At 48.1% G+C, this 65,386-nt stretch overlaps 1 protein-coding gene across 1 annotated transcript; it reads right to left on the reverse strand.

Moving 5' to 3' along the window:
- Window positions 1-4,051: 4,051 nt before the first annotated feature.
- On the reverse strand, window positions 4,052-47,995 carry LOC144146022 (calpain-A-like). The gene is made up of 19 exons (XM_077677938.1): window positions 47,779-47,995; window positions 41,747-41,926; window positions 38,040-38,109; window positions 29,969-30,230; window positions 29,460-29,628; window positions 28,833-28,898; window positions 27,686-27,777; window positions 26,619-26,696; window positions 25,069-25,235; window positions 23,706-23,860; window positions 22,730-22,947; window positions 21,414-21,456; window positions 12,610-12,772; window positions 10,881-10,939; window positions 10,001-10,069; window positions 8,936-9,014; window positions 5,376-5,489; window positions 4,361-4,419; window positions 4,052-4,299 (listed from the first exon to the last, which is right to left on the reverse strand). The coding sequence occupies exons 1-19, from the start codon at window positions 47,815-47,817 to the stop codon at window positions 4,273-4,275; spliced, it is 2,109 nt and encodes a 702-aa protein (XP_077534064.1). The 5' UTR covers window positions 47,818-47,995; the 3' UTR covers window positions 4,052-4,272.
- Window positions 47,996-65,386: the final 17,391 nt, after the last annotated feature.

The following is a 65,386-nucleotide window of genomic DNA, read 5'->3' on the forward strand; positions in this document are numbered from 1 at the left end:
AACAGCCTCTTTTGGGTGACTCCGGCCCAGAGGAGGCGATGCCCACTCCTGGAGGGTCTTGATGTTCGGCGGAAGATGTGCTTTTCTCTCCGCCGCGAGCCCGGGCACTCCCACAGCATGTGCTGCATTGTGAGCCTCGTTGGCGCGTGACACGAGGAGCAGGTCACGATGGTCGTCTGCCTGGAGCGCTCGGGGGTTCTCCCAACTGTCTTGAGCGTCGGGGAACGTATGCCCGCCACTTTGCAAGCACGTCCTCCATAAGAGCAGCACCGGCTCTTATTTTGTGTATCAGGACTTGGGCGCCCCTGGGAAGTCCTCCCGGCAGTGGTCGGGGGTCATGGGGTATAGCGGCACGAAGCTTTGCTGTCTTGCTTGGCAGCGGCTCTGTGGTCCGCAGGGTCTGGGCCGTGCCGTGCTGGGGGAACAGGGTATGATGGGTCGGAGCGGATACTTGCTTCGTCGCTCGCCCACGCGTGGGCGGCCTCGTTCACGACGCCACCCGTGTGTCCCGGCACCAAGTCCACCCGCACGGTAATGTATTTCGTTGTGCGAAGTCTGTTCGCAATCGTCTTGATGAGGTGGCTTGTGGATCCGATGCTACCGAGTCTTTCCATCGCCTCTCTGTCGGTATGTACGGTAAATGTCCGGCTCCGGTGCTCTTCCGCCTGGTATCGCTCTTGGATGTGGTTTCGATTCTCCCGCAAAATAGTGTGTTTTGGTGACATCAGCAATGAAGTCACAACGGCGCGTATACAAACGAACTTCCACTGCGCCATTCGGCTCTGCAGCCTTGCTTGCCGTCCAACCTCCCAGATGACGCTCTCAGCACTCCGCCGTTGCTTTGTTTTTGACCGCATTTACACCTGGCTTGTTTTTGTTACGGTAGAATGTAATCGTTTCGTGAAACATAGAGTATGCTTGACAAACAGGGTCACGTAAGGCAACGTCGCTTACGCCACTCCAAAGCATCGGACTGCTGTGCAGCTAAAACGAGCATAGTGCGCCCAGTACAAACAGCAGTGCGCATCGGTACTTCTATGTTTACGTGCATTTTCGTAACTTTTGTTGTTTACCGCACAATTCTTACTGCTGTTAAATGGATATGCATTACATTAAGGCGTAAATAGTGCGTTCGGAAAGCTTATAAGCTCTGCCTAATTTGCGTTTGCCTTTTGCCGGCCTCCGTCAATCGCAGAGCAGGCTGGTATGACATCATAGGTTCTGTGGCAGGAAATGGGCTAGTGGGTCGCATGGCCATTCCCTTTTTTCCTACTTATATAGCTTATTTGAGCGAAGTTTACGTTACAAGTAGCGTCAGTATGATTCTAACGAGGTAATCTTTTGAATGAACCAAACTTGTGTTTTGTCTTCATGGCTCCTTTAAAGAAAATGATATCACGCAAGAGCAAATCGGCGTGCGCCATATTGTTGTAGCGTCTTCTGAGAAGGCGTCTTCTGGGAAGAAATGATTTCGCTGCATTTAAAAAAAAAGAAAAAAAAGAAAAATAAATAGTGAGGTATCTACTCTTGTGTGGCTTATCATGTGGCCGCAAGAGTTGCAGTTGCGGAGTGCTGCTGAATTTGAGTGAGAATGCGACAGCCTCAGTGCTGCGAATAGTATGTTTCGTAAAGGTCGTAACTAGGCCTCACTTGCCCGCGTGGCGCGCAAGTGCACCGTTTGGCATACATAGTGTGCGGTGGTGACCGGTACACGCTACATTCGAAAAGCAATTGGCAAATCCGTGTTATTAAATGTTACGTACAGGGTATAATGGCCCATTTCAATGGGCCATTATACTAATAATGTCCCATTTCAGGTCATTTCTGTTCACAATCTAGGCTTTTTATTGGTTCTTGAGGGCCTCGCGCTAATTTTGGACGGTTTTTACAGCATTTGGGTGCAAATGGGACATCAATTGCTTCAGAGGCGTTTCGGTGATGGCGTCAGTCGCGAGCATGGCTGGCGACCGTGTTTGCCGAGCACCGTACGGTGGGAGAACAAGCTTTATTGCGCAGGCGCGACGCTTGCTGAAATATCGTATGCCCGCTTATATTCCTCTGCTGTATTATCATTGTCGCTGATCCTACCAGCGTTCCTCTTCCTTTTCCCACTCCAGGCTTCTCGCTGCAGCCGATTTCAGCTTCGGGTGGGTGCACGCTTCTGGCTGCCACCGTCTTAGTTTCCGGTTGACAATGACGATGTCTTTCAGTTAGCAGACGCTTAATAAGCACGGCTGATAATAACGGCAGCTGTGGACGACTGGCACCCACGGAAAGTCACTCAGTGAGCAACGCTGTCACGTTAGAAGTACGATGGCCGAAGCGAAGTACTGAGAACAGCCTGTGTGGTGAACCGGTAGTGACCCAAACAGCGGAGAACGTTATGGGGCACGCCGTAGTTGTAATACAGGTGCAAATTTCAAACAGCAAGTATAAAGGCGCGAATGCTCTGCCCTGTTCTCTTCCGCTCCCAGTACCGTTGTACATCAAGGCGTGCTTGCACAGGAGCACCGTCCGTACATTCATATTTGCGCTGTAGGCCCGTACACGTGAAGCAAAAGACGGACGAGGTGAGCAGTGGGCGTTGTGATCTTGAGGAGAATAAAAGCAGCTGAGGCTAATTGTCCCTCAGCCATATCTTTCAATTCTGGAGGGGAAGGCCACTAATGTGCTTGGTAGACGTTGCTGCCAACCTCTACAAAAACAGCGCTAAATAGAAGCTCTGTGCGTCACGAGCCTCTTCAAAGCTTTGCATTTTCACTGAAGGCAAACTTTTAAGGGGTGACTGTATGGACATATATAGTGCTGAAGAACGCGCGCGGCGGTAGCGTTTTAAAGCGAAAGCTTTCTGAGTGAGACTGATGGCGTCCTTCCACAAAACTAATGCATTTCCCCGTAGACCGGTTGGTCGACCGAAAAGTCTGATAACATCTCCGGACACTCGGCGCATGCGTGTATCCGGCCGGGTTTCCATTGTGCTCATGCGGTAACTTGAAGATCGCGAGAAGAGAATGGTTCTGTAGATTAGGCAATGCGCGCATCGGTCATGAAGGAGTACAACAGTATAGCTTGACCTCATAAACCACGTATCGGTATACATTTAGGTTGTTCGTGGATGTTTTTACTTAGCACACGAAAAATGGTCGGGTGGGTGCGTTCGTTCTTCGTTCGTGGTTCGGGCCTTTGAAGGTTGAACGGACTTTTAGCGAAGGTTTTGACGTACTTTTGACGCAGTTTTGATGCCAGAAAGCTTTCGCGCTTCGCTCAACTTTAAGAAGGGACGGTAAAGTTTTTTTGCACTTCATTTTTTTTTTCACTACTTCGAGATCCGCGGCGCATGCGCATTCCGTGTTAATTTTTATTCAACCGGCCAAATTGCTACCGCGCTCATTGCGTAGCAAGATTGGCGGTTAACTACCGTCTTTGCTTTGGATTCTCATTATATTAACAATGACTAGATATATATATATATATATATAGTCAGTTGGCGGTGCGGATAGGCCTGTGGGTAAAAATAAAAACAGATTGCTCTCTCGCAAGATGAGCGGCGCGTGTGCAGAAGAGAGTAGAGAGGCGAAATAAAGTGCAAAGAAAAGAACCATAGGTGTAAGGTTACCAGCTTCAATTTAAAAGCTTCCTCGCCCTTCTAATGGGGCTCTTCATTCCTGCTTCATTTCGGGCGATTTTCTTTTGCGCCATATTCAATCGTCGTTTTGTAAAGTATACTGGAAAATTTTACTCATTGGCGCCTTTTGAGGGCTCCGTAATCCATTTTGCTCTTAATCTCATGGGGGTATCTTAACCGTGCTTGGCGATTCACTGAACAAGTTGTGAAAAGTCACTGGCGCAGTGCACGTTTTTTTTTCTTTTTATAATTGGCTTACTGAGTGTGCAGCGCAGATTAATTTAAAACGGCTCATTCGTTTATTCCTAGTGCCCCCGTTGACTAACACTCAAGAAAACGTATGAAGAAAGCAGCTCATCATATACGCGATGAAACTGAGGATCAAAACACGACATGACACTTTCTTGGAGTTGGTTGTTACATTTTCATTGTTTATTTTAACACCAAACTTGTGAGGCAGCATTACCGAGCCCATAAATATATTAGAGCGTCTCCTTCTGTGCAGATCTGAAATGAATTAGGAGAAGAAACACGTAATTCTTAATTCTTGAGATTTAAACCGAAACAAGTTCAGGGCGGGCGCCTACACGCCAAATGCCTCGTGTTGTCAGCAGGTCGCAGCACGGGGAGGCACGGCCCGAAACGTGCTAGCAGTACATGGTGCAGGTAAGCCACTGCAAAGAAAATAGGCTGCATTTGTCGGCGTCCTATAAATTTGTGTGAATTGCAGCTTACCTCATTTAGGCTAAGAGCCGCTCGCTGCTCTTCGTCGGGATAGAGGTGGTCATAGACGCCTGGAAAAGAACAAGTGGACACGATATGCTCACCGTCGAAAAGCAACATCTCCAATGAACCGAATTTCCGGGATATACGGTGCAGAGTTATTATGTAACAGCTGTTACGAATTCGTCTGTATCACAATGCGAGCTCCATGCAACCGCCTTTTTTGCCGTTAATTCGTCCGTGACCTGCATTTTTTTTTGTTGGTTTTCAGCAGTAAAGATGAACGTTTCTTCACGTCCGCTTTGGCAGACTGCACAGCCAACTCGAAGTGATAAACCTATATCATAGAGTTTGGTTATTTCATGTTAGACAAACTGAGCCACAAGCGTGCGCTAACGAATGCCGAGATTAACACTTTCAATGAAGTGGGATTTTTGGTCGAGCAGTTTCTGGCACTGAACACAGCCCTGTCACGATGTTTTTTTTTTTTTTTATGCCTGGAAAGCTGCCTGGCTGTTTGATGATTGATTAGGGTTTAACGCGCCGACGCGACGCAGACGACGAGGCGCGCCGTAGTGAAGGGCTCCGGATTAATTTTGACCACCTGGGGATCTTTAACATGCGCCAAAATATCGTACACACGGGCGTTTTTGCTGCCTGGCAGTTTGCCTGGCAAGTTGGGCTAAATGTCGCACCGCCCATTATGCCGCAACACCTAGCGAAAACCGATATGAGACTGAGGTAAGCAGTTTTTTCGCCAAAATAGCGGAGGGAATTTGATCTGTTCCATTCCTCTGAATCATAAGCAGGCTATTTTATTGACACATTTGTGTGAACTCAATACGAAAACGAGGGTGTGCTAACTGAACAACATTGCGAGCGATCTGCCGCATGCCCCGATTAGCCCCCACTTCGCCCAAAATGGGCCGTAATCGTTGGAATCGGCGGGGCGCGACATGGGAATCGGGGTGAATTCGCGGTAGCCATGTGTGCAGCTATAAGGGAAAGGGGGAACTGCGATACGTACCGGTCATGTACTTCAGCTTGACAGCGAATCCGATAAAATCGGGGAGAAAAATGCGTTTCTTGCGGCCACATCGCAGTGCGAGAATTTTCAGTGTGTGTTGGTTTACGCTGTAGCCTGCGGAACGCAACAGAAGCGGATCAGGTGTACCTTTGAATGGATGTCCCCTACAAAGGTTCAAGCAGAGGCGCGGGAGTGCCAAGTGAAAAATCTGAACTTGATGACGAAGAGCAACAACAAGAAGAGGGGAAATATTTAAGTTGGGACAGAGAACATAGGCTGAGGGTTCGTTTGAAGCTTCATGTTGCTGGGATTCGTAAGGGCAATGAGCAAAGAAAACACATACCCAGCTTTCTCGCTCAAAATTCCGACCTCTCAGGAACCTAGGGAACCAACTTCAGGAAAGTGATATTTGGCACAAAGCAAGACGTCAACGTGGAGAGGAAAACACTAGAAGAACATTCCAGGATTCTGAATATTTTATGTGCAATTCGCTGTCAAATATTACTCCCCATGCATTTCTATGGGATAGTTTCCATGGCTCATGAACCTAGCCGCAAAACGTGCAAGACTTGGACCTGTGCGCAAAGCAAGTTTTCACCCCCAATATTAGCAAATAACTTTCATTTACGCTAAATAACTGCAAAGTAATCGCTGTTGAAAGGACTGCCATGAGCGGGAAAGCTGCACATGTAAGGTGGACTAAACAGACATAACAAGCTACACGTAATAAAACCACACCTGGGACCATACACCACTGACACACGCAACAGATACACAGAAGTTGCCCTTGCTATAGGCTACGGATAGGGCACACACGTGTCGCACACCCGTATATGCTTACGGGGTCTTCAATACGTCTGTGTAGCAGGTTCGGAGAGGCCCTATCCGTAGTTCAAATACTCATTCAATGCAAGTCACTTTACACAACACGACGCAAACAGTTCCCACAACTTTATAGACAACACATCCCACTGCACCCAACGTTTTAGGTGCGGAGTACCTTAGGACCGCACAATGTCCGTCCGCGTCCGCGAGCATAGCATTTACCATTGCAAAAAATCACACAGGCACCGGCAGGATTCGAGCCTGTGTCTGGTAGACCAGACAGAGTTAGTGTCAGCCGTCTTGCCCATTGGGCTACGACCGTGAGTTAGTACCCGAGAGTCAAACGGCTTACTCCCTCGCCTGTAACGGTGCGGAGTACGTTAGGACCTCCCAATGCCCGTCCGCGTCCATCCGTGCGCACACCACCATCAAGCGAAAATCAAGCGAAATTTGATTTGAGCCGTGAGTTGCAGTTTTATTTAGGGAATACTAAAGGTGCAACTCACGGCTTAAATCGAATGACGGTCGGGGGGGCAAATCAGATGTCACTTCGAATCCCCGTACTACGCACCCTCGCCATCATCCACAGAGTGGAGATGCTGCCATTTTTTTTCCTGTCTGACGATCCCATGTTTTCTGTCAAGCGCGTTTTTAAATACTTAGCAGAAGTTAAATTTCTAGACCTAATTTTAAATCACGCATAATCACGACCCCTGCCGTTCTACACCAGCCATCCTCATTGTCTTTTACTGATCTTACTTTCGTTCCTGTTGAGTGAGTCTTGTGTTGAAATCTTCACCCGTCACACATAACCGCTGTTTTGGCGCTCCTTGCCCAGTTGGCCTTGCGCCATTAACCTCCAACGATCAATAAAACAGTATTTAGGGTGATTGGGTCCTGATACAAACCACCAATCTTTGTAGAAAATGAGACACTGCTTGTGAAAAACAATACCTGTTTTATCGTCTTCATGTATCCGCAGTTAAAGTAATATTGTACGGGATTTGGCCAACACGGAAGTGGTATACGTGGTCGGGGTCGAGGCGCGCCCTGTAAATTCACCTAAACGGCCTAAATTTGCAATCGGTGCATAAACAGCAACACTACTGTAGAGCAGACTTGTAGTACTCTAAATACATTCGCCACTAACTACTAATATCCTTGCAACGGAATTAAAGGCTGCTCATGCTTTCTTTCGTTACTCCGGAAATAGTGAAAGCTGAAAATAGATTGGCAACGGATGTTCCATAAACGTATTCGAACCATAACATATATTCATGAGCATGTAAAATAAACGTAGCTGGCAGCCTGTGTTTAGAAGGTTTTTTAAAGACGAACTGCGTATTGTGGCCCCCACCAAACCCGCTTCGTCGCTGCCATAGGCGGTCACCAATATTTGTGTGATATTAATGCTGACTCCGTCATTTCACGCAACATATAGCCCTCAAGGGGGGGATGGGGAGGGGGGGCGCATGGCTCTCCCCGGAAAAGACCGCCTGGAGCCCCGGAAATCGCAACAGGTTTCGCTTGAAGCGGCCGCTGTTATTCCCACTCCAGCGAGAAAAACTGCGTACAGGCGAGTCGGTTTTGCATGCACCCTTTGACGCCGCGCTCTCTGCCTCTGCAGGTGATTTGGGTAGTTACTGGTGTTTGGTCTTTCCCGTTCTTCGCCGGAGTTGACCACCCCCAGCGCTTTGGCGGCTTGCGCCGTTGAAGGACAGCTGTTGATTCCCTGTGCCCGCCGGTTTGGCCCAGTGGCTCGCATGTGGCGACCGGCAGCTACACCGCTTCTTGCCCCAAGGCTAGGTGTGTGTTTACCGGAGCTGTGTGGCGCCCGACGCATTAAACGCCGTTCTGCAGTCCTATCTCATCCCCTCGGAGTGTTTGCACACGCTTGGCGAAAGCCGACCCTACCGGCTTGGCTACGGATTGGATCACTCGAACCCGGGGTGGGCATCTTTGCAGCCGCTGTACTGGATAGGAGAGTCCCACATGTTTTGCTTTGGGCCATGAGGTTTACCATGGTGCGCAAAATCCTGTGAAACGGTGTTTAACGCTGAAAGGTCGAGTCATTATTCCTATTACATGCTTCGGAAAGACGCCAGCAAAATATGAAATAAGCAGCGCAGGATACGGCGACCAATCCGTTCCTGGATTCCATGAGTAGACTCACCACAACTGTAAACGCGGTGACACATATCAAACTTTTCGCCAAGCAGTAGCACGTCGCGGCTCCCTTTTTGGTTCCAATCCTCAAATGCGACGAAATGCGCATTGTTTAACATCCCGTGAAAATGTAAAGAGAGAGAGAAAGAGGGAGATGTGGACAAATGCCAGAGTTTATTTCTGACCAGAAAAATGATGCACCATTCGATGTTGTAAAAAAGCAGGAAAAACTGAAGAGTGGTATACTACACTTAAAACAACAACAACAAAAAAAGATACTGAAAGTTACGTCCCATTAAATCCCATGAAACGAAAACCCCGTATACACAAGTTCCATTCATTCATACGTAGTTCTAGCGCAGGTATATTTTGCGCAGCACACCGACACACACACGCGCGCAACGTTAGGGCTCTCTCTCTCTCTCTCTCTCTCTCTCTCTCTCTCTCAGGCATACAGACAGACGTTTGCACTCAAGAAAGAACGCAAGCAGACAGAATCAGTGTGCGTGTGACAAAGCAAACCGCAAATACTATAGAATACTATAGAATACTATAGAAGAGCAGCTCACCAGCGGTCCGCAGCAAGCTTCGCAGGTTATCCGCGCTCACGTGACCACCTTTGTAATTCTCGTCAGACGTAAAGGTGTCCTGCAGGGATCATTTTGCGTTCAGGTTATTCCCAAGAATGACATTTATCAGCTATCACAAAGCTAAAATGAAACGGTGTAGTTATTTTTTTTTTTTTTGTATACACTCATGGAAGCTAGCAGGCTTTACTTCCACTGGTGTGTGCAGAGTACTTGTGTGTCTCGTACCCGACAAGCCAGCTGAAGCGACACCCACGGGGATGTACTGGCCAAGGCCGTGCCTCAGTTCCCCGAATTTCACTAAAGAACGTTCATTCCGCTGCATCTTCGTCTGCCTCACTATTTCCACATCACCAACTGTGTTACACGAACAGGTCGCGGAGGTGGCAGAACCGTTCCATCTCAGTAATGGTCTCTCCTACTATCATTTATGTTGTTCTTTGGCGCTGTAATCCTTTCCTATGTTATCACAGACATGTGTGTTTGTGTTTTAAGTTTCTTTGGTAGAGATAGCCGTTCTGCGTGTCAAGGGTTGGTCACTTCCTGTTTCGGGGTAAGGTTTTCTTGTGTGTTACATTATTTCATGTTGTTTGTGATTTATATTCACCGTGTGCTCTGATCGGTGTTGATTCGTTGTTCAGGCCAGCACTCTGCGATGGCACGGGTATAGGAGGAGATTAATTTTCATAGTCATCGTCATTCTTATCCTTACCACATAGTTACGGCTGACTTAAACGCCGCCCATCTAAACACGTTTTTGCAACGAACCGGTTGCATGCGACAGCGATAAATTGATAAATTGCTGAACGGAATTAAAACCAACCACAAATAAATTAAATTTCGCTGTTGAGAATGTGGAGAAACAGCGTTAAAAGTAAGAGAGGCTTCATAGAAAAACTGAGAAACACTATTTTGTGATCGCTTGTGTGAAACCGGTAAGGCCTGTGCATGCACTCACGGCATTATACATTTGACATCGACACACACGCGCACGCGCACACGCACGCACGCACGCACGCGCTGAAAAACAGGTTGTACGGTTCTTGCCTCCAGTTCTTCGATGAACTTGTACAGATGGCTGAACTCCTTGAAAGTAAGCGTGCCTGTGTAGTCGTCCTAGGAAGAGATCGTCAAGGAGGTGCGTGTGGCTTGCAATTCACGGGAACTGTTAAAAGGCATCCGAAGCACTTTTTCCAAAATATGAAATCATTTTTGAGAAGGGGAAATAAATGTATTCCGCATGCTCGTAGCTGAACTGGCCATAAAATACTCGAGCCCAATAATACTTCTCTGGTCGGGTGACTAAGATACTAGCTCTGAAAGATTTTCCCCGGGGTTTTTCAACGCCCGGATATTCCTTGTGTGTCCAGTGACGCCGCCAAGCCATATTGCGGCTAGGCCTACTTCCTTTTTGAGTCGCAGCAATAATCGATAGCCACTTTAAAGAAAGGAGCGACAAAAGTAAAGCAGATACCGAAAGAGGCTGCGGCGAGCGAATTCCGAAGTTTCGTTTTGTGCGGTCGATAACTAACTTCCGCAATGCCTGCATGATAGAGAGTGAAACCGCCCATACAGAGCCTCTTCAATAGTGGAATCACTGCTGGGCAATATATTGAACATCTGAACTCATAATGTCCGTAAACATGTGGTAGCTTCTGAAAATCCCTATAACGTATAGCGGCGGAATAACACCCGCTTTTATGCAATCTGACTCACGCGAGAAGCGGGCTCAAACCTTGCAAAATGTTTGCCACCTTGCGACCCCGCGGTTTCTCGCAAACAAAAGCTGAATGAAAAAAAAAAAGTCAAAAACACCTTTCCCACGGCACTGAAAATAAACTATCAATATCTGAGGCGAATGTTGTGAAAGCACTACTCGCAGGCAATTTTCAAGTGGTGCGCAACATCGCCAGTGGCTGAAGGATACATCGACGAGCGCCACCATGCTCCGGCAGACGTCCAAGGGAAAGTCTAGGAAGCTTCCACCTGCAGACAGTGCTTCCTTCACGCATGCGCACGGCTAGCATAGTACGAAGGGTTCCATATGAGGGGGGGCAAAGAAAAGGAAGAGTGGGAGAAAATCACGCCCGCGATAATATTTATGTTTTTCAATAACTTATCACGAGGTACCTTGTCGAAAGCTTTCCTAAAGTCTGAAAAGATAGCATCAATTTGCCATTATTATCCAGACAAGCTGCAAATGAATGAATATTTGTTACGCATTTGATCGCCGTTCAGCAGCCTTTTCTGAAACCACGCTGAAAATTTGTTAAATTTGCATTTCCTCTAAAAAATTAAGAAAACGTGTAGAAATTGTATGGTCGACGAGCTTGCAAAATTGGGACGTTAGAGACATCAGGTGGTCATTCCCAGAGCGGTCCGCTTTTTTATAAAGCGGGGACATACATACAAGTTGTCTGCAGTATGCGCACCGCATGTTCACATTCTGTGGCGTACGTTTTATTCTGTGGTTACTTTTCTGCAACTTAAGTAAACAACAAAACGAAATGGAGGTGTGAGCGCAGGGCTTTTTCCGTATGTTTTCAGTGCCTTAGTGTTTCTCCGGTTTTCTTATAAATTCATGGGAAACGGGCCCCCACGGCATATAGCTGTGTTACATGAATAAATGGAACACTTTAAAAGTTTTTCCTTGGCGAACCACTGCTCAGTTCACGCTCAAACTTCCCACGAAGGTCGCATTTGGTGGTCTATTTTTGTTTTACACCGGGAACAACGACGGTACTTGCCTGTTTATTCTGAGAATAAATAAAAACTATTTTCGCCTGTGGGCAAATGGCGGCCCATTCGGACGTGCAAGCTTGGAACGACGGCGCCACCTGGAATATGCAGCACGAAACGCGCGATGGCTATTCACGGTAGGAAGGAGCCAAATGAGGTAGCACACGATCAGAAAACCTCTTTTGTGGATAGTTTATGATGGCCACAAATAAGTTACATAAGAGCTCATACGAATCATAATATACTATTCCCACGGTTCATCGTTATCAATACCAGTCATCTGATTTCAGGTCGCCTTGTCTGCTGTGCCAGGTTTCCCCGCCTTCCGAAATAAGTCTTATGATTCCTCGTTCACGTATGCTGCATGAAAGTAAAACGAGAACAATGCAGCATACGTGAACGAGGAATCATAAGACTTATTTCGGAAAACGGGGTAACCTGGCACAGCAGACAAGGCGATCTGAAATCAGATGACTGGTATTGGTAACGATGAACCGTGGGAATAGAATATTATGATTCGTATGAGCTCTTATGTAACTTATTTGTGGCCATCATAAACTATCCACAAAAGAGGTTTTCTGATCGTGTGCTACCTCATTTGGCTCCTTCCTACCGTGAATAGCCATCGCGCGTTTCGTGCTGCATATTCCAGGTGGCGCCGTCGTTCCAAGCTTGCACGTCCGAATGGGCCGCCATTTGCCCATAGGCGAAAACAGTTTTTATTTATTTTCAGAATAAACAGGCAAGTACCGTCATTGTTCCCGGTGTAAAACAAAAATAGACCACCAAATGCGACCTTCGTGTGAAGTTTGAGCGTGAACTGAGCAGTGGTTCGCCAAGGAAAAACTTTTAAAGTGTTCCATTGATCGATGTAACCCTGTATAACCTGCTGAACCTCATTGCTATAGGTTACGTACCTGGCGGGGTCAAGTTGGCTAGCACTGCTTTAAGGGCCACGCTGTTTATAGTTTCGTCATCAGAGGCGTATTCGTCGAAGGCATCTCTAAGCTCTTCGTTGGTTTCGCATTCTACTTCGTCGCCGGCCACGTCCCACGCTTCCTCGTCGACACCGTTAGCAGCCTTGGTCGGGAGAGGGAGAGGTGCAGTGGAGGTCACGTTGACGACATGCTTTTTGTGGCAGTAGCGAGTGCGCTAACATGCATGGAATCCTTAACTGACTTTTCATAGAGTTACCAAACGCAGTCTTTATTTATTATTATTATTTTTTTTTTCATGTGGAACCTGGCGCATCGCTGATAAAATTGAGGTAACACGAAGTGGCCGGGTTCAGACTCATGCGGCTTTGCAGTAGTTTGGTACGTCGCAAACTCACACTTAATGAATTATATGGCAATCCCCAGCAATTCAGTTTTCTTCATACGCGTGGTAACGGGCTTCAATTTAAAAACGTTAGTTAAAGCAAATATTACCACCGTCACTGTAGCTAAAGGACCGCATTAATCTCGCCGCAAGCACACGGAGGCGGCGGGGGGTCATAAGGCAATTCGTTAGGGCTCAATTCCATGAAGGCCGCAAAAAAGCAAACAAAAAAAACAAGAAAAATGAAGGAAGCTCACACTAACGCGTAACTTGAAGGTAGCGAAGCTGTACGCAACCTTCACGACAATCACGACAGTACAAGTCCACAATTGCAGCTGATTTGCTTCTTCGCTGCCGCGCAACGACCTTTACTCCAGCATTGTTGCTATAAGTGTGAGCTGCCTTCATTTTTTTGAAGCGATAATCATTGGACATCGCATTGGAGGGGCGTACGCCATGACGCGTCTTTCTCATCCCGAGTAAGCGTTGCACGATTACGGCGAGCGCTGGAGGCTTTCTCGCCCCGAGCAAGTGTTGACACGATTGCCGCGAACGCTAAAGTTTTTTTTTTTTTTGCCACTCTTGGCCCATCTCGCTAAGTGGGTCTGCTTGCCTTGCAAACGTGCGCCGGGGACGCTGGGCACGCACACACCAGCGCTCGGCATTTTCTTGGTTTTTGTAGCGGCCGGGCGGACGCCGCAGTTCTTCCAATCTCCTTAAGTGGGTATCCATGGCTTGAGGAGGAGGAATAACTTTATTGTTTGCCCAGGATGGGGTCAGGGGTGGGGTAGGCTAGAAGTCCCTTCTCCCCCTCTTCAGCCATCGGCCAGGAGCCCCTGCTCCTTGGCGGCGGCCTCGGCCATCCGGACAGCCCAAGATTGCGACTCGGCGTCCGAGCTGAGCAGTATCGTCTCCCACTGCTCCGGTGTACTTATCATTCTTCTTGCTTTATCTGTGGTGGTGATGGCAGGGCAGGCCCATAACATGTGTTTAAGGTCAGCCCTTCCTGTGCAGTTTTTACATCTGTCGCTGTGCAGATCTGGGTAATAGTGATTGTACAGTACGGGGTTGGGGTACATCCCCGTCTGCAGTAATCTCCACGCAACTGATTGCTTTTTATCTAGTGTTTTGTGCGCCTCTGGGTATTTTAGCCTCCCCAGTCGGTAATGATCGATAATTTCTCTATATGTGACCATGCGTTCACTGCCGTTTCTGGGCGAGGGCTGCTCCGTGGTGCTTCTTGCGCTAGCTCGGCCGGTTAGTCCTCGAGCTAGGTTGTGAGCATCCTCGTTGCCGGGTAGGGCTGTGTGACCTGGTGCCCATATTAGTTGTACTCTTCTGAGCCTTTCTCCCCTATATCCATTCATAATTTTCAGCGCTTCAGCGGATATGCGTCCTCTCGAGAAGTTTCTGATTGCCGTCTTTGAGTCGCTGATTATATATCTTGCTGGGGTGGATGCTAGCGCCAAGGCAATGGCAGCTTCTTCCCCAGTCTCAGGTGGGCTTGCGCGGACTGAACCTGAGGTTATCAAATGGCCGTGCTGGTTAACCGCCGTTATTGCCATGGCAGTGCGGTCCGAGTATTCAGCAGCATCGACGTATATCGCCTCCCTGATTTTTTCAAAGCGCTTGTGGATAGCTTTGGCCCTTTCTTGCCTGCGTGCTTGGTTATGCACTGGGTGCATATTCCTGGGTAAAGGAGGAATGTGCAAATGTGCTCGTGCTTCGGGGGAAATGTCAACTTTATTTCCATGTTGCGAATCATAACCAATGCTTAGGGATCGCAGTACATGTCTTCCAGTCTGACTTTTTGTGAGCCGCTCCAACTGGGAGATTTGTTGGGCTTCGATTAGCTCGTCGAGCGAATTGTGCAGCCCTAATGCATCGAATTTGTTGGTCGGCGTTGTTATGGGTATGCCTAAGGCTTGTTTGTATACTTTTCTAATCATATTGTTGATCTTTGTTCTTTCGTATGTCTTGAGTGAGAGGAATGGTGCTACGTAGACCACCCTACTGAGGACGAAGGCCTGAACCAGTCTGATTAAATTGGCTTCTTTGATTCCTTGGTGTCTATTGGCGACTCTGGAAATCAATCTGGTCGTTTGGAGTACGCTTTTTTCTAGCATCCTGAGCGCTTCGGTGTTGTGGCCATTCGCTTGTATTCGCAGTCCCAGGACTTTGATCATCGGCACTATTGGTATGAGCCCACCTTTTGCTTGTAGTTCGATCGTAGATTTATATGAGCCTTTTCTTCTCCCCCTGTTTGCCTGATATAGTAGTATTTCTGATTTTTCTGGCGAACATACGAGACCCCTTGGTTCGATGTACGTCTCTATAGTATTGATTGCTTCCTGTAAGGTGTCTTGTATTGCTCCATCACTGCCACCGGTTACCCAGAGCGTGAGGTCATCTGCGTAGATGCTGTGGTGTAGGCCTTCTATTTTCTTCAATTCCGCGGGCAGTCCGATCATGGCTATGTTGAACAAGAAGGGGGAGAGTACAGACCCCTGCGGTGTTCCCCTCGCCCCCAGTTCGAGTTCGTTCGATTCAATGCTGCCGATTTTTATTTTTGCCGTTCTGTCAGAGAGGAAATCCCTCACGTAACTGTACGTCCTAGACCCGATTCCTAGCATCCCGAGGTTTTCCAGGATGGCACTGTGGCGCACGTTATCGAATGCCTTCGTCAGGTCTAGGCCTAGGATGGCTTTTGTGTCTCTCGATGATGTGCCATTTCCGTCTACGATCTGATGTTTGAGCTGTAATAGGACGTCTTGAGTTGATAATTTTGGCCTAAAGCCGATCATAGTGTGCGGGTATAAATCCTTATCTTCCATGTATTTATTGAGTCTTCTGAGTACGACGTGCTCCATAAGCTTTCCCAAGCACGAAGTCAGGGAAATGGGTCTTAGGTTCTCTAGCCCTAACTTCTTTCCTGGCTTGGGAATCATGATGATGGTGGCCGTTTTCCATTGCTTCGGGATGCTTCCCATTTGCCATCTTAGATTGAAATACTGTGCTAATGCTTCTACGGAATCGTCATCGAGATTTCTTATAATTTTGTTTGTAATCCCATCCTGGCCCGGTGCAGATTTTGTACGAAGGTCCTGAATGGCTTCCCAGACCTCCGCTGTTGTAATGGGGCGGTCGAGTTCGGGGTTTGGAGTTCCCTCGTACGGTTTGAGGTTCTCCTTCGGGTTTGATCCTATGTATCTGTTTTTGATTTCTTCTAAGAGGTCCTTGTCCGATCTTGGATAATCATGTATGATCTTGCTCAGGTTGTGTCTCTGGGTGGTCTTGCATTCCTGGGAATCTATCAGGTAGCGAAGTATATTCCAGGTTTTCCCAAGTCCCATTTCCGAGTCCATTCTATTGCATGTGCTGTACCAATTCTGGCGGGTCAGTTCGTTTGCATACTCTTCTATTTCCCTATTTAAATACGCTATTCGCCTTCGTAGGTTGCGGTTTAGCTTCTGTTTGCTTAACCGTTTCTGAAGGCTTTGTTTCGCCTCCCACATGTGCAAGAGTTTGGTGTCGGCTTGCTGGAGCTCAGCTTCTTCGGGTATCGTTTTCGTCGCCTTTCTTGCATGTGTGTGCAGCTGCTCTACAAATTCCTCAATGTCTGTTATACATCCTGCCTCTTCCGATATCTCCCGTTCGGCTGCCCTGATTCTTCTGAATTCATCCCAATTTGTAATCTTGATTAGGTTTCCTCTTTTGTGATTGGGTGGGCCCGCTGTCAGCCGTGTGGCCACTATGAAGTGGTCACTGCCCAAGTTTTCCAGCAGGTTGATCCACTGTGGGTCGTTAACCAAATTTTTTGTGAAGGTCAAGTCCGGTGTCGTGTCCATGCTGACGCTGTTGCCTAGTCTAGTGGGGTACGTTGGGTCGGTGGCTAGAGAGAGGCCAGCTATTTGGGCGTCTTGCCATAGGTTCCTTCCCTTGGTCGTCTCCCGTTTGTAGCCCCAGGCGGAGTGGTGCGCATTAAAGTCCCCCGTTATGATCAGGGCATTTCTCTTGGTTATGTTTATCACCTTGCGGAATAGCTTTGCAAACTTGTGGTTATTACGGGGGCTGCTGTACACGTTGAGTATAAACATACTTCCTTCCCCTCTTTTTTTGGTTGAAATGATTTCAGTGAGGACATGGTCGATTGCTTCTATGCCTGTGTCGTGCTGTATTACTGGTAGATTGCGCTTGATGAGGGTGGCGACCACCGGTTTCTTACCGCTATCGCTACGGGAGTGTTCATTTTCCGGACCGAAGGTTTTATAATTTGGTAGTTTGGCTGGGCATCCCGTTTCTTGCAAGCAGATTACATCGGGTCTTTCCTCTATGTGGCTATTAAGTATAAATTGATTTAGATTTCCTCTCTTCCTCCGGAAGCCCCTGCAATTCCATTGCCATATAACGTATCTGTTGTAGCGATTATTGGACATAAGTGATGGGTTGAGCGGTTTCAAGGTTGATTCTGGTACTTTCTGTCACGGGTGGCCTGGCGTAGGGCTTGGTCGTTTTGATGGGACCGATTTGTCCGCTGCCTCCTTCACTGAAGCGGGCATTTTCTAGTGCGAAAATTCTCGCTGTTATGCTTCCCTCAAATTTTGTAAGCATGTTCTCAAACTTTTCCTCAAACTGTCGTAGTCTACTGTTTAACAGTTCCTCGTCAACAGTCTTTGCTTGAAGGGTAATGTCTGTTTCTTCTGCTTGCTTGCTAAGGGTTGTGGCCCTCCTCTTCGGAGGGGGAGATTCCGTACCTGGGTTCCCTTCTGTCGTATTTATCGGCATGTGGCTATCAGGTTGCGTTGCAACTTCCATCTTTGTTCCCTCCTCGACAGACTCAGTTGATGAATGATTCTTGTTGGCTTGTTTAAGGCTTAGTATCTCTGCTTTGAGTGCCCTGTTTTCTGCCATCACTATCTCTAACATTTGTCGAATTTTAGTGATTTCCGACTGGTTATCTGACTGGCTTTGATTAATGATGTGTGTGTGCTGTGTGGAGCCGTGGGAGATGACACCAGCCCAGCTCACCTTATTTTGTTGGGGCTCTTCTTTTTGTTGACATCCCTTCCGCGCCTCGCTGGTCCCGAGCCTGGTCTTGGATTTCGACCTTGACCTCGACCTTGATCTCGAGTCGCTCCTCTGCCGGGTCCGGTCGTCATCTCTCCGCTGTCGGGACGTCGACCTCGAGCTGCGCCGATCAGGAGCCGCGTCGTTGTGTGTGCCGCCTGCGCTGCTTCTCTTCTCCGTGTTCCCGTGGCCTCCGTTTCCGCTTGCGTTTTCTCGGGAGGGTAGACGTGGGAAAGAGCCAGACCGGTCTCTTCCGTGGTCTTCTGTAATTCCCTTCCAGGCACCGTGTCTGAGAATTCCCAAAACGCTGTCGCCTGCGCTGGGCTGGTTGTGCGGGTTTACTTTCTCTTCCAAGAGTTTCTTCCTCTCCCACTGTCGCTTCTTGAGTAAAAACGGCATTTGGTAGCGTTGGTGACATTTTTTGTCGCCAGTTCGGTGGTCTCTGCCGCAAAGCGCGCACTTGGGGTCACACTTGTGCTTTTCTTGTGGGTTCTTGGCTCCACAGTCCCTGCAGATCTTGTTTTCCGGAGCGGGGCACACGTCAGTCCTGTGGCCGAGTCTTCCGCACGTCTCGCATACCTCGTGCTTCTTCTTATGCAGATAACACCGATATTCTGCGCCTCTGTAGTAGACGTAGTATGGCACAGCCTCTCCCTCAAACACGATGACTGCCGAATTTGTTCGGCCCATTCTTCTAGCCTGAAGAATCTTCGGGTTTCGTTTATTAACCAAGCTTCGAGTAATGTCGTCGTCACTGTCGCTTTCCGGTATATTGTGGATTACGCCCTTGGAGGTGTCTTCAGGCGGAGCTGCGTATGCCATAACTTCGTGAAGGTGTTCGCCGATCGGGATTGCCTTGATTGCGTTGTATTTCACAGCCCTCTCCATGCTTGGGGTGCTTGCGACGATTATGTTTTTTAGCGCGTTGATTCGAAGAGTATCTTCCTCCGCTCCTTCCGCCGTTAGTTTCGTGGCGCGAAGTATTCCGTCGCGGAGCATCGCTTGGCTGATCTTAGAAACATCTAGGCCTTCCCTCGGTCGAAGCACGATCTTGATGTCTTCACGCGGTAACTGCGGCTGCCGCGCAGGGCGAGGCGGCTTGCGGAGTCGTTGTCGAGAACGCGAAGCCCCGCTGGAGGATTCGGGTTCGGCGCCCTCCTGTCCCTTGCCTGTCCCTTGCTTTGGGCTCAACTGGAGTAGTGCTCGAGCGCTTCGTTGTCGGTGGCTCGTCAGCCAGCCCGCCTCACTTGTAAGGTCTTCGGGTGAAATTGACTCACCCTCTACTTCGACGACTTCCATTGGCCTTCCGGTTCCCGGGGGATGAGTTCCAAAGAACGCTGAAGTCGTCGACGACACTCGCAAAGGCGAGCGGCAGCCGCGGTGGCCGCCACCCTCCTCGTGCGGAGCCGATGTTCCAAATAGGCGTAGCGAGCTCCGGCTCGCCCGGGGTGAAACTCCCTCGCAAATGTCCAGCACACGGCTCAACCTTCACGAAACATGTATCCACGGGTAGCATTTACCTTCAGGACACACTATTCAGAGGATGTTTGCAGGTAGATTCCAGATTTACGCCACGCAAATGCAAAAAACTGCAGAGCCCATGTGAGTTGCGTTCGCTCCACTCGGCCCCCTGGTGGCGCCCCTCCATGGCTTGACAAACATGCGCTGGGGATGCTAAGCGGTAGTAGCGAGGTACGCACACGCGAGCGGTGGACATTTTCTTGGTTTTGTTAACTGCCGAGGAGTCGCCACGAGGCCCGCGTTCACGTGCGCGTGCTCGGCAATTTCTTGGTATTTTTAACTGCGGACACGAAAGATTACGATCCGCGGAACAGCATCGCTGTGAAAAAAAAAAAAAAAAGCTTCCTTTATATATGAGCCGTGTCCCAGGAGGGCGGCGTGCTTACATCAGTATGATACAACGCTATCATTGATTGCTACTTTGTTTTCCTTTAAAGTGACTTCAAAAGGTTACATTCCACATGGCATCCCGATGTTGCCTTCGTGTGACGCAAATGATCAGATTCGTCGATTAATAGCAACATCCCAAAGTCTTTAAAAATCCAGCGTGAGATTTTACCTGTACAAAAGTCAACGTAGGACTCGTCGGGAAAGCTTCCGCGGGCTAGAACCAACTTTAAGAGCCTGGGAAAGGGGACGATCGGAAGTTCAGAGGACAATGCGAGGCCACGTCCTACATTTCCTTCCCGGTTGGCGACTTCATAAAGTTGCCTTCTTTGCTATGATGGCCAGTATTTCGAACCATCGCCTATAGAGCTTCTAAAAACTGACACCATGGGCGTTCAAAGTTGAAGTAACTTTGAGGTGAGGTGATTCGTTAGAGGTGTACAGGGCTGAGAAATTGAACATCAGGAAGGAAAATTTCTACGATAATTCCCAGGGCAGTGCTTTGCTTTTTGAGGCTAGAGCAGGTTGCCTGCGAACTAAGAGTTTTGTGGGGAAGTATTCACAAAATGATGGGGTATGCGTGGTCTGCGGAAAAAGAAACAAACTATGCGGCACGTAGTGTCAGAATGTGAGGGTATCCATCCAAATCTACATGAAGGAAATATTGGGCTTCCAGAAGCCCTAGGATTTAAGGGTATCAGAGAGGAAGTTAACTTCAAGGCTGTCGAGGGGACGAAAAGAAGATTAGAATGCCGGTGGACGAAAAGCAGAGAGGGGAATATTGCCTAGGACAGTTACCACCTGTAACAGGAAAAAAAAGTATTTCGGGCCTAATAAGCTTTAGTGCCTGCCCTAAGCAGCGCTAGTATTAAACCAAGAGTGTAAAACATGGTTATATTAGTCCTTTTTGGTAAGATGACACGTTATCATCCCGCTTCAAAGGGAAAACCAATAGCAATCATCATCATCATCATCATCATCAACTAATGTTCGATTCAGAAGAGGAGCAGAGGCAAAAGTTTTCTACTAGAAATTGGAAAGTCTTTACGCCGAGGAACACACGGGCACTGGTGGATTTATCCTGTCGAATCTGAATACATTCGGATAAGGCTGTAGATCAGGAAGTTGCAAAACCTGCCCGCTTGATCACTCCTCTTCGCATTTCGCCTATTCCGACAGCCAACTTGTAACTGAATTTGGATTGAATCAATGTCCTGGCAGTTAGGCCTTCCTCACACCCCTTCCCCCTATTAGCAGCTCCTTCCGCCTGGGTAGCGTCGATAACTGCTGTTGGCATGTAGTGCTACGAAACTTCGGCAGGAAGTGCGAGATGTCAGGCAGTTACCAAGCAACAGCTTAAATCATTACTACTTTCCGGCGGCCACACCACATAGCGCACTACACTCAAGTCCGAAAGCGCACTTACATGAAGCCGTTCTCGGACGTCAGCAGCATCCTCGTCATGCTCCCTGAAACAATTGTCAGAGGCGGTTGAGCTATGAATGGAGCTTTTATGGCATGTTTGTTACGCGCGCTTAAGCACAAAGAACTTCCGTTCTTTTCAGACCAAACGTCTCAACGGGAATACAATCAAGGTCACAAGCGAACGTTTTTATTAACGGCGGAATTGATCCCGGCAAAACTGAGCACACTAAATTAATGAAGACGTAACGTACGGTGGAAGTAGAGTTTGGAGTTACGTATACATGATAAATTTGCGAGAAATAAAATAAAGGAAGATATTTAAACATACCTCTACACGTTTGTGCTTATGACACCACAAACACAATCGAATTAATTTGGACTTTTGATTTAGGAGAATGTAAAGCGGACAAATAATCTTATCTAAGGACGTACTGGCAAAAGTGCAACGTCAGCCGACGATCCCGAAAGAGTGCTACGCGACAAAAAAAAGGGTAAACATTTACAGGCGAGTTCCTTACAAGTGCAGGTCGGGCTAATACCTGCTGACAGGTCCTCAGTAGTGACCTGTATTTGTACCTGTATTTGCTGTGACCTGTATTTGTCCGAAAGCGTCTTCCGAGCCTTATATTTGTCAGCTACGTGCCGTGTGGTCATGCACCAGCTATAGGTCATAATACATAGACATACTTTTAATACTTCGAGTTTCTGCTTACGTATGAGGCAATATTATCTTCGAGTATGATTTATTTTCTTTCCCCGCGGCTCGTGATGTGCCGATAGAGCCGCTACTCAGTCGTCACAGAACACGTCACCACTCTACAATAATGAATCACACTACTTGCAACGTGAATCGCAGCTTACATACCCCTTGAAAATTTGACCTTTCTTCGAGCATTGTGAGATTCTGTTAGCATAGCCTCCCGTGTGCGGGCAGGTTCGTGTCGTGAGACCCCACCCTCTTTTCGACAGTGAACGCTCACCTCCCGCCCGCCATATCTAGCCCCCACCCCTCTTTCCCCACACGAGACATCTCACCCACCGTTGACGTTACGCCTCCGTTAAATAAATATACCGTTAGGTCTTATGGCCAACACTCGACGCGTGCGTTCAGCGCCGCCCAGATAGGCGCGAGCGCAGCGTATACCCGCCCAGTAAGCCCATGATCACTTCTGGGCTGTCCTCTCGCCCGATTGTGTGAAGATACTACCGAGTCAATGCTACTCCAAGACGCAGCCTGTGTAGCAATGTCTCTTGACTTCGACGAAGACGAGGAGCATGACTGACCCAGTCATCCCCTTAAAAGAAGCGTAATCGCACCGGCACGAGCTTGCCGTGTCGGTGTATATGCGCAGTAGGAAGTCCCCGGGTTCGTCGGCATGGTAGGTGGCCGGGACGATGCAGAAGTTTCCCGGTGGAAGACGCAACCGGCGCGTGACCTGGCGACACTGCGTGTACTGCTCGCAGCGGCCCACCTCCAAGTCGCCATTCAGCTGATCGTCGGTCAGCGGCCGGGGACAGCTGTCGGGGTCCTCGACCTGCCACAAGGAAGGGAAGAAACGATCGCCACCATCAACCCTAAAAGGAAACCGAGAAAGCACTGAGCATATGTGCAACCGCGGGGGAAAATTCGAGTTTGTTCGTTATTTCGAGAAATTCGCAAACTGTTTTCGTATAATCTAAATACTAGCCCTGCAATTTTGTTATAAATTTCCTTCGTAAGAGGTGGTATCCCACCACGTGGACGACGATAGGCGGCGTCCCTGCTGCTACTGCTTGGAAATCAGGTTATTTGACATCCAATGTTATACAGACACCGTCGGCTCGAGCACTAGCCTCCTCTCGCATCACGTGCAAATGGCCTCGAAGTCACCTTGAATACCCTCGAACGGCCTTGAAGTGGCTTTGCCGCGTGATCTTTAGTACTGTGGCCTGAGTTACATAAGCGGATTCAGAAAAAGGAGCGGTGGGAGCAATCGCCCAATTTTTCAGATTTTTTGTTGTTTCGCATGATCCTGCAGTAGCCGCACAGGAGCCGCTGTATGTTCCAATAAACAAATAAAAATCCTATTATAAACTAGTACTCTTAATTCTGGCCCAGATATAGGTTTTCTCAATGCAGAAAATTTGACGAGTAAATGACAGGAGCGGTGGCAGCGATGAGAAAACGTCAGCACTAATACTCGCTCACTTAGCTTCAGCTCCCGAAATGAAATTAATTGTGCTAGCTGGCGTCATCGCCTGACAACAACATTTTGACGCCGGTTGCAGGTAACAAGCCTCGAACAGCGTATACCTGGTAGACGGAGAAACCTATGGGCAGCCACATTTCGTCGTGCGACTGGAGCCAACGACGGTTCTTCTGAAGCAGTGCCACGATCACGGTGCACACGTCGTCCTCGGCAGGTTCGTGAAGGGTTACCATGTACTGCGGGTTGGTGTAGAGCCACTCTGCGGTGTAGGTACAGCAGACAGAAAGCCCCCCGTAGGTCGTATTAAAACAAAAAAAGCACTGATCATGGGAGGATGGACTATTATGAATCCTTTTGCACGCGTAGATTTGGGGCGAAAATTGAACTTCATGAAATAACATAAAAGAAGCAACCACGCAACGGTTTCCGTTTTATAAAACAGCCTACTCAAGAAACACAAACGAAAGTGTAGATTTGACTTGCGCCTTCGGGTTTCTTGTAGCGACCTTGGCCGGAATTTCTGACTTGAGAATTGCCACTAGCCGAAAACAGGGAGTATAGTATATCTGCGCCAAGATGGCACCCATGAAGAGGAAGCGCGCGCAAAGGAAAAAATGAAGCACAATGCCTGCGAATGGACCAAGCGTGAACAGAATACCTCCCCAGAAATTTGATGCGCCTAGATTAGATGCAGAGCCAACAGTAAAAAAAAAAAAAAACCTAATAAAACGAGAAAAAAACTGTCCGGTTTTGCGTAACGCTTGCTGCACAGGGCGATTTAAAGTAATCTCGAAGGCATTCGTTGTCATGTTGACGCAGATGAGGCAGTCCAAAAAGCTCGTGAATTAACCGGTGTCTATCCAACGCTGAGCCCAAACAAGGACTAAAGGCACAGAGGCCGACATGCTGGTACTAATACTACTATATGGTTGAAAACCTGTAAGCGAAATTCGGTGCACATGCAGATACACAATTTTGCTGAAGGATGACTTACACTATTCTTTCAGGACTGTTTAGAACAGTGAAGAGGGGTCCGATGAAAAAAAAAGGATAGTGCCATCCTTGTTCCTTTGTGAACACGCAGGACAAGGACGACGGATAGAAGCACCTCTATTTCTTTCCGCAACACGGTTACCCGAATGCACAGACAGCGTATACGTGTTACAGGAGGCGCTGATGGTTCTCCAATGTTTAGAGTTAATGTATGTAGCTCCAGCACGGAGCTTCTAGAGGGAGCTATATATAGAGAAAATTTATCCTATGCAGTTGGCCGCCATCCCCTTTGGAACTGTGCCATACTGGTGCATCCTGCATACTTTTCTCTGCATATGCAGCTGCGCGAAAGTCGTGCTGTGCGCCTCGTGCCAGAGATTTTTTTTTTCTTGGAATTTCTTATTTACCGCCACCGGACCAAGCTCAAGATGAAAATGCTCCGCTGTTAAGATTGGTTTTCGTCGGCTGACATACCGCCACTTCCTCCGGCTGTGAAGCCGGGAACCCAGGAGCCTTCGAACTTGGCCACCTGCCACATCCTCTGGCCGCCTTCGTCGCTGTCCTCTCTGGTCAATGATCTGGGATCCAAGTGGCAGATGTCGATGAGGTGGAAGTGCTGGAGGAAGTCCTCCTCCGATATCCTGCCGAAAGACAAGCCGCATGCATGTTAAAGGGGCACTGACACAAAAATTTTGCATCTTTTTTTTTGTTGCGATAAGTAACTAGTGACCTACTTATCACCTGTAGAAACCTCGTTTGCTTCAACGTGCGACGGTTGTTTAATTAGAGGCATTTTCAATGCGGCCAGTCGCAGTTTCGGTTTCAGCGGGTGCCACGAACCGATGGATTTTTTGTGAACAAAGCTGACCACGCGACCATCGGAGGGATATCAAAGAGCAAAGCTACCTTAGCACTGTCGAATCTGCGTCGCCGGCATTTCCTGCGAATGCCCTCACGTACTGATCTCGTGAGCCGCTTAATTAAAAAGTGACCGTGGACGTGACGCAGGCGCTGCGAGTGCAAATGCTGCCGCGGCAAGAGAGCGACGCGCGCTGGGAGCAGTCGGCCGGTCTGCCTACAGGTCCGCCTACAGATGTGTTCGGCTTAGCACTGCGGCGGATATTCGATTGCCGCTCTCGTAAGCGGTGCAGATGATAATTTTTAATGCAACCCGCCATCGCATCATTAATTCCTTTCTCATATAAGATGCCATGGTTGGGACCGTGGTCCAATTCCATGGAGCGGTAACAAGCTATGACTCGAGCTACCTGCGCCGGCCGGCGCCACTTCGCGGCCGTGGCCGCCGCCTGCACAGCGACCGTGCGGTTCGCTCAGTGGGCTTTCCGTGTCTCTGGCGCGTTTTCGCGTCCAATGTAAATAAAAAGTAACAAAAATGGAGTGCCTGGAATCGCTGTAGAACTTTGGTCATGGCCAGCTGCCCGATGAGCTGACGAAATCACGACGCCTCCGCCACCAACGATCGGTTCGTTCGTTCTTGAGAGCAGAAGCTCCGCCCTCCCAGCCCTCCGATTGGAGCGGCGAGCCGGCGGAAAACGCCGGCAGTGCGTAAGCGGAAAACACAAATTCGTGACGTGTTTGGATGTTGTTTATTTACAAAATCACCAGGGGATGTCGATTGCGCGAGATCCTCTGCTGGCTGCTCGGTTGCGTTTCGCACACTTTAAAATTGACTTTAATTATGTTCTAGGCTGTATTCGCCGCTGATATTTTGCAGATGATGTATATGTGTTCACACCAATATATCTTCGAAGTTATCTCGCCTTCTAAATTTCGTGTCAGTACCCCTTTAAGGCGGAAGCCTTGCATGTCTCATGGGAAGGGGACCTCGAATGACCTTGGCGTAAATGAGAGCAGAACAAAAACTGGTACAAAAATGTTATGGGACCCAAGGACGGGCAAAAGTGAACCGGAGAGAGAGAGAGAGAGAGAGAGAGAGAGAGAGAGAGAGAGAGAGAGAGAGAGAGAGAGAGAGAGAGAGAGAGAGAGAGAGAGAGAACACTCACCAAAACTCTCCGTCTTCGCGAACCACGAGGCCAAACAGATCTCGTTGCTCTTCGTCGATTGCAGCCCACTCTGAAGACCTGCGTTCACCGGGGCAACAAGCTTATTTTGAGAAGCCGCCTAGAACGATTTCTTGCCTCTTCAAGACTTGAGGGGTAGAGCTAGCTAGTAGTGCACGGAAGATATCGCTAATGTTATGCGGACGAAAGACAACATAGACACGTGGGAAGTGTACACTAGCAGACGAGAAAATCGCGCTTTTTTGGAATAAAGTGATCTCTAGTCTCACGAAATGGGACAGAATTTAGCCATGGAAAGAGCGCACTCTTTAGTGCATGCCTGTTGGCCCGCGTGGCACGGCTTATCTTACTATAATAGCAAGGGAAGAGACGAAGAAATTTGTCCAGTTCAAGCATCTGCTTATACGTTGCTTGCTTACTTGCTTTACTTTGACGTCTCACTTTACTTAGCATGTTACTTTGACGTCTCACACTTTCAGATAAAAAAGCTATCTTATCTATCACTTCGGCGTTTATGCCCACGTCCGTCTCTGAGAGATCACAAAATTGGTAAACGACAGTGTGATGTTTATGTTAAGAATTGGAATCCATGACATTTACGGCCTAAATTTATTTCAGCCTCACTCATTCGCAAATAATGTGCATTAAAGCCTTCACTGTTTTGTTTGTATCGGTTTCACTGTATGCGGTTTGCGCAAAAATGTCTTTTGTTGAGACTAGGTGTATTTCCGATACATCTTCAGGGGCGCTGCAGGCGTCGGGCGCTATTCGTCTCTGAATCAAGTAGTTGCGGAGGGGACTCGTATGCTCGTGCGCCAGAACCTAAAACACTAAAAAGTGCGCCAGTGACCTTATCACAGCTTGAAATTCTGCTGTTTTGGGGAAATTTCAGGTGTGGTGGCGTACTTTTTTTCACACAACCAGCGATATGGACAGATGTGTTTCACCAGCTCCTCTTATTGTCCCAGAAACATGAGAAAAATAACAAATCGTTGTCGAAAAGCAAGCTTTACAAGATAACGAGTTCTGAGAAAACCTAGTTGCGTTACCCATCAGACCAGGCACCCCGCCATTCGCCAGATACCGGGCCGTGCGGATTTCTGATTCGAATTAAGCTGACTTCGTCTTCTTCCACATACACCTGCAAGGTAGAAATGGAATAACCACAATCGTTAGTGGACAGGCAGAAACTTCATACATCGAAGCACATTGTGGACGATTCGGCAAGAATGTATACCTAAAAGCTATCAAAATCGCTCGAAGAACATGTAGGGGTATACAAATAGAAAGAAAAGATAGAAAAAAAAGATCGTGTTTCCTGTCGTAGTTTGCACTAATATTTCATATGGTGTAATAGTAGCGTGTACTGTTGAACAGTGGTACAATTCTTGGCGTCACAAAAAATCTGCTATGCTGAGCCTTGCCGCAACAGTTGCCTCCATTTGGCAGGATCATCTAAGGATTCTTTTTCTTCTTTCTTTCTTATGCCTCCCCCCCCCCTCTTTTTTTTTTTAAGAATGCGAATCACAAACTTCAGAAGACAGTGAGAATATCACAGTGGAGAGAGGAAGGGGATCATGTTATGCTGCTCACAAACCCGTCGTTATAATCATTCTAAACTTACCAAAGTATTCACAAAGCAGGCTTCATGATACTATGAGCCAAGCACCCAAAGCACATGGCGTCGATGACGGAGTTGTGGGGGGGCGACGCCATCTCCAGTGCAAAGGCTCACTGCCGTCGGGAAGGCGAGGCTCCTACATTCATATGTGTTACACTTTATGGCAGACAAACGCAGGTTGCTTCTCGTACTCTAACTTGGATGCGACATCCACTTTCGTCTACCGTAGAGAAACGGCCCTGCCTGCGCGGCTCAAAGCACCAATTAAACAATGTGACAGGCTGCGCACTGCAAACCTAGACACGCTGATGTCAAGAGCAGATACCGAGCGTTTATGAAGTCGGGATGACTTCGATACGAGTCCGTTCCTGGGAAAGAACATTGAGCACCATGAGGGACCGATCCAACTGTAGGTGCTTCAACGATCAACTCTCGACATTCGGGGTGTGGACAGAGGTTATGAACGGCACGAAGAAGGATCACCTTCGCCAAGTGACACGATCTCGCCCCCAGCATGCGCCAGACGGAAGACGGCCATATGACCGAGTCGAGTGAACGAAGGGAAGAGTACTTACCTTTTCTGCACCCGTGACGCTGTACTCGTGGAGACCGACGAGGCCCTCTGCGCTTTCCCCTTCGCGCTGGAAGTAAAAAAGAAATTACGTTGCACTCGGAATAATCCGACTTGGTGCCCAAACCGTTCGGAAGCTGTGAGTAAAATTACTTGACAAGAAACGGGCTACGGTGACTGTCTCTTCTGATTAAGCGGGTTACCAAGACGTTCATGCAGACGGCATTCGAAATGCGTTGAAGAACTTAAGTTGTCTAAATCAGTTTAATATCACCGTGCGCCTGACAGTTACGGCATACATAATGTCAATGTAATAAATCAGACAAATATAATGATTACAAATAAAGGATATAAATTATAACAAAGCATAAAATAAGTATCAGGTAAATGGTTACGTAAACGTGTAATGGTAATCAGGTAACGCTCGGACAATTCCAAGTTCCCATAATTACGCATTTTTTCAACGGGATTCGAACGTAGGGCGAAGCAATCGGTAACCAGATACTGTACCGACTGTGTTTCTTCAGTCATCCATTAGACTATTTTATGTCCCATGTAGGACGAAGGTCTCTCTCGATATGGGACGTTTCAGCCGAGTACTACAGCAGGCATGAAGACTCGTAACACTTACAGTAATAGAGCACGTGATGAGTGACTTTCTCTCTAAAGCCTTCCGAACAATGTTGAAGAAGTCCTCTCGTATGCTCTCGCAGCGGACTTCTTCCGCGATGCCCCCGGTGAGAGTCTCCAGGGCTTCGGCTCCGGTCCCGCCTTCGAGAGATGCGTAGCCTCCGTGCAATCTGGAACGCGTGAGGTACTTAGCTGGAGTGCTTAATTGCTTCACGTTACACTTTTCCTTCCGAATACTTTCCCTCATTTCGTCTAACAGCCCAACTGTCATGGTAAGACAAATTCGTTGAAGTGGCCCTAATGTCACATTGGTACCAGGAAACATATTCACCCTCGACAAATGTTATTTTCCTCGTTGTAATGTTATGAGGAAGTCGTTTTTCTTTTATCACTTCTGGTATTGTTACTTCTTAGTAAAAAACTAGAAGTATTGGCTTTTTTTTCTTCTTTTAGGGCTTCCCATAAGTAGGTTCATTGTCAGGCGAAATGACAAAAACTGCACAGGCTCACTTGGCGTAGGCCTTTTCAAGCAGCGCGCTCCAGAACTCGTGGGTAGTGCTGGAAGTCATGAAGACCAGGCAACCGTGGTCCTCGCTGTAGGGCAGGCGATCATCGACGACGACGTCGATCCACCGGTTGGCCTTCCACAGGCGAAAATGAAAGATGCCAGCGTACTCGCCTTCCGCGAAGCTTTGGCCTTGGGGCACAACGCTGTTGAAGAGGTCTTCGTGCAGCGTCAGCGAAGATATGGAAGCCACGACCCAGCAGTTCCCTAAATAAGAGAGAGTTAGTTCCCTTACGGGTGATGCCCGTGCGCACATAATTAAAAATGCGTTCATTGCACCCAAATGGTTTTCGCCATTTTGTCGTGAACATAAGAAAACGTCCATGGTTGCGGCGGTAGTGACAACCAAAGCAGAAGCTGACGAGTGGGTCAGTGGAAGCACACGAGTACGAGGAAAGGCAGAGGTTTTCAGATGACAGTCAACACCATTATACAGAGACTGGGTCTTTGTAAAGGTGCTTTCACACACTGATTTAAGTATTGCAGTGAAGCCTTGTGAGAGTAAGCTCCGTATTCTGAGCTTTTCCTCCGCTCGAGCCTCCAGTGGAGGAGATCGTTGAAAGCGAGTTCCCCCATACATAAGCACTGTAGAATCACTCCCACAACCGAGTGAGGGAGCAAATGGAGTGAAGGAGGAACTCAGAATACGGCCCTAAGTCTCGTAAGAAAAGTCTTGGAGGACTCCAAGTCTTGGAGGACTCCACATGTTGTTTGTTGCTTTGTTTGTGTTTATTGGCGCAAGGGTATCTACGACCGAAGAGCGCCAGACTGTATTAGGTGGTCTTCCAATGTCAGTTTCAGGCACGAAATATGTTTGAGATGAGTATGGTATTGCCTAAAAAATGTATACATTGGTGTAGACGACCCATAGACTAAAACATGATGATGCTCTTAATGATGGATAAAAGAGGTTTGTGACTGAGACGTGATATCGTCTGGGGCCTCAGAGGGTGATGCTCTAGCGGGGCTCCCTGTGTACACAAAAGAAGCATCAGGATCTCCCTCAAAAATGAGGCGGTCTCAAGTCACGTCCTGTATGATATGAGTTTCAAGAAATTGATATTCGCAAGGTACGTTAGGATACATTTGTGAGTGAACATTGGTTCATCTCCTAGGAAAAGTGAAGGGTTTAGTGGAATGTTGTATGTGTAGAGTTTAGGAAAGTGTCGTTTTCTCGCAGCATTGACGGATGTGCACTCAATACGTGGAGCACGGAAAGCCGTGCAACACAGTTGTCGCAAACTGGTGGGAGTGCGGCATTAAAAAAAAATGCGTGTGTGACGTGAGTGTGGCCTATTCGCAATCTGCAAATGGACACTTCTGTGAACCTATCGTGTTTATCAGTGACGTATTTACCCATGTATGGTTTTATTGTGTGTAGTTTGTTATGCGATTCTTTGTTCCATTCCTGCTGCCATCATTCCCGGAGTCTATGTCGTATACAGCAGGTTGCATGTCTGGGTATGACACCAGAGGTTCGTGCGCGCCAGCGCGAAGAGCTGCCGCCGCAGCATATTGGTCAGCAATTTCGTTTCCACAAATGCTGCTGTGCACCGGCACGCAGCATTTCCGAAGCATAAGCTGACGTTATCTTTTTAATGAGTCGTTTTAAGACAGGATTTTTACTTGGTTTTACTAAGCGTAATGCGCTCACGACGCAGAGAATCTGTAAAGATAACAGAACGTTGTATGTTTGTTTCCATGATGTGTTCTACCGCAATTAAAATCCCATGCTCTTCTGCTGTGAAAATACTGCAGTTTCTGTTCAGTGTCTTTGTACTAGTGAAGGTGGGGCCATGTACAGCGCACGAGACCGCGGAAACGGATTTTGAAGCGCCTGTGTAAAATGTGGCATACGAGAGTACGTGTGTTGCAACTTGCAACTGTAGAAAATGCCGTAAAATAAGCTCTTTCGGTGTGTTTCTTTTCTTAATTAGTTAAGAAGATACATCACACGACACTGGCCGTGCATCCCAATGGGCAACAAGGTCAGTGGGAGCAGTTTTGTATAGGTCGTTCATAGTGATGCCGAGGGCCTGCGGGCCTGCGGGCCCTCGCAGGGCCTGCGGGCCCATTCGCAATTAAGGCGAATTGCATGGTGGTGGATGGATGGTTAAGGAAGAGATTGCTGGCCGACGTGTTCGTAATGATAGAATTACTTGGATGATTAGTCAATGACGCCACCTTGAGAGCATACATGAATGCTGTATAAGAACGCTGGTGGTCTAAACACCACTGGCCACACTCAGCGTATAAGCTTTGGGTGGGGCTTGTACGAAAGGCTCCGGACGCAAGGTGAAGCCCCGAGTGCAGAACTGAATCCAACATTTTTAAGGCTGTTTGAGTGGTGGATTCATATATTACACTGCCATAGTCCAGGCGTGACCTCACCAAGCTGCTGAAGAGACGCAGAAGGCACGTTTTGTCTGCTCCATATGACTGGTGGGTCAAGACTTTCAGTATATTCATTGCCCTGGCACACAATTTTTCGTTTTATGTGTGGAATAAACTTTAACTTATCTAGCACAACACCGAGAAATTTATGTTCTTTTCAAATTGGAATTACCACACCATTCAGAATATTACGATCTGGCCTTATGCCACGCTGCCTGGAGAACAAAACACGAATGCTCTTTTCAGGATTCACCTTTAAACCATTTTCATCAGCCCACTTTGCAAGTTTGTTAGCACCCAATTGTAACTGCCGCTCATAGATTGAGAGATTACAAGATTTATAGCTCATTTGAATATCGTCAACGTAAACAGAGTAGAAAATAGTGGGCGGCAGTGCCTTTCGAAATGAGTTTATTTTGACGAAGGAAAGTGGGCAGCTCAGCACGCCACTCGGCGGGACCCCGTCTCCTTGAATGTGTGTTCTAGAAAGCGATGCTCCAACACTTACGCGAAAAGTTCGTTTAGACATGTAGCTTTCTATAGTGTTGAGCGCGTTTCCAGATAGACCGTAACCTATGAGGTCATGCAGGATGCCGTATCTTCATGCAGCTAGTATCGTAAGCCTTTTCCAAGTCGAAGAAAATAGACATACAGTACCTGTAGATAAAATCATCTTTGACGTACGACTCCAAAGCCACAAGCTGGTCGGCCGTAGACCTTCCCGCCCTGAAGCCTGCGTGGCAGTTATCCAGAATACCATGGTACTCTAAAAAGTACACGTCTTTATTTACAGTTTTTAGGGGCGGAATACCTTAGGAGCGCACAATGTCCGTCCGCGTCCATGCGCATAGCATTTACAATTGCGAAAAATCACACAGGCACCGACAGGATTCGAGCCTGTGTTTGGTAGACCAGACAGAGTTAGTGACAGTAGTCTTACCCATTGGGATACGATCGTGAGTTAGTACCCGAGAGTAAAACGGCTTACTCCGTCGCCTGTAACGGTGCGGAGTACCTTAGTACCTCTCAATGTCCGTCCGCTTCCATCAGTGCGCACACCACCATCAAGCGAAAATCAAGCGGAATTCGATTTGAGCCGTGAGTTTCAGTTTCATTTAGGGAATAATCAAGATGCAACTCACGGCTCAAATCTAATGACGGTCGGGGAGCAAATCGGATGTCACTCGGGGCGCAACTTGGATGTCATTTCGAGTCCCCGTACTCCGCACCCCCGCCATCATCCACGGAGTGGAGATGCTGCCATTTTTTGAACAGCTTACTTACACAGCTGGTTAGCGCTATTGGCCGGTAGCTTGTGGGACAGGAGGCATCTTTCTCTTGTTTTAGTAACGGCACCACAATTGCTGCCTTCCAAGCCCTTTGGAAACATCCAGCACACCATATCTTATTAAATAAAAACAGGAGGGTTTCGAGGGTGTGTACATGCAGGTGTTGAATCATTGTATATGTGATCTTGTCTGCACCCGGTGCTGATGACTTACACGTCGCCAAGTCAACTTTCAGCTCAAGGAGGGAAAATGGACAGTTGTAAGAGTCTTGCGACGATTACTTTATGTCCCTAATAGACTTGCGCTCGATACGTTTTATACCTAATAAATGTGTCTGTAGTGTGAAGAGCTTGATACAAGTTCAAGGTGTTTAGCCAGTGTGTTTCCGCTGATCTAATGGGCCACCAGTGGTGCTCACAGGGGGTAAGTGGTTTGTTTTGTGTCCTTTTAATTTTCTTATTCGGTTCCAGGCTTTGCTTGTGTGTGCAAGAATTAATTGAAGATACAAAAGCCCTCCAGCTGTCTGTTTTTTCCTCTCAGAGAATACGCTTTCCAACTGCCTTGGCACGGTTAAAAGCAATGAGGTTCTGTGCAGTTGGGTACTTGCGAAGGTTACTCCAGGCCTTGTTTTGTGCTTTACGTGCATCTCGACACTCTTCATTCCTTCAAGGCCTCCTGGGGTTGTGTAGATTGCCAGAGGTCTGAGGGATAGAACTCCTAGCAGCATCCGAAATGTGCGTGGTAAAGATGCTACAAGCTCCGTCGATCTGTAAGTGTTGTATGGATGTGTAGGATAGTTGTGAATTTTGCGTGAAAGCCACCCTCTCTGCGCGAGTTTCTTTAAACCTTTTATGGTGCATGGAACTGTGGGGGAGCTTATCTAGGCCCTTCAGGGTGACAGAGAAGTGGTCGTTCCCATAGGGGTTGTAGCCCACGTTCCACTCGAAGAAAGGGAAAAGAACGGCCAAACCATTTTTTAAATCAATGTGTGATTGGTGTTGTATGTCGTGCCATAGTACGTTGGGTTCTTTTCATTAAAGAGACAGGCTCCAGACGAGAGTAAAAATCTCTCAATTAGGCGGCCCCGGGCGTCTTCGCGTTCAGAGCCCGGCCCAAAGTTTACTATGGGCGTTAAAGTCACCCCCCATTATGAATTGGTCTGGTAGCTGATTTACCAAACATTCGAATTCAGAACTCGATAGGCGAAAATCGGGGGAATATATATTGAACCATACTAATCTGTTGGAGATTATTACCCATACAGCAACCACTTCAAGGGGTGTTGTCAAAGGAACAAATTGGCTGGGAATAGACTGTTATACGATTATTGCTACACCAGCAGACGTGTGAGAATAGATATCCCCATCTTTCCAGCATATCGAGTAGCGATTTGTAAAATTTGTTTTGAATTTAAGTGTGTTTCCTGAAGACAGAGGATCGCTGATTGGTTTTTATAAAGAATTTCATATATATCATCTAAGTTTTTCATTAGGCCCCTGCAGTTCTATTGTGTAATGCTTTGTATTGTCATAGGTGTTTAAAGATAAAATACAGCAAATACGTGTGTGCTCGTGTCAGTGGTTTTATCTAGGTCCCTGAGCCTTTGCTAGGGCCAGTGATATGTATACGTGGAGCTGGTTTCTTTCCACGGCCCATGTTGCCACGCTTCTCGTTTGGCTGAAAAGCTGACCGAGCTGACTTGGGCTTTACGTCCGTTTCTTCTTCTGGTGGCAAAGGGGTAGATGCCGGTTCTGGCTCCCTTTGCCGACAATTACAGACCCATTCCTTCCCCACCAGACACGTCCTCCACCACATCTATCCCACATTATATCCCCGCCCAAACTGCCCGGCATGTGGCGCTCGAGATACCACGCCACACGCCATTTGGGAATGCCCATCTTTACCCCCGCTCTGTTTACCCAACCCTCCCACTACCTGGCTGGAGGTGACCGGGAGCTCCTCGCCCGAGCTACAGCTCCTGACCGCCACTAGGGCTCAGGATTACCTGGCGCGCCTCCCTCACCTGAGGGACACTCGCTAGGATTGAGCCTCGTCAGAAATAAAGTTATTCTCTCTCTGTCTCTCCCTTTGCCGGGCACCTTTGAGGGGGCCAATCATATTTGCCGCGCGTGCCAGTGGAAGCTGCAGCGGTAGTGTGGGTGTGGAAGTTGAGGCACAGTCCTCCAATTCCATGCTTACTATGTCCACGGGGACCAGCGCAGTAGGAACAGAAGGCAAGCCATCTCCACCAACGGCGTTCTTTAGCACCTCAGCTGCTGTGGAGTCCATAGGCTGTGGGGCAACGTCATGGGCTGCTAAAGCCAGCCCAGTGGAGGACGTGGATGGGACCAGATCAGCGTTACTGCACTGGGTCGCCACCGAAACCTGATGCCGACCCGCCCCCCGGCGAGCAACGTCAGCGTAGCTTCCTGAGTGAAGCATTGAATGCCGTTTCCGAGCTTCAGGATACAAGTTTTGAGTAACGTTCATGTTGATAATTTCTTTCTCATGTTTGAATTTTTCACAGGACCGGGAATACGCAGCGTGGGGCCCATCATAGTGACAACACCTGAATTGCGTGGTGCTGCACTTGGATGTCTGGTGGTCATGCTTTGAACATTTCGCACAAGTCTATTGCCCTCGGCAGTTGTTGATACTAGGCCCGTACCTTTGACATTTGAAGCAAAGCCGCGGGTTTGGGATGTACTGTCTTATCTGACAATGGAGGAAGCCTGCTTTGTCTGATTCTGGGAGCGTACTGCGATCAGGAGTCAGAATGATATGTTTAGTTTCGATTTCATTTCCATTCCGCCGTATTGTGATGCGTGTTACCGCAGTCACGCCTTGCTCGCGCAAGCCTTCAAGGATATCCGCTTCGGTTTCATTTATCAGTTCAGTTTGAGATGACACCTTGGCAGCTGTTGAGGGTTCGGTCAGGTGTTAGTTATTTGTAGGTCACCTGTGGTTGTTTGCTCGGGAAGGTTAGTAGACTGTTCCTTACTTCTAACTTCAATGAGCATGTCAACAGATCGATGCAAGTTTCTTTGCGTCATAGTTTTTCCCGACCACACTTTCAATAAAGTTGGCGATTAGGAAAACAGATTTCGAAGTGTGTACTAGTACGGTGGCTTTGTAGACGGTCTGCATGACCAAGAAACGGGGAAAGTTGTCCGGGTTTGTGAAGATTGCTTCGGTGCGGGCCCTTTTCGGGGCCCGATCATTTGAAAAGGGAGATTAGAAAAATACCATACAGCATAGTATGAACGAGGGTAGGGGGTATTAAGTCCACTGAAGTTACCCTCATGCTCAGCAAGGTCCCGGATCCCCCTGCCTGATAAACAGACAGGGAGCCCAGCCCGTCCGCCGGAACTTGACCAAGACTCCGACGGCCACCGTTCGCAGCTTCTAACCCTTCACCTTTAAACTTCTCGCCACGGTAGGTAACAGCTTAAGTATGGGAGCTCGGGGTACGCGGTGTAGCCACGCACCGTCACCAAGATTACTCAAGGTGCCCTGTGCGGGGGAGTGTAAGAGTTGTAGCCAGCATTGTGTACAGCTGTCAATACAACAAACAGGCACGTTGGATACGTCGAGGTGTACCTGTGGAGAAGAGTGACTGGAAAAAGCGTTTGCGCCATATGCACCAATTCTTACTTAGACAGACGTTTCTTGGCATTTATTTTCGAGCTATTTCGCTGTGCGGTTCCAAAATATTTTGTATGTTGAAAGGTCAGTGGAACGTGACTTCATACTGATGGTGTGCTTGCAGGCTGCCGACATTACTTCATTTACCCTTTCGGGTGGTTGCGCTCATAAAAGATGAGCAACGAAGTTCTCTCTCTCTCTGCAGTGTCGTATACAGGAGTGAATCGGGAAATATATGTCCCAGCTTTAATTCACATGCATTTTCTCCCAACACATGGTTTTACTGCCTTTTGCGAGGGCAAACTTCAGAGAAATGAGGGCTTTCATTTCTTTTTTTTTTATCCTTTCTTGGTGCAACCCTCTCGTTGCTAAACAATACGGTGCCTGCCGGCATGAGCGGTACAACAAATGGTACAACAAATGGCGATTTCTAACCAGTCTACAGTTAGAGAGCGCTCTCTATCGGTCTTTTTCAGACGAATTCACAGGACGGTGACTAGCTGCGACACGAAACATTTTAGCACGAGATTATAAGACGTGAAAGAGCATATGTCAGTTGCCTTTAGCAGATAGTAATGCAGTATCTTGCATCTCGTCGCATCTTCCAAGCTGCTACATTTCTCTCTACAAAAAGTAACGTACCAGTAACATCAGTAACGGTTAACGGAGAGTTTCGGACGCCACTCACCTAGAGAACCTTGCTGAGCATCGAAACGGCTGAATCCTTCCGTCACGAACGCCGGGACATCTGTGATTTCCTGGCAGGGCGTGCGCCCCAGTGAACAAAAGAGGAAAGAAAATGGGACGTGCGAGGGATTTCATCATTCCAGCAAAAGCTCAGAAGGAAGTATTGGGAAGAACGCCCAGGAGATGTGAGGCGGATTCTCGGGCTTGTTAATCACTGATCGACTGAGGTTCAGTTAGTAAATTAAGCCTGCTGGCGTGATTAATAAGGGAACAAAAGAACGACATAAGATAATGGAGGCAAAATTGAAATGTATGGGTACCAGGGTGCTTTAGGCTACTGCTAAGGAGACCGGAGGGCCGCCAGCAGGATTGGGGACCAAATGCGTGGAAGCGACCAAGTTGCAGTCGCTTTAAAGAGTAATTTAGCCCAGTTTGCTAGCGCATCTCAACTTGGTAGGGTAGTAAGTTTATTGCAGCACGCAGACAGGGCGTAATTTGTATCTGGAGATGTGAACTACAACTCGCTTCATGGCCCTTTCTGCAAAGTTTGCTACTGAGTGGGCATCATATCATTCGTTTTTAAAACTCTTATTACTTGTTAATTATAGTGATGAATGAGCAGAAACTGGTAACAAGTGCGAAAAGGACGCTTAGAGGACAAACGCGGCATGATTTTCTTCAAATCGACTGCACCATAAAGCGAGTTACCGCTGTTTCACGTAACACTCTTCGCCAAAGCTGGTGTAGATATTTTTTCCGGCCGCGACGGCCGCTTTTCCGATGGAGGCGAAAAGCAAAAACGCCCGTGTGTGCGAGATTTGGGTGCACGTTAAAGATCCCCAGGTGGTCAAAATTAATCCAAAGCCCTCCACTACGGCGCGCCTCATCGCCTGTGAAGCGTCGGCGCGTTACAACCCCATAACCAATCAATCAATAATGTAGATATTTAAAAGTGTGGAGCGGAAGCTGGAATTTCACAACTTCGGTACGTGTCATCTATTCACCATTAGTATACCCAGCCTTCACATTAACGGCACAATAGTTTTCGATGATCAAGAAAAAGCTAGTTGTTTCAATCATTAATTTCAATGTGTTTTCTCGCCAACTTATTGTGGAAACGCTCCGACTGTTTCAGAACAAATCAATGAACGAATGAATCTCGTCATTGTTACCTATAATGGTGCACTGCACTCAAACTACTACAGAACGTTAAAGTTAATTCTGCTGGTGGGCCTGATGGCATGCACCCACTTACGTCCTTCATGCGACACCATTGCTCACTTTTTTGTTAACTTTTTTACCAAGTCCCTCGATGCCGGTGACTTGCCTGAGGATTGGAAGACCGCAAACATCGCTCCCATTCAGAAAAGTGGCCCGAAAAGCAACCTGAGAACTATAGGCCCATCTCTCTCATTAGTGTCGGCAGTAAAATATTTGTACATATAATATATAGCGCCTCATCGCCTGCGTTGCGTCGGCGCGTTAAACCCCACAATCAATCAATATATAGCGCCATAATAAAACACCTGGAATATAACAGATATTTTCAAAATTGCCAACGCGGCTTTCGAGCGGGTTTCTCCAGCACAACGCAATCAAAAGAATTTAGCCATGATATTTTTTCGAAGATTTGACCTCAAGAAACACAGACTGCGTATTTTTAGATTTCAAAAAAAGTGTGATTCCGTTCCGCACACGATGATACTCCATCAGTTGTCTTTTCTTGGCCTACATCATGACTTAGTTCAGTGGATTACAGATTATTTACATAATCGCGCCCAATGTGTCTTGATAAACAGCTGTCAGTCAGGGGCTGTGAATGTTAGTTCTGGTGTTCCGCAGGGGTCTGTTTTCGGACCCTTACTTTTCCTTATATATGTTGGCAATATTGCAAGTAATTTCACCGGCAAAGTGCGCCTTTACGCAAATGATTACGTTATTTATCATGGTATCAAAAGCCCGGATGTCACGCCATATCTTCAACGTGATCTTAAGCATATTCAAACGTGGTGTGCAAAATGGGAAATGACTAAATGTTGCGAAATGTCAGCAAGTGTCCTTCACACGCCGCCGCAGCCCTATTTTATCAAAATATACTCTGGAAAGTATGTCTATCGAAACAGTGTCGGATTATAAATATCTTGGCGTCTATTTTTCATCTAACCTAACCTGGAAACGTCAGGTTGAACACGTTTCCTTTTCAGCTTCCCGCATGCTGATTTTTTAAAAACGTAACTTCAGTGAAGCGCCTTTAAAAGTTAAGGAACTTTTATATTTCGCCAACGTAAGATCCATTGTAGAGTACGCCTGCACCATTTGGGGCCCAGAATTTGATAATCTATGTGCACTGTTAGAGCGCGTCGGAAACCGCGCTGCCCGATTTGTAAGTAAAAACTAGTTTTAACACTACCATTACATCACCTAAAGCAGAGTTGGGGTGGGAACCACTAAGCAAAGGTAGGTTGCACCACAAACTTGAACTACCGTATTTATTAATTAAAAACAAACTGGCATTTATCCTAAGATTTTCTTGATTGATTGTGGGGCTTAACGCGCCCACGCAACGCAGGCGATGAGGAGCGCCGTAGTGGAGGGCTCCGGATTAATTTTGACCACCTGGGGATCTTTAACGTGCTCCGAAATCTCGTACACACTGGCGTTTTTGCTCTTCGACTCCATCAGAAAAGCGGCTGCCGCGGCCGGGAATCGAGCCCGCGACCTCGTGCTCAGAAGCGCAACGCCTTAGCCACTGAGCCACCGCGGCGGGTCTAAGATTTTCTTACTACCCCCGTATTTTGCATCTCGGCGACGCGATCATGAATGGAAAATTGCGAAATTAACTGCCGTGCTAATGTTTACAAGGGTTATCCCCCCCCCCCCCCCCCCCCTTCATAGGTGAATGGAATAAGCTACCAAGTAATATGTTTGACCGCACATCTGACGCTCTGTTCCACACGTTTTTGTCACACTTGTAAGTTTTTTTCCGACGATGAAATTGCTTGTACATTTGACACGCTATTGTGCAGATTTGTGTCAGACCCCTTCTTGTCTTTTTTCCCCATGTGACGAATTGTATTCATGTTTTGTGTATACCCCCTGCTGTAAATCCTTATCGGTGCTGCATATACTGTAAACGAATAAAAAATAAAAACGAAATTCTGTATGAGCATTCTGGTATTAGCCATCAAAACATTATTTTTTCGCATTGTGAGTTCCCTTCCTGGGCGGGCCGTTCTCTGTTGATCACACGTAGTTTAAATGCAAAGCGCACAAAATCGTTTAAAACCTCTCCAAGCAATAGCTACTAATTGCACAACTGCGAAACTTCGCACTTCTTGAGATTTAACTCAGCCGCCAAACATTGTACAATATATTTTGAGGTAAGTGCAGTAGAACCAGCATTGATACTGCCAGAGTCCTCTACTGCTAAGAAAATCAGAATCACAAAACACACCTAAAGTATGAGGTGTACTTCAAAATTATTTGCATCATGCACAAAAAAATTGCGCACTTCAGCTGATTGTTCAATCGGATAGCAAATAAATGAATTCGCATAACACGTCATAGCAACAACATCTACTTTGTTATTTTCTCCCGTTACTGAATTGTCTGGCCTGAAACGAAGGCATTCATAGCGAATTAAAATATCTGCATGTCTCTCATTTTGCCATTGAACAGAGGCACAGCGGAGTGCTCAGGGTGGCTTACGAACGGTCTCTTCCAGACGACGTCGAAACGAGGACGCTTCTGTCCAAAGACGCTCTCCTGCGTGCAGGGAAACTCGGGGTCCCGGAAGAGCTGTCCGCGCTCCAGGCACTGCTGCAGCAGGTCCCGGTAGTCCTGAGAGCTGCCGCGACGACTCCTGGTACCTGAGAAGCGCTGCCCAAACTACCCCCGAGCCTGTTGTCAATTGGCTTGCGTGTACAGAGAACGACCAAAGTAGCGTCCGGAGTTTTCACGGTTTCAAAAAAATCGAAGGTGTCCTTTCTGTACCGACAGGGGGAGAGAGGCTGTCGTTTTGAGACGACGCGGTAGCGCCATGCAGATGACAGAGCGAATGACAGAACGACAACCCCTGAGGGGAGCACTGTGGCAAGGACGCAAGGCTACGCGCAGCACCGTAAAAGCGACACTCAGTGCTGCGTGCCGCTTTTCGCTTTTGTTGCAGTGCTCCCCTCAGGGGTTCTTGCTCTATCTCCGGCCCTCAAAGCGGTATCCCAACCCGAGAACACATGCATCTGCATGGCGCTACCGCGTCGTTTCAAAACGACGGCCTCTCGTTTCATAGAGTTTGGCCCCAGGATGCAGCAACGCAGCCGTATATCCAAATCAACCAAAACAAGTCTGTGTTGTTCGCGCGGCAAGTCCGGAAATGACAGCTATGACTGTACGCCATAGACCAATGGGCAGCGGGTGTTGGAGAGGGCCTATCGGTAATGCACACACACATCCAATGCAAGGCACTTGACACAACACGACGCAAACACTTCCCACAACCATACAGACAACACATCCCACTACACACACCATGCTTTTTAGGAGATTAGCCCATGTTTTCCATCAAGCGTGTTTTTGAGTTTCTTAGTGATGCCAAAGTTTTACATCTCATTTTTACATCAATTTTTACATCTTATCATGCATCATGACAACCTGGCCCTTTACACCAGTCATCTTCAATGACTTCTGTTTGATTTTACGTTTACTTTTACTGAAATGTTTTAGTAGTCTTATCCCTCGAATGAACTAACTATCCTTTGGCGCACTTTGCCCTCAGTCGGCCTTGCGCCGTAAAAATCCAAACATCATAAAACTGTACGCACAATCTCAACCGAAGCTAAGGAGGAAGTTGCGATTGCTCTGGCTGCCACGACCAGCAAGGACTTCGTCGCAATACTGACTCGCAAGCGGCATGTTGAAGTTATCAGCGCGGGCGCATCTCTACACCAGCACTAAACATTCTCAAAACCATTGAAGAGCTACCTGACAGGCACGTCGTTCGGGTTCCTGGACATAAATCCCTGGACGATAATGAGGCGGCTCACGCCGCTGCACGCGCGTAGAGTACGTGTGCACACTCTGAGCTGTTACCCGAAATGGAGCGATCTCGCCGCCATCAAACCGGACCCACTTCCTGGCTATTCAGACGTCCTGGTAGATTATAGGCTTGGCGGAAGAAAATTCCTGCCACCTCATCGTCGGTTAGACAAGAAGGCACCACTCATCACCGATTACAGACAAATTCCTGCTATCTACCCTACTCAGTATCCCTCCCTTTGCAATTTCTGTCCCACGCCCGGCTCCCTGCACCAGCATGTATTGTAGTGCCAACAAACTCCAAACCTTCCCCTTATCCTATCCCCCTCTTATGAGCAGTGGATGGTCCTTCTTACTGGTCCGGACCTTGGACACCAGCAAGACTTGATAAAGCTGGTCTGGGCGGCAAGTCGCAGCCTGGGTGTTCCGGAATAGGATGCCCCCCACCAGGCGAGTGCCCTGATGTCAACAATTACGCTCACCAACAAACGCTTATTCTCTCCTTGTCTTTCTAATTTCAAGTGTGCTGAGTTTTCAATGAATGTTTATTTGATTGAGAAACGGTGGCCCTTATCGATATGCTTGAATCTGCCCAAGACAAAGCTGCGAGGTTTATTTTGTCGTCCTATTGTCGTTACGAAAATGCATCATCTGTTATAGTGTCTAAATCTCTGACCATTTGCCATGAGCAGAGAATCTTTCTACCTTTCATTTTTCCACAGGTTATACCACAGCGATTCCCGATTCTACACATTCACACTGCTTCGTACATTCATTCGCCTGCTTTGCACATTTTCACACGCATCGACGACAGCGACGATATGACAAAACCTATATTTTCTCTTACAAACAAGTACTAATATTAACCCTGGTTTTGTCATTAATAAGTGAGTGGAATCATCTGTCGACTGGCATTGCCGCCAACTCGCACCAATCAACTGTCCGACCCGTTTTACTTGCTTTCCCTGAAACTGATAAACAATGTTACCAATCGTCAACATTTCCTGCTGTATACACAATAAGTGCTAGCAGCTTTTTTTATGTACTTTTATATTTCCAGTAGGTATTGCTCCATTTTTGATGAGCGATTGATTTTCCTGTTACCCCGTTCATGTTTGCTTTGTTAAAAAGATCGCTCTTGTCTATGATTACTGTACGTCATCCCCCTTATGTAAGGCCCGCACGGCTCCTGAAGCAATTAAGTAATTTATAAATTAGAAACTTCTAGTACACAGAGAGTATCTTTATCGGCGGTCAAATCTCGTATAACCTTTTTCGTACGCCTGTCGTAGAACGCGAGTAAAAGATTAAAGTGAAAGTTTAGCCAATAGAACAAATGTTTGCAGCGCGAAACAAATAGAACGAAGGACGAAGAGCGCTTGTCCGTGTCATCACTCTGCTTCCTTAGTTCTATTTTTTTTTCTCCGCCGTAAACATTTGTCTAAGCGGAGAACAGCCATTTTCAATTTCCTAGAAGCCCGTGTTCTACAGCGGACGGGCATTGCAGGACGAATAAAACTATGAGCAGCGCCAAAAGTTCATGGTTGCAGCGGTTTCAAACGCGCGATAGCTTTTACCCCGAGATATGCTCAGGCGGGGAAACAATTTTTGGGGCCACGTGAACCCGCTACAAAAAGAGGCACTTCCGCGCACCCTGGAGGCATGGCGTCTGTTGCCAAGGCCAACGTTGCGCGCGTGAGGATCCTACTGGAAATAATATTCTCAGGCGGCTAGGTACAGGTCATATTGACTGCCCTGAGGCTAATATTCCCCTCCCTTCTTAAACCCATTCAAAGCTTGTAATTAAACCAATACCCCGCAACATGCATCCCATACACCATGCGAGCCGCAGGGAACAGAGAGCACGTGCTCTCCAAAAACGACTCCCCGCTCGATCCGACGTGGTCTATGTGGATGCTGCAGAATACAGGCACCGCGCCACATTCGCCATTGCAGTTATTAACGACCCTGATACTCCCCCTCTTGACGCCCTAACCTTAAGTACTTCCCATCCCGCTACAGCGGAAGAGGCGGCAATAGCTTTAGCCCTCTCCCAAAGGCTGACCCCCTCGACAGTAATCTCCGATTCTAAAGCGGCCGTTAAAAATTTCGCCAACGGCCACGCTTGGCCACAGGCATCCGAAATTTTCAGACGCCCCACCCGACTCCCCGGTAGAAATTGTCTGGACTCCGGCGCACGCTGGCCTGGCGGGTAATGAGGCTGCCCACAATACGGCTCGAGGGCTCACAATCCGAGCCGGGGCAAGCCTAGAACCCTATCACGGGGCCAGATCCGCCAGAGATAGACTCCTTACGTACAAAGAAATAACCGTAACATTAATTACTGCCTTGACCGCCGTAGGTACCCTCCGGCTCACGTCAACCTTACTGATCCCTAAGAACACACGTGGCGTCTCCTTCAGACGAACACGTTCCCTAATCCCGCTATACTCCACCGAATCCACCCTTCATTATACGCTTCCCCAGAATGCCCTGCACGTGGAGCCCTCGCCACCCTTCCCCACATCTTTTGGGGGTGTCCTAAAGATCCCTTTCCCCTAATTTTCCCTGATAAGCAGTGGATGGAGGCGCTGGGGAGCTCAGACCTACAGGTGCAAACCTCCTTGGCCACCAGAGCTGCCGATGTCGCCAGCCGCCACAAGCCAGCGGCCACGACCGCCCCCTGAGCCACATAAAGCTCAATGAAAATGTTATCTCCCTCTCTTCTTGAGTAGTAGGCGACGGACACATTTTCTTGCTTCCGGTAGCCGCGCTTCCACTCAGGGCATTGGCTTTGCGGCATTCCCTGAGCATTCACATCTGCGGCGTAGCGTGTACGTACCGAGTGCGCCGATTTTACAGCGATGTTACAAGCTACGCTCCCGTACATTTTTCATGTCCGTGCCCCAAAACTCTCAACCCCTAAAGAGGAAGTAAGGAACACGCTTGCGTTCGTGTGCGAATTGAACCCGGGTCTCCAGATTAGGAGCTGAATGTTAACACTCGCAATAACACTCGCAAACGCGCAGATGCACCAAGAGCCAACTAACTGTCCCTGTGAAATTGGCTGCGAAAACGTGCCGCTGAAAGCGGTTGTGCTTCGGGCATAAAAAACGGCGCGTACACCTTAGGAAATCGAGCTCAGACTAATGGGCATGCGGCTCCAGTTCTTCCAATGCCTCCCTATTTGTACGAAAAGCTGCAGGAGAGCATTGCCCACTAAACAGCCCGTTTCAAAATAGTACACCCGCTCAATTTTTCACCAATAGCACGGGAGCGTCGACGTTCGGTCGATCAGCGCCGCGGGATGGAGTGATACGGCAAATTCGGCGAGAGTAGCCGCATATGCACTAAGCAAAGGCCGTTGCTGCCATCATGGGTTAGGCTGTTCCAAGAGCAGAGGGCTACCCCCGATTTTTGTTATTCGCTTATCACACTGCCTGTCATACTCAAAACTTTTCTTCAAAACCAGGCACGTTGCGCCAACTGAAAACAGTTATCAGCGTTGCCGAACGCAAGGTTCGTTCAGCGCAAGGTTCGTTCGGCAACGCTGATAACTGCTCTAGCCTTGAAGAAATATTTGGAGTATGGATACGCAGTGTGCTAAGCGGCTAAGCGAATAACAAAAATCGGGGGCGGTCTTCTGCTCTTGGAACATCCTAGCAGACGACGACAGCAGCGGCCTCTGCTTAGTGCGCATGCGGCTACTCTCGCCGAGTTTGCCGTATCACTCCATCACGCGGCCCTGATCGACCGAACGGTCGACGCTCCGGTGATATTGGTAAAAAATTGGGCGGCTGTACACTAGTTGGATGATGAAATATACAGTGCAGCACCGCCTTTGTAACTTGGCTGAGCAGATTTTATACGTTTACATAAACCTCGCGACTTACAGCGCGAATTCTCGCCCACCTTTGTCATATATGTGGCGCTAAAAACTACCGGCACAGAGAAAAATTGGCTGGCGATTACGGTGCTCCCTAATGCGATATTTGGGCGCTGCAGCAGTGCGCTGAGGCGGCACTGACTTGCGGGTTCTCTCGACAGCAGCGATGATGAGCCTCTGCATCGGCGGCGCAAAGTGCGTCTCAGGAAGGGACCGCGAACTGCGTCTTAAGGGAATGCACAACATAGTAACGCGCACACCCCCCTCACGTTTTCGCCAAGTGTCGCGCCGTCGAGCGCCTCGTGCGGGCACAGCATACTGCCCCCTCCCCTCCCCAATCCCCCCCGCACACTTTCGGAGAGCGCTGGCTCGCGCTGCAACGGAGAACCGACCTCCCCTCTCGATTTCGCGACTCTCCTCCTTTGCTTTCTTTCATCGTTCGCGTTGTCCTTTTCTCGTCGGTCCAGCCATCGTTCGCTCGATCATGACAACGGTGATGTGCATGAGCCCACGAACGGACGACAAAAAGCTGCGCCCTAAAAGGTAACAGACGATATCGGGCATCTATTGCATATATTTGTAGACTACGTTTGCCGCCCAAGGCGGAACCACTATTTTGTCATGGCTAAAAAATTAAAGCCGTTCCACTCAATGTGAAAGCTGTCGGAAGTGCAGAGCAGTGATTCGCCATTATGGGCTGTACCGCCGTTATCCGCTTACCGCTGCCACCCCATGCAATTTAAATTTCCCGCCTTCGCAGTGCAAAAAGTAACTGTAGACGCTGATACTTCAGACCCGCTCAGTAAGAGGAGCACTTTACCTTGTAGACCATTGCACCTTGGTTGCGGCGGCCAGACATAGCGTCAGTATAAAGGCTGCTCGAAGAGTCTTTCGCACGTTCGTCCGTTGACCGATCCAGGGGCGAAGAAGCGTCCGAGATGTTCGCCTAGATGCTATCTGCTAAGTGGCGCTATAGCCAAAACGCAAACGAGAAAAAAGAAAAAGGGAAATGAAAAGAAAGATCAAGGGAGAGAAGAGTAGGGCTGGCTGACTACTGCTTTAATCAAATGCATGCAAGTAACACAATGCGAGAGTTGAAGGGTATGGTACCCGCTCTCCCAAGTTCACCGGCCAGTTAAAGCTGCAAGGATTTGCGCAAACTCGGTCATTTGCGTTATCTCGGAACTAACAGCGAACGAGAACGAAGGCACGCGCAACCGTTTGTCGTTCTGTGGTGAAAAGGTGGTCGTAGACATCGCCTTGGTTGGGAATGGGGTGGTTGCGTTATCGTGTGCACTATAGCATTTCTACTAATATTGCTCTCTTAGCCGTACACGTGTCATCCCTCTCTCTCTCAATGGTGCAAGTGTTGTCAGGTTTTGCGTGGGTCTACGTCGGTTAATTGAGGGAACTGTTTTCACGATATTCGGAGGAAAAGTGGGGTTACAGGCGGCTGTCCTCACAAGTGCCTCGCTCCTCATTCTCCTCCTCGCGTGATGGAAGGTCGGAGAAGACGCCCGCAGGTGCAACGAGAACCCTGTCGCGGGTTGTGTCGAGCAGTCACAGTCCCCACAGTCATAGCCTAGTGAGTAAGCCGTTTGACTTTCGGGTACTAACTCAGAGTCGTGGCCGAGTGGGTAAGACGACTGACTCTAATTACAGTGATCTACCAGACACAGTGATCTACCAAACACAGTTCAACTACCCTACTAAATTGTCGGAACAGCCCAAGCTTATACGTTACTAAAATGGATTGAAAAGAATAAATAGATACATAAAAAGATTGTGTGATGTTCCTTAGCTGAGCACACGCCTTTCGCTCGCATTTGTATCAACGCTACTTGATCGCCTTGTGGTGTTGGCGCCAAATTTAGCCGTAAGAAACCTGTTTTCTTTGCCGGCCTCAGCTGCCGCCTTAATTTTTGGAATACGCAGCAAGTGTTCCTATATCTTTTTGGGGCGAAGCACCTCAGGACTTCTTTTTGTCTGTGGCTTGTCCCTTGGCGTCCGTGTACACACTGTTGCGCATGCGCGAGGAGAATTAAATTGGATTGGATTGGATTGGATTTGAATTGGATTGGATTAAATTGAATTGTATCGAATCGAGTTGGATTGCAATTGTATATAGTGTACACACGCGTTGTGGCTCATTTACATGCGCGAGTAGGCAATTCCGCAGGTGATTGACGGTAAGAACGATCTTTACTGCTTCGCCCACTCGTCATGATTCACTTCATGGAGATGCGTGAATTTTTGTGTGCAATATCTGATAGTTTGTAAGCTAAACGTCAAATTACACGGTGTTTTTTTCAGAGCTATACGTGTGCACATCACTGATTGCTTACGTTTTGCGTACGCAAAAAAACAAAGCAAAAGAAAAGCATGGCGAAGTCACGAATAAGGGCCCAATTCTCTACGCCGTGAATTCCCCGTAAACTGTGAATTCCCCGGAAGTCGTTTCTGATTGGCTTTCAATTTCGGTCACGTGCTTCCGGTTGGCAAGGCGGCTGTGTGTGCTATCGTCATTTTGATGTTTCATGACATTTACTGACACCAGTACTGAAGTTTACCTTATTTCTCTCTACTGGAAGCTCATAATTCTTGGCCGGCAATGAAAAACTAGACAAACTGCACCCTAAATGACAACGTAGGCCTGTCTTTCCTATTCAACTACAATATGACTTGTATGTCACGCCCTCTCTGTGATTGGTTGAGAAGACGTGACGTAATATAAACAGTTGGTGGGAACGCTTACGTCACACATTGGCAACTTTAGTCTGAGTAAAAGTGACATACTGTACGTAACAGCTTGCAAATGGCGGCTGCCGTCACCATGAAGTAGGGCAAAAAATTTCACCCACCTTCGGCGTCGTGAAATCTCCGTGCATGTGCAGCAGGCGCAGCTTCGCATGACGCTCTGTTTAAAGCTGCTGTCTACCGAAAGAAATAATAGTTTAGACTGTGTCCAGGCCGGCTGTAACGGAGCATAAAAATAGCTCTTTATTTTGTTTTTGGTTGGAAATAAAACAGCTATTATTTGTTTAGTGTAACAGTAACATAAGTAGTAAGCCGGAGGGTCACATGACGAATTTAGGAGAAAAATAACAAATTCAGATGGTTTTATTAATTACTGCGCTGATTGAGTTCGAGCTTGGCGAATAAGCCAATCGGCAGCATCGGTACGCTCCGCCGTTATCAGGCGCAGCGTTTCGCTACCGCGTCATGCAACCGATGGCCACGGCAACTTTTTCTGGGATCACGCCATAAACTTGAAACATAAGAGAGTTTTAGCTGACCGTTTTTGACGCTCCGCTATGCTCCCGAAGTCCCGCTCAGCACAACCGCAGCGTCTGCAGCCGAAATGCTTTTAGCTAAGCGATAACCGTATCTCCCTCGACGGGGAATGATTCGCGTGACTGGTCGTTTCGCGTGCGCCTGTAAACAAGAACTTCAAACTAAAAGAAACATAAGAATTTGTATTTGGTCACCCAAACAAAGCAAACTACCGTGTTTCCTGGCCCCATTTAACCTTTTTTTATTTTGCATAATGTAGTCGCTGACCCGGTATAATTTTTTTAAACAACAATAAACAAGCCGATAAAATTTGGAATAGCCAAGCCAAGGCTGTCTTTCTCGGCGCTGCATAGAAGCAGCGCCGAGGTCGACGTTTTTCGCTTCCGTTCCAAAGATCTTTGAGGTGTGTGGCACCATTGCCTATTCGGAAGCGCTTTCGCGGCTTCGTCGGTTAGCGACCTCGCCGGTTAGCGGAGCGGGGCCCCGCTTCGGTATCGGGTAGCGTGCTAGCGTGCCACGCATGCGCAATGGCGCTCCGGCTTGCTATCGGAGCAGAGCGGACCGTCAGAAACGGTCAGACGATAGCGTGGCGGACGATAGCGTGGCGGCAGACGATAGCGTGGCGGACGATAGCAGACGATAGCGTGGCGGCGGTGGCGGCCGGGAAGGTGATAGCGCAACGCTGCTTGCATTGAAGCAGCGAGCTCAACTATGTTACTAAAAGCGATTGAAATAAATAAGCAGATAGGGTAAAAAAAGAGTGTCTGATGTTTTTTAGGTCAAAACCCGCCTTTCGCTCGCTTTTGGATCAAGGTTACTTGATCGCCTTGTGGTGTTGACACCAATACTAACCGGAAGAAATGGGGTTTTCTTGCCAACCTCAACTGCCGTCCTAATTTTTATGATACATATGCCAAGTGTTTTATGTCTTTTATGCGCACTATTTGATAGCTTGGTTGTGATCTTTATAAGCTAAGCGTCAAATAACACTGAATGTCGTCGTTGCTATACGTGCACACGTCACTGACTGCTTACGCGTTGCTTACGCGAAAAACATGACGAATTCACCGTGAATTTATGCAGTCGAGAATACGGCCCCGGGAGTAGAATCCGCGTCCAATGAGAGGAACTCAGCCTCCTTGCGTGAAGGCTTATTCAGTGAAATGGTCCATGGTCGCCTTTTTGGGCACTCAGCGACTTAATCAGAGAAAATTGTTATTTTTTTCTCTGTGCATGGTTATACCTGTAACTTTCTTCTTCTAGCATCCTATAAGTTATTCTTCACTTATTCTTATAATCATTGCCGTCGCCTTTTACGTTTACCTCAAGCCCTATCTCAAGCATCTTGTCTGTTGCTCTCCAGTTCTCTGAATGCTCCGCATATATTTCTAGCTTTCTTCCGCTTTGAATGTTTTGGCCATATCCAGGCATTGTAAACTGTAATCTTCCATCCTAGCGAAGCGTATACAGGCTCTAAGAGGACTGTCCACATTCTGGTACTCGGTTGAAGGGGTTTATTTGCAGGTGACGGTGGCAGTAACACGCTTTTTTATTTACAAAGGGTACAAAGACGCCATGTTAAACAGCGAATTCTGGTGTCTAGGGGAAAGGTAATTATGGGAATTGGGTAAAAGTTTAATAGGTCGAATCGGGTAGGAAGCTGAAGGAACTGGTGAAGGCAGGAGCAGAAGCGAGGCGAGCGTACGTCCGAGCGTGCAGAAGATGGCCGACCTCACGCTCCGAGCCCCTTCTGGCGTACTTCTTGTTCTACTGCTACCAGCTTGCACGCATATCCTTGGGTCTAGATTGGCCATGATTGCGTGGCACTCTTCCATCGCATACCCCAATGGGCTGATAGCACTATGGGAGCTGCTCATTAGCCTTGCTACAAGGCATTTAAAATTTGCTTGGAATACTTGCCCTTGTGCCTCGTTGCAGTCAGGAGTGACCTTGACTGAGCTCCTCTGCCGTAGTCAGTCATATTGCAAGGCTCTGCTAAGATCTCCTCAGATCGGGGATTTCTGCTTCTTAAATGTGTGTACTGTGCCATGTTCCGCAATCAATAGGTACTTGTTTTCGCCATTGCAGCCATTTCCAAGCAGGTAGGCGGTTGCTTGTTCAGGAGCCGATTGACAGTATAGAATTGACCACAACTGTCGCTTCTTCGCTTTTTCTGAGGGGCTGACAAAAAGAGGGAGGTGAGCTTCCTGGAATCAAAAGTAACGCACAGTGAGCCCTTTTTAGCAACGAAGCAACGGCAGCGGTAACTGCTCTTTTATCACAACGAATTCCTCTTAAAGGGGCCATGCAGACAAACCACGAGTTTGGTTCATTTGAAAGATTGCCTCCTTAGAATCATACTGACACCACATTTAGCGTAAACCTCGCTCAAACAAGCTATATAATTAGGAAAACATGGAATGGCCATGCGACCCACTAGCTAATTTCCCTCAACAGAACCTATGATGTCATATGCAAAGCTCACAGATTGGCTTAGCCGGCAAAAGCAAACGCAAATTAGGGAGGGCTTATAAGCTTGCCGAACGAGCTATTTGCGCTAAAATTTAGGGCACATTCTTGTTACAGTAGTAATAATGGTGGTTAAACTGTGGAAGGTACCAAAGTACACATAAGCATAGAAGAACCGAAGCGTACTGCTGTTGGTACTGCGCGCCCAATGCTTCGTTTAGATGCACAGCACTGCGAGGTTTTGGGGTTATCTCAAACGACACTGGCCGATTGACGCAAGTGACGGTGTCTTACGGGACCATATTTCTCGAGCGAACACCATGTTTTACGAAACGATTATTTTCTATATTGACAAAAACAAGCCGGATGCAAATATGGTCAAAAACAAAGCAAAGGCCGAAAACGGCCCGGCGCAGTACGGTGGCGCCATGTAAGAGAACTGACGGTAAACAGGGCTCCGCAGTCGGCTGCCGAGCCTAATGGCCCAATAGGTCTCTCTTGAAGGCTTGTTCTTGTGACGTCATTGCAGACGCCCCGAAAACACACGCAGGAGAATATTTTTTTTTAATCTTAAATATATTAATTTCTCATTGAATAAAGCATCGTTTACTTCCGAACAACCGCTGGGGGCACTAGAAAACACGAAATCTTTCGAAAAAAGACTAATTTTTATTTTGTCTGCATGGCCCTTTTAAGGGCCATGTGCCTCTTTATATGGTGACACATAAATGCAACAATAAAACATAAGTTCCACAAAGAGAACGAAACACTGGTGAAGAAGGGACGAAATTGAGTAGCTCAACTTTTGGTACTCACATGCGAGCAAGTCATATCCTTATCAGTTGCTGTTCCCTGGCATGGAACTGAGCTCTTAACCGAAGAACATGGCCGCAGAACACGGTTGTTGCTTGCTCTCAAACATAAGGGCAGGAAAACTTTTCGCCCGTGTGGCAGCTATCAACTTACGTAACCGTGCTCAATTTCATTACATTCTTTGACGGGCAACTGGAAATGGCCATTTTTCTCGTCATACTTTGCTTCAACAATTCCTCAACCGGGTATATCTGGAAGAACCAACCATTTCCCTGCTCTGAACGAACCGTTCGTCTTACCACATTTACTTAAAAAGTGAGTAATGGTTGTGTAAAACACAATTACTCCGACGTTTTTCTGGACAGCACGATGCACCATGTGTGTTTTATATTACCCAACAGTCACGTGACGGTTCAGTACTCATATCAAATTTTCCACAACGTCTAAACACCTCTAAATGCCGCTTGATACACCCATCATGGTAAAAGAAATCTTTGCGCTATTCGAAATAGAATACCGAAGTACTTTGTTCCGATGAGTGTTGTTTGGATGGTGTTACGAATCAGCCCGCCGCTGTGCTTTTTGCAACACTCCTCGGCTGTGTGGCGAAGCCTCCACTACGTGCGCCTTTCAAGCAGGCCTTCCTGTCGCTGACTCGCACTTGCAGCCGACGGATTCAAACGCGTCGCTACATGCCTGGATCGTTGGCGCCTCGCTATCAGCGTGATGAAACTTCGGTGGCGCTGACGCAGAATGCATAGACTTGTCCGAAGGACGCGGAAGCCGCTGCGGGGACCTCCTCTCACCCCTCTCTCTTACTCAGCGTGCGCCGCTACTACCGACCGCTCACGAACTCTGTAAAAATTGTTGTGTGTGTCTGTGCCGTTCGAGTCATGTGCACAATCTAGACGGAACGCTTGTTTTGACCGTTAGTGCTTTGGGTATAAATAAGACCCCCCAAGCGCTGTAGTTCAATCCTGTTTGAGCAGTGAATCAATGCTGTCACTCTGTTCAAGTCCTGTACTGTAACCTCACCCGTCGGGGCATTGTACTTGTCTGGCTTCGGCCCATCTTTCGCCATGAAGTAAACAAGTTAAGTTTGCCTTCGGCTTTTGGTCTTCCTCGAGGCAGCAATATTGGCTGGCTGCTCGCTTCACCACGCTACCACACGCATGTCGGAGGCTACGGAGCTCGGCTCGGGTACGCCTTCCCGTATGCAGCAAGGGTTGTCAGCGGTGGGATGACAAATTCCAAACAATGGTTATACACAGGTGCCAAGGGCTATCCTCTTTTGGTAGTACAGAATTATCTTCATTGCGACTGCATCCCCAATAACTGAGGGCGAGGGAGAGAGGAAAGAAGGGAGGGAATAGAACACCGCAGAATAGAAACAGCTTCAGAAGCAGGACAGAGCTGAAGAGGCGTTGTGCGAGGTGGCGTCAAAGCTTTTTGACACTTGCTGTGTACCACGCCAACAGAAGCCAGCATAGGAGCGCAAGCACAGATGCGGGGAGCAGCGCCATTACACCTGTGTTTCAAGATATGTTTTAAATGCGAATGCATTTATTAGCCGGGGGTTGTCTTGCTCCATTGGCCGGCGTGCGCCTGCATTCCTCCAGCGCGAGCGCACGTGAGCGCGCGCCTCGTAGTTCTGCCTTCGTCGTCGTCGTCGTCGTAAATGCGAATGCATTTCTTAGTCGGGGGTTGTCGCGCTCCGTCGGCGTGCGCCCGCAGGTGTTATCTCTCCGCGCTCCTCCTCGCCCCTAGCAACAGCTGTGGCGCGCCTAGCAACCGGAGCAGGTGGTAGCTCGGGCGGGAGTAGCGGAGGGCAAGGGGAGAGGAGGAGCGCTCTCGGGCGTGTGAGGGCACTCGCATCGCGGAGCTCGGCGGGAGAGAGAGCTCGCGCGCGGGGCGGGCGTGTTGCGCGGGTCTCTCTCTCCTCTCCGCGTACCCTCTCTCCGCTCGCTGCGCTCGGAAAATGTATGTAAATGCAGTGGAGCGCACGCCTCTCTCCGTTACTGCTTGCCGCAGCGCACTCATCGGTGCACCCAATGCATTCGCATTTCCGCACGATCCCCTTCGAGGAGGTGGGGGGAGTTTTTTTTTTTTTTTTGCTTTTGGTGCAGCCCTTAGCGATCGAAGAATGGTACGGACATTCGTTGCTGGAGCTGAGCGAACGAGCAACGTCGTCGAGGCCGCAGCCCGAGCCACAGATGGAGGAGCGCGTTCCCCTTAGCCAGAGGAGCAGCCGCACAGCCATTTCATTGCCCACCCATGCCCCGACTACCAATGATTACTCGGAGGCCCATGGCAGGGAGTTCGATAGGGAGCAAATCTGTACAGACTACAAGGAAGGATTCTTCTGCTTTCCTGCAGTAAAGGTACCGTAGGTTCCTTTGCCATCCTGGTATAGGCCGAATAAAATTTAAACAATCGAAGCCCACGTGGCGACATATGTGCATGATTGCGACATATACATGAGATTCAGTTGAAAAAATTGAGGCTCAACTGATATTTAAGATCCCTTTCCTTGTAGGCCCGTAGCAAAGACCGATTTGTTCGTCACGCGACCACATAGGCCGCCCAGGCACCTAAAGATCTCCGCGTAGTGGACGCTGCTGAGTGATGGACTAGGGGGTTATTCAAAATAATTATCCAAAGATGCCAGGTTACGCAAAGTGACTTAATCTGCGATCATTTAGGCACGTGGAAAAACTAAATATAAGGCAACACTGGGTTATAACGGTGCAAATCAAAATTCGTCACGTACTTCGAATAGCTTTGCATAAATGCCTAAAAAAGCACGGAATCCAGAATGAACTAAGAGTGATGCGTGCTTCGATGCGCTACCAATAGGCCCTTTGCAAAATACTATCAGGCGTAGCGGACAAGCGGAAGGCTAGTCGAGCAACATTGCGCGCGGCCATGATGAAGGAAAGAGAGCGATAGTGCCGGCTGCTTGGCTCAGCGCGCTCACGCATCACCTAAGCGCGGACTTCACGGACTCGTAGTACTGGGGCACTGGATGATATGGCGTCTGCGTCTCGGGGATTGGTCTTCCCTATCACCGGGTGGGACACCAACTTATCTGGTATACCGCGTTTGAGCGACGAGCGCATCCGTCCCGTTTACAGAGACGTTGCAGTGAGTCGGCATGACTCCTGCAGAACTCGTAACCGCATGTCGTGATAAAATCAAAACAGCAAGCAAAAGCTCAGAAACCTATCCGATCAGACTGAACGCCGAGGTGACCAGTTGCTTTAAGAGAGCGCCGCGCAGCCGCGCTGTGATGGAGCCGCGTTTCCTTTATCATGGCTGACGTTTGCGAATGATCTCAGTGTTGTCATCATGAAAGCTCGCGTATGTACTGTGTTACCAACTTTTCTGAAAACGGTCTATAGTCGTTAACATGCAGAAAATTGAGTTCACGGATATGTGTGTGCTTCGGCTTCGTATTATCTACCAGAATCTCTCCTGCCCTTCGAGAAGAAGTGATGACGTCCTTTCTACCACTGCTGCTTCTTAAGCTGTGAAGCTGCTATCTGTAATAGTATTCATTTCGTATTAAAAAAAAACCTTGTGCGAGCAGGTGCTCGAGACACCCAAGGAAGAGCCGGCGTATCCGTCTCCGGCGCTGGACCATGCGAGCAGGGGCTTCCAAGATCGTGGTTCAAGAGCAGGACGGATGTGGGGCGAGATATGTCTACGTCCCCCCACTTCGCGGACAAGAACACAGGCTTAGAATCTGGTAAGATGTCCACCAAGGTCACGTGACGGACAAATCGTTGTTCGCTACGGGCCCACAAAGAAAGACATTCCACATCTCAGTTGAGCCTAAATTTTTTCAACTGAACCCCATGTCTATGTCGCAACCGCATATGTCGCCACGTGGGCTTCGATGGTTTAAATTCTATTCGGCCTACATCAAGATGACAAAGGAACCTATGGTACCTTTACTCTAGGAAAACAAAAGAATCCTTCCTTGTAGTCTGTGCAGATTTGCTCCATATTGAACTCGCTCATCGGCAGTCCGGGCAATGAAATGGCTGTGTGGCTGCTCCTCTGGCTACGGGGGACACGCTCCTTCGGCTGTGGCTCGGGCTGCGGCTTCGCCGACGTTGTTCGTTCGCTCAGCTCAGCCCCGGATGTCCGCCAAGTTCACATCCCCCTATAATTTCTAACAGTCATTAGAGAGTTATAAAAGAGCGGAGAACCAGTCCAGATACCGTACCCGGTAGGCGACCACCGCTACTGCGCGTGCGCAGAGGTGGAAGAACTGGTTATTCGCATGCGCAGGTGTACCGGGTACCGTACCGGAACCAGTTTCCTGCTATCCTATAACCCTAGATTCACCTCACGGTGCAGGAAACGCTTATCAAGTACTGAAATTGTGATTTCGCCCGCAGGTTGCCTATATACAAAAGGGACATCAGGATTTTAAAGATATCGACCAACGCCGTAAAGACCACAACTACAAACACGCCTTTACGGTTTCGCCATTAACCTTGCGTCACGTCTTCAGACGCTCGCTCACCCAGCCGACGCGGAGTGGTTATAAAGGGCGCGGGGGATGACGCACTTAGGTTAGTAAGCTAGATGACGGGGCTTGGAGTACGCCTCAGCAAGCACACATCTCGTAAAGTGTCAGCCTAACGATCCCCACGGCTGAACTGACATTTGGCATCACAAAGAGGGACGGTCAGGCATTCAGACTTGCTGACACTACTAATTTCTGCAAACGAACACTGCTTAAGAAATACACACAAAAACAGCAAGTGGGCCACCACTTTCTTCACTCCTAAATAGGATTAAGTGTCCTGTAACGTGATTTAAAAGACAAGAGAAAACGTTCAGAAATGCCCCAGAAAAGAGCAGAGTTGTTGCACAAGCCAAACTGTCGCACAAACGTATTTTGGACTTCCGGAACACTGTGGTAGATAGAAGCGGTCTATGCAGTGCAGCCTGTCCTGTTGGTTATTGATTATTTCTGTGTGGTTCTTAAACCATTGAAAGTTAATAGTGTGTTAATAACCAATGCTAATAACCAATGCCTTACGCGAGTAGTGGGAGAATGATCTGACCACCTTTTGCCCCGACAAGTAGCTACTTCTAGCTGAAAAGGTTAAGACGATCGGCTACGTCAAGAGTTTTCGACGGAAGACCACGGCAACGAGCATGCTGGCCTCAGCTCGCATTAGAAGCTTTCTTTTTTCTTTTTTCTCATTTGCGTCGACATTTTTTAGTCATAAAATGAAGGATTCTGGGAGGAAAGGACGCGCAGATTTGTCCGGAACAATTAGACGACCTGAAGTGGTGCCTTCTGGCCGCAAAGCTTCTCATCACGTGCAGAGCGTGGCAAAGTAACTCGGCGTCCGCGTTGTCTTTTCGGCGGCGCGAAAGCTCGCTGCCCCTTTCCTAAGCATTTCTGTGCAAACCGGGCAGGCACAAGGAAACATCCCAGGGCCTTCCTAGAGGGTGCAGCGTAGTAATGTACGGGATCTTTCTGTCTTACGGGAGGGCGTACAGCTTACACCTGTCAGACAGGAGCTGTACAAACAACCAAGCACGGGGGCATCGATTATGCTGACAGACAGACAGACAGACAGACAGACAGACAGACAGACAGACAGACAGACAGACAGATAGATAGATAGATAGATAGATAGATAGATAGATAGATAGATAGATAGATAGATAGATAGATAGATAGATAGATAGATAGATAGATAGATAGATAGATAGATAGATAGATAGATAGATAGATAGATAGACGGACGGACGGACGGACGGACGGACGGACGGACGGACGGACAGACAGACAGATGGACGGACGGACGGACGGACGGACGCAAAGACGGAGAGCATAAAAAGCGCACATAGAAATTTGAAGCTGCCACCAGGTTACTGACAAAAATATTACCAGAGTGCTTCATTTTGGAGGGCTCTGATATTACGTGCTAATATGTTCCCTGCTATTTCATTTCCGACCGTTTTCGAACGCGTGGTCAAAACTAATTCTCTTCCTTCTCCTCGCATCATCTCAGCGACTAAGACAGTTTCCATCCATCCATCCATCCATCCATCCATCCATCCATCCATCCATCCATCCATCCATCCATCCATCCATCCATCCATCCATCCATCCATCCGTCCGTCCGTCCGTCCGTCCGTCCGTTTTGCGTGAATTTTTTTTGGATTTCATTTTGCCGCTTTTTCGTTCTTTTATTCCTTGTTCTCGTAGCTTCTATCATAATGGTTAATCCCATTTTCAGAATTCCTTGTCGTGGTATATTTTTCGTGTATTTTCGTAAGTCGGCGATCTATAGGCCTAAACAGTTTGTCACGAGAGCTGGTTTGCTCCTCCTTCAGTTATTTAAACGGATTCTCTTTGGGCAACCCCTACATTGGCATACGTCAATTGGTACAGGCTTTCACAATCATCGCCATCATCATCAACACAATTCCCTCCGCTGCCACTATTCCGCGACCGACTGATTGGAAAAGACGTAGACGAAGGGACACCTTGAGAAAGCAAACATGGCGGACGCACCCCGACCACCTCCCTCGAACTCCGAGAGCCCCCTTACCGAAAGCCCCGAGCAAACGAGCGAGAGCGCTAATTTAAGCGAGGCACTCAACACCAGACGCCATCGTTCGTCAACGAGCCGCCAAACGCAGCGAAGCGGTCCAACAGACCACAGCATTTCTACGGCCACGCAGGGCGGCCCTACTGTAAGTGCTTTTTTTTCCTCGTATAGCTGGCGTGATGTGCATTAATAATAACTCAGCTCGAGAATCCAGGCAAGGGAATCATTGGCTGCAGATTAAAAATGAGTGTAATGTTTTAACATGCAGTAAGAATTGTTACTTAGACTGCGTATTGAATGCCGAAGTGTTCTGCGTAAACATCTAAACATCTAGGTCAGGTTTCCCGAAAAGAGATTCTCTAAAACGCTCAATGAGGTTTCAGCGCTATCGCTGTTTTGCTTGGGTGGCTGTTTAGACACGGTGTGGCCAGGTATGGCGCACTTGAGGAAGCGTTGCACAAAACCAGTAACCTGTACATCTTCTTTATTAAGATATCCGTGCTCCCGAAAACATGATCACGCAGTGATCAAAGGTCTTATAGACTTGGTCTCCATTCAAGTTAAAAGCACGCGTCTCACGCCTAATTCTTTTTCTTTTTTAATTCTTTTTTTAATTCTTTTTTTATTTATTTTTTGGGGCTTTACGCACCAAAGCAACACATCAGCTTTAAGCTCATTTAATGAGGGCTATGAAATAATTAAGATCACCTGGGTATATGTGACGGGTGCCCAAATCTCGACACACGGGCGTTTTCGGTTCATGGATGAGCGAAATGGCCAACCCGACTGGGTTCTCTCTCTCCCGCGTGGTCCCCGTGCTCAGCAGCCAACACCCCTAACCATTTTGCCACGGCCACGGTTATTTCCCGTGCTTAGATTACTCGATGAGTAGCGAGTAATAACACCCACTGAAGAAGTCTCTCAATTACTTTAGCAACTCCTTGTGTGGGTGTATCTAACCTGTCACTTAGATTGCTGAACTGCCTCCATTCGGCTGCAGTTGCTCTTCGCTAGATTAGAACGGGTTCTTAGCTTCTGCAACGAACGCTGATTTTCCTTTCTTAGAGTACTTTATACCCACAATTTACACAAGGCTCTAGAAGTTTGTGAACAGGCCGTTATCCGTGTCGTTAGCGCAGCCATAGTTCTCTCCTGCCAACAGGCAGCATACCTAAAATATAAACTACTCTGTTATCCTAATTGGACAGCTTTCATGGCTATTTAAATACGACTGTCTGTATTGAGGGCGCGCGTTACCACGGAGAACACCATGCACTGTACCAGCAGCGCAGTATTCTATACAAAAGCAATTTTTTTTTTTTAGTTTGCGCACCGAAGCTACCTAAGCCACGAGGCAATTTTTGTTGTTCTCCGAAATTCGTACCCACATGTGTTTTAGTTTTTCACATCCGCATCTCAAGAAAAACAGTCACTGCCGCCGTGACCGAGCCCGCGTCCTTGGACTGCAGCACAACACCCCCGCCACTGAGCCAGTGCAGCCATGGGTTTATCAAATGCGCTGTGCAGGCGGCGCTTCACGACGGAGGCCAAACCGACTACCGGGTAGTACTTCCAGGTAGTAATAGACTGCGGGTGTCCCATAGCCTCCCGTGTTGACAGAAGCTACATGTGCGCGGTACTCCTTCGTGGTCAAGTGTTGGAGGTAGAGGAGGCCCAAAGGGCCGCAGCGACCAATAGGGCCCACTGAGGAAACTTCTGGGACGGTTGCGGTGGTCTGCCCCTGAAAGCCCACCAGTGACCGTATGAAGTAGAATTGAAAGTGATAGCTTCATGTTTAAACTAATAACACTTGATGAAGAGGACCTGTCAACAGCCACCCATCAAAAAAAGAAAAAAAAGAAAAGAAAAGAAAAGAAAAGACAAGCGCAATCGGCGACGATCGTTCGTAAAAGTGAGCGAGCCCGCCGGAGCAGGCTCGTCTGCTGCGATGCACCGCACTTTTGCGCACCTGGGCAGCAGTGCGTGCATTTGTATTAAACGTGTCGTAAAGAGATTTAAAAACAAAAGAGGTTGTGCGGGTGTTTAGAGCTGTGGAACCTTGATAAGCCAACTATACATAGCTGTTTTGTTGCACCATATTATCAAAAATGTAAAAAAGGCAGTCACAGTTTCACCGAGGCTTTCCTCCTCAAGTCGTGAAGTGACGTAACGCTAGGAAGCCAATCATAGTTCATCCTTGTCTGCAGAACATGTCGGCGTAGAGTGAGCTCGTAAACGGTCAGGTATACAGCCACAACATCGGCACCATGATGAAATTCGCCCGCAACTGAACGGGAGATGTCTGATCTCTGATACGGCTGATCAACATGGCCGATCTGCCAGTCAACAACCCCCGCGAGTGGCGCAGGCAGAAGTGACCATGTTTATAGTAGACTAGGTATTACTATTTACGCTGTTTCGCGCTAGTCTAAACTGTCACTTAGGGGCTTGGGCTGTTGCCGTCCCCTTTTGTCGTGGTAATCGTCGTCTCATGTAGTCACGGTACTGAAACACTGGGAAACTCGTTTACGCCTCGCGCTAGAACGTCACGCGTACTAAAAGAACACCGGAGCACTCGTTTACGCCTCGCGCTAGAGAGCTTCGTGCTTCAAAGATAAGAGACTTACAGAAAAGCTGCATACCTGTACCCCCCATGGTTTCAGCAAAAACGCCAAAGCACCAAGAATACGCTCATACACTGCTTGCTTCGCCCCTCCCAGGTTCCACGCACGTTAGTAGAGATGGCCCGGGATTTTTTTTGCTAGCAGGCATTGCTCAAGCTTGCCGACTCCTGTCTGACATGGCTTCTAAGAAGAGTTACGCGAACGTGAACTTCAGGACCTGGCGTTCAAGATAAATGATAAAAAACTTGAAATGGGAATTTACTACATGAACAGGTTCGTCGAAGGAACTTCGAGTAGTCGGAAAATAAAACGCAACCTGTCTATAGCTCTTCAAGCCTGCAAATAACGAGCGATAAGCAGTGATGCACCGCGTCGCCGAGTCCCAGAACCACGCAGCTCAATTCCTTTCCTGCAATAAACAATGCCGCTCACGTTGTTTCGGCAATTGGATATGCTCCCCTGTAGCTTGCTGTAGAAATGCTCAACATAAAGTTCACGGTTAAAGCAGCGGGTCTGGGTAGATTAGAATGAATAATGCCGAGCTACAAATGCGGTGCGGCTTTTATCTCGCAGTTCTCACTCGCGCGAGCTCTTTGCGCCTTTTGCCGAATGGGCAAAGTGTCCAACTTCTCTGTCTCATTTAATTGCTTAAATCTGGTTCAACGCAACAGACGGCGCCACCGCCTCAACAAGCGCGCGATTGCTCCTCCCACCGGCGCTTCTCCGGCGCCCAATCAGCGCGTGACGTTTGGCAACAGAAACACTTATAATATTACAATATTTACACTTGTACACTGCATGCTTCGCTCCTCCTCAGGGTTCACGTTAGTGAAGAGAGCCCGGGATTTTTTTTAAAAAACAACGCTCAGACGTCAGTGCACCCTCATGCAGCCTAGTTAGCCTGGAAGAGATTTGTAGTGGTTGAACCTGCCACCTCCCGAGCCCAATTCCGGTACCGTTAATTGAACAACATTCATAAAGACCATCGCCTCCCATCGCTGGCGTGTTTTGTGCATAGAACCTAACAGCCTCAGAGAAAGTTAGTATGTGACTGTCGCGCACAACGCAGCGCATTACAAGAACTTCATTGCAGACTTCGCCATTCCTTACTGTGTAGTCTCAACTAGTGTCACCAGATAAGCTATTAGAGCGCCACCACTGAGGCACGCAAGTCAGTAACGGCGGCCATTTTGGTGTTTATCAGTGCTGCGAGATTACCGCATCTGCGGCCTTGCCGTTAACTTCGACCGGGTCGTTTGTTAGCGACACCACCGAAGATCCAGCAAAGCGACATCTTCGAACGCAGTTCTGCTGCTGAAATTATGTTACCCGCTTTATATTTGATTCGCATTCGGAACGACGTCATTAGAACGCTGCCTCAGAGCAGGGATGACAAGCTAAGTCTTCCAGAGTTTAGCGAATAAAAAGCATAAACAACAAAATGGCGACCCTGTGAACCGTCGCAGTGTAAACAAATGTCCCGTGATGCAATTTTTCCAATGATCATGGCGGTGGCACAGAACAACAGCAGAAAAAAAAGTGACGATACCCTGTGATTATGAGAAAAATCTTCGTGGTGACAGCGCTCGCAATCACGTTATCCCCCAGCTCGGCAAGGATGGAGGGTTGTCAGCGGGCCATTTTTTTTTTCTTCTCTCATATTTGAATCAGTCCGGCGTACGAGTTGTGTTTGGGTGCTTGAGTCCGCTATAGGAATTACTGTCTGGTCAATTAACACGAGTTTAGTGGAGTGTCCTCCTGGGATACATTTGCAGCGCGCGCGCGCGAAAGAAAAACTTGTTGAATGAACCGGCAACCTTTTCTGCAGTATGGAGACGTCAAGGAACGCCACGGAGTACCGTACTTCGAGCGGCACGTAAAGGCGCGCAGGATTCAGCCGCTCAAGCAACTCCCGGAAGAAGACGGCTCCCCGAGCCAAAGGAGCAGTCCCGCTGTCTTCGCTTCGCCCGCCTATTCGCCCGGCGCCAAATACAGCCGACACGCGGACGCATGGGACAGCGAATTCGACGTGGAGGCAATCTGCACCGAGTTCAAGGCTGGTCTTTTTCTTTTAACTATGCAGCAGTTTTTACTGGTACCTCGGCCGTCTCAGTGACGGCTAGAAGGGACGCTAGAGCCCGGGTTCATGACAAAACGAACACTACAAACGATACAATGGGGCTGTGTACGAATAGGCTTGTGTGCGAGTTTCTTGTTTTTTCCCCTTCCTTTGTCACTGTAAAGCTGCTAGTATTATCTTTTTTCTCTTTTGCACCAATTTGTTTCCCGCCGCTTGGAGCGGATCGAAATTTTATAACTCCACACAATTGTCCTTGCCTTATGTCGGCGAAAATCCGGAGGGACTGAATAGAGGACGCCAGGGCTCTTGCCGAGGGAGGGGGCGTCAGCCCTCCCGGCGGCAGTATTGGTTGCTGTGACGCTGCATTCGCACCATTGTTAACGGAGACGTCAGGTTGAAGTGGTAACGGCTGGCCCCACCATCAACCCGGCAAACGACTGTCGCACGGCGTATGACTCTTCCCGTAGCCGCCTGCTCGCGATGTACAATGGAGAATTTGAGCAGGGCAGGAACAGTAGGCGCAAAGTAGGATGGAATGGCAATGACGGCAACGAAGGATAA

This window comes from Haemaphysalis longicornis, unplaced genomic scaffold (assembly GCF_048455015.1).
Source record: "Haemaphysalis longicornis isolate Haplotype H1 unplaced genomic scaffold, Haemaphysalis longicornis Haplotype H1 scaffold_7, whole genome shotgun sequence".
NCBI lineage: Eukaryota > Metazoa > Arthropoda > Arachnida > Ixodida > Ixodidae > Haemaphysalis > Haemaphysalis longicornis.

Coding starts and splice junctions, on each gene's coding strand:
- LOC144146022 (XM_077677938.1), bottom strand. CDS start 47,817: ATGTCTGGCCGCCGCAACCAAGGTGCAATGGTCTACAAG. Junction 41,927..47,778: donor AAGGTGCAATGGTCTACAAG/GTAAAGTGCTCC, acceptor GCTCGGGGGTAG/TTTGGGCAGCGCTTCTCAGG. Junction 5,490..8,935: donor AAGCTTGCTGCGGACCGCTG/GTGAGCTGCTCT, acceptor TGCGTTCCGCAG/GCTACAGCGTAAACCAACAC.